The sequence below is a fragment of the Cupressus sempervirens genome, chromosome 5 (assembly GCF_028749045.1).
Source record: "Cupressus sempervirens isolate cs-2001-9-10 chromosome 5, ASM2874904v1, whole genome shotgun sequence".
Classification (NCBI taxonomy): Eukaryota; Viridiplantae; Streptophyta; class Pinopsida; order Cupressales; family Cupressaceae; genus Cupressus; species Cupressus sempervirens.
The window spans coordinates 5,506,320-5,578,408 of NC_143122.1; the positions used below are offsets into that span (position 1 = coordinate 5,506,320).

Here is a 72,089-nt window from a genome sequence, read left to right on the forward strand (position 1 = left end):
CTCTTGAGTTGAATTATCTAAGTATTGATGTAATTGAGAAAGCATCCAAACTCTCAATCTCATCCTACATCTTATTATGGCAGCTTCTCAATCTTAAGTTCTTTACTGCATATTGATTTATGATTTGTTTTACCACCAACTCTACATCTCCTTAAGCTTTAAGCATCTTGACTCCTTGTTTTTTTGCTACCATTATTCAAAGAAGAAGCGCTTCATATTTTGCAGTATTGTTAGTATTTTTGAAATCCCAAGCAAGTCATTTCCCCACTAGGTGATGTCAACACTACCCCTTTACCTAAACTGACATTAGGACAATTGCCATCAAATTCTAGAGTCCACAACTGATCACCTTTAGTTTTTTTTTATTCTTCTAAAATATCAGGGGTGCTAGAGAATAACATATAATTACCAAACTGCATTTCATGATACAAGATTTGATACCTAAGATCATCTAATTTCAAGACACTAAACTTTTCCTTTTCTTCTGGTTCTAACTTCACCTTTTTATCTCCAACTTGGGTGATGGCACAAGAATAGTCTAGTTTTATTTCTCCCCACAATGTCTTTGCAGAAACTTCTACTTAGGAGCATGACATAGCTTGCAGGGATGTCTACCACCAAAATGGTAAGTTCAAGTCTTTTTGAAGGATAGGCAGCTAGGGAAACTTGAGCACCTTTTATTTGTCCAAGCAAGAGTACTTGTTTTACATCCATTGAATAACATCTACCAAATGTTTTAGTCAAGGAAAGTCCTAAATATTTTGCTACAAAAGTAGGCATTTCATTATCAGAGGCTCTTGAATCTATGATACAATTACTCAACCTATTCCTATTGATGAACAAAGAAATGTAGAAAGGATCTAGTTTTTGATTTGGGTATATGGCTAAGACAATTAATTCCTCCTCTTGAAACAACTTAGGGAGTGAAAAATCTTCATCGGTCAAAGAAGATCCATTAGTACTAGCTTTATTGAGATGATCAACATTAACATTAGTAGTAACCTACTCTTTATTTTTATTGCACTGTTCAACTAACTAACTGATTAGGATTAACTTTCAATTAATCTAGTGGAGAAATCTAAATTCTTGTCTCTTCATAGTATTGTACTATGTCAAAAGAATAAGATGATTTACCTTTGTGTTCCTTCTGTGAAGTTGAAGTTACCATGCCTTTATCTTTATCAGTTTTGTTTGATGGTGTATTATTTTTGACAAGGACTGAATTGTTGATCTAATTTCTATTCTTCTCACCTCTGGTCCTTACTATCAACTGAGGCCCTTCTAGAGTTGGAAAACAATCACCTCTTGTTCTTGAATCTGATTCATACTCCAAGAAAAAGTTTTTAGAGTCACCACAAGGAGTATGATCATCCTCATTTCAGGATATTCAATTGCTTGTTCTTTATTATCCACCATCTTCTTATATCTGATCATATTTTGTCTCATAGGAACACCTCCAATTGCTAACCTCTATTGAATGGGTGGTATTTGTAGTGTTTTACCTCCATTTGGATATCTAGATCCTTCTTGATGAGGTTGATGCAAAGAATTAGTAGGCCTATTAATTTGTTTCTTCAATGAAAAAAGCTTATTAGACAATTTTTGACACATAGCCTCTATATTATTAGAAGTATTAGCTATATTGTTCATGGTTCTAGATTGGGATTCTCTCTTCCATTTACTAGAGGCTATCATGCCATCCTCCATCTCTATGCCTAGTGTCTGGGCAGCTTGCAAGTTTGCTACATTTTCTTTTCTAATTTGATATCCCAAGTCAGGAGGCATAGAGCTAATGTAGAAAGTCTTCATATTATCATATATTGGTGCACTTGCAGAAGATATCATTTTGATGAGCTTATTGATTATTGCATTGAAATATCTGATGGAAACTAATGGTTCTTTTTTAATTTTATAATGTTCCTCAAACCTTTGTTTCATAGTGTCCCAATTTGTGATGCATCCTATAGGTAGGTCTTGGAACCAATCAACAACATTTTCCACTAGTGTATCTAATCTTTTTTTGACAGCCACATCCTCATGTTGAGCATTTACTACACCACAAGCCTTATAGAAAGAGCTTAATTGCTATTCTGCAAAGGTGGTACCATCAACATTAAATCTTGGGAAGTTCTTCCTTGATGCTCTTGGAAAATCATTATTAATTTCAATGGCAAGAGGACCAATAGAATTTCTCCATGGTTGTGCCATAACTATTGGTATAGTGATTTGGTTTGTTTGAAAGGTCACAAAAAGTGGGAGTGTTGCACCAATAAAAAACAAAGCATCAAAAGCAAAAGAAATGTAAGCCCTAGCAATAAGAGGAGTAGAAGATTGAATTATCTATGTTCTACTAGGAGGAACAATCGTAGGTAAAAGAGTATCTTGAATTTGTTTGGATATAGATTCCCTTGCACGTGTTCTTCCTCTTCTACAAAGGTCTTCTAGGATAGGAAAGTTAGCCTTCTTGAGCTCTTCATATATTGGGTCAATATTTCCTTTCTCCTTGGAATTGTTGGTATATCTAGAATCTAGGGTTTATCAAATGTTTAGAAAATAGTGTATTAAATTTATCTTACCAGCCTTCAACTTTGGATTTGATTCTTTTCTTCCAAAAGTTGAGGCTATAAAACTAGTATCAAGTTCTTATGGAAAACACCTGACTACCACAAGTCCTTTCTTGCAACTCAAATATATGAAATTAGATTGCAAATTAATATGAAGGAAAATTATTTAGAGCTTTCATCTCAATTTTCCCCTCCAGAGTCACAAAAAACTATTGGTTAATAGTTTTTTCTCCTATTAGATATTATAATCTTGACTCTTTGATACCCAATGCTTAGAGAGACAAAAGGATGTTTACCAAAAAATGGGTTAGTGTATGTATTCTATCACTACTCTCTGAATTGACTAGGTATAGCTCCCTATGATTTTTAATGATACACAATGAATATGTTTTTATGAGATCAGAAGTTTTGACATTATAATCTCTTATCCTAAGAGTAGTAAAGGATAACCAAATCATTTTTAGAAACAAAAAATTTAGGCAAAACAAATTTGCACAACCTATCACACACAATGGAATGCCTGTAATAGACTATCTTGAGATTTTTGACTCTTACTTCTATTCTAAATGTAGTGTTAATCATCTAAATGCAAAGAGGAACGAAGAAGAAATGTACATGATGGAAAATGGAATTTCTTTGACTACCAAACTTGAATGAATAGGAATTCAACAATCTACTAATAGATTCATATACATGTATCCTTTAATTTCTAATGAAACTATCTAACATAATATGAAATGAAATGAAAAAGAGAGGACACAGAATCATATATGAAGAAAGTAAATGGAATCACCTCTACTACAAATATCAAAATGAAATGGAATCCACCTGATTATTACAAGATCACATATAATTGTCCTTCAACTCTTAATGCAAAACTAATCTATGCATGAGCAATAAAACATGACATGAAAATAGGGTCAATGGAATTATTGAGCAATTCACCATCAAGTTTGCTAACCTTTGTATTGTCAAATGAGGTTATATTTATAGTTCTCTATCATTTCTTAATTCTGCCAGAGCAACAGTCATATAATAGAAAAGAAAATAAGAAAAAAATATTAAATTATCCAATCTGCATAATAAAATGAGCACGTGGTATCTCTTTTAATGACAATTCTGAATCCATGATATTTTTGAAAAGACTCGATGACTATTCATCTTCATGTGAATTCACAAATCTTGTAAAAACCTTCAATTCTTTGTATTATGCTATTTGGTGTCAATTCAATATAATTCATATTATAACAATCATTGCATCTTTGAACTCTAGTTGTTGATCTTAAATTGATGGTCACAATTAAAACTTTATGACCTTCCTTCATAACTTCCTCTGTAGGTCCCTCAATGTATACATGTCTTTCCATCATTTTGTTTCTATGATTATTTACCTTGTAACTTTGCATAGCGAGATGGTGACAAATGTAGATCTTTTTTCTATCTAATTTTTTTAATAAAATGATCTTAAGTCTCTTTGTTTTATAGTGTGGGTCCACTTTCCAACTAAGTATGTCATGGCAAATAGATGGCAGTAATTCATTGTTTGGGGAGTCTAACAACGGTAGAATGTAATGGACCCATCGAGACACGTGTCTTCATGTTGACTTAACAACCTCTGTAGATCTTATTTGATTTGACAGTGATGAAAAAGGTCTTAACACTTCATTTTTTCTTCACTCTAGGTCCATTTTCTAGCTATACACATCATGGCAAATAGTAGGCACTTTTGCATTGCCTAGAGAATTCAACATTGACCTTCCTTGCTTAATGGCACCTCATGACTAGATTTTGACTATGCTTCATGAAATGTGATGACCCATAGGACATGTGTCATTTTTTCATAATTTCACTACGAATAAAAAATCAAACAAATCTTAATAGAGATATAACAATGATCATGGATCTTATAAGATCTGATGGCTGCAGGCATTGAAATTTTGTTTAATATTTGAATGGGACTCGATCTAACAGATAAGCATTTGGATTTTTCAACTGACCAATAGTACACATTCTTTCATTCAATTGACTTTTCAACTTTGCAATGTATAAGCACAAATAAATATTAATTGTCAATTTCAAAAATATTCATACTAGCTTTGACTTGGTTCCTTCACCATTTTTGCATTTTTAAGTATTCACTCTGTATTGAATTCAATTGATCTTTCTTCTAACTTGTACTTCATGATTTACATATCAATATTTTAGCCTTGATCTTTGATATTCTCTACTATATTTACTTTGCATATGTCTGTGATCTCTTTAAATGTATCCTTCTTTTAGATATAAAACTTTGACCATGAAGTTAGAAATTCTTAGAGATTTAGAAATGTTTTCATGAAGAACTACTTCATAGCATGAATCTTTCTCTTCAACATGATTAGGAACAAGAAAATATAAATTAGCAAAATATCAAGACGTTCTTCTCATTGGGATAACACATAAAAACCCTCCAAGCCCTAATCACCTAGCTTTGGATTGACACATTTCTCAATGATTCCCACATTAGGTTGACTAAAGGAATGATGAGAAGAAAGAACATCAAATAGGAAATCTAGACTTAGATTCAAGACATTAACACTTGAATTGACTCAAAACCCTAGAGAAAAAAGATATGAACTAAAACTTGGGGAACAAAGGAATATCAAATGGATGTCAAATCTGCATTTCTAAGTGGGATACTTGAAGAAGAAGTATACATAAAGAAGCTTGAATGATTTGTGGATCCTATCAAGAAAAATATGGTTTGTAGGTTTCAAAAAGTTTTATATGGTTTGAAACAAGCCCCTAGAGAATGGCATGAAAGAGTGCATAACTACTTGGTGAAGATTGGTTTGGCAAGAACAAATGATAACAATAATATATAATTGAACACTTTCAAGAACAAAAAGGTATTGTTATTCAAAATTTTTGTTGATGATATCATGTTTCAAGGTAAGGAAGCATTATCAAAATAATTTGTTGATGAAATGAAAAAGGAATTTGAAATGTAAATGTTTGGTGACATCAAATTCTTTGTTGGCTTACAAGTATATTGAATGAAAATATTTCTATCCTTAATACCTTTGAGGACTTCTTCATTAGTCATACTTACTATGAAGCCAATAGGGCTGCTGATACCATGGCCAACCTAGTTGTTACGTGTCAAATTTTGCAAATATGGAATGAAAACTTCCTAATCCATTCATCTTGAGAATCAATCATGATGTGATGGTTGGGGTTAATGGGGTCATCATTAAAGATAGTTATGTATACTAAGTTGGATATGTCTTTGATTACAAGGAGTGCTAGAGGTGGTAGTGGTACTCACTATAACTATGCCTTTTTTTCAAATAGATTCTAGGTATTTTTGTTATCTTTTACATTTCCCTTCATCTTTTTCTTTTTCTCTGCATACACAACAAAGAGAATGGGAGGCCAAAGAAGATGTCAAGAGCCTACTAGATGTGAAAAATGGAGGAAGAGAATGCAAATTTGGAAAGTGTTGAGAAAAGGAGGTATTGCTACTTTCCTTGAGAAGTTGCATGGGGGAAATTGTGAAGTTATCTAGTTGTTTTTGCATAATTGGAATGAGGGCTACTTCACAATGAATGATAAGAAGTATTCCATTACTGAGGAGTATATCTCCAAGGTCATGGGGATCCCAATCATTGGTAAGAAGTTTTACAGAGATAGGAAGATCTCTAACTTTGTAGTGGACACTTTCTCAATGACACTTAAGGAGAAGAATAAAATGGTGAAGAAAAAAGGTATTACCTATTTTTAGCCCAAGTCTTTGAAGAAATTCTAGAGGATTATTCTTAGGGCCATTGTTTCCTACATTACCCTTGATGGAAGATTCTCTAGGGATTATACTTATGATTTTGTTATGCTTAATCACTTTAGGCATAATGTTAAGATTTATATTCCCTTTTATTTGTATTCTTCATTGAATAATAACATCAATGGGGTTAGAGATCAGAGTATTACTAAACCCCCCCTTCATGATGGTCCCATGCTTTTGATTTATGAGGATATTAAAGCTAATAATGTAGGGATGTTTATTGAAATAAAGACTATAGAGGGTGATGGGGATGATTCTGATGACTATGACTCCTCCTCCTTAGAGGAGGACAATGAAGGCCATGACTTTGATGAGGACTCTGAACCAACCAAGAAAAAGAAGAAAAATTCCAAAGATCAACTTCATAAAAGGGTGAAAAAGGACAACCCTGCTGACTCTGAACATGGTCTCTCTATTAAGGATGACATAGACATGGATATGGAGGTCTTGTACACACCTAGGAAGACTAGTACTGCTAAGAAACATAGGAAGGATACAAAGCTTTTGAAACCCTGAAAGAGGAAATGAAGGGAGACATACTCTAAGAATAATGAGGAGGAAGGTGAGGAAGAGCTTGTGAGAAATATCACCAAGGAAAAGAAAAAGTGGCCACATCAAGAGGAGACTGTGAGATTTGAGGAGGATAGGGTGCAGATCTCTATCAACAATATGGACCTAGGAGACTAGCATGTATTTGAGACTTCTACCAACTCTATGGAAGAACAAATGAAAGACAAAAATGTGATGGTTACTACATCTAATAAAGGGAGGGTGACAACTTGGAAAACATGAACATGGACAAAATCCACCTAGGGATTTCCAGACAAACTTTTAACCTACAAACTCATGAAGACTTGAAAGGGAAGGTGGAACTCCAGAAGCTCATTGACCCTTCTATGTTGATCATGAGTGACTTCAACAAGGAAGATGATTTTAATTTTCTCAAAAATGCTAAGAACAAAATGATGGACAACTTCAAGGCCACTAAATGGCTATTCCACTAGATTCTTGAGATTAAGGAGAGAATGAGTCTAATGGAAGGAAAGAAGACCTATGTGGAAGGGGAAAATTGAGTCTAACCAATATGCTAACATTGCTACCTTCTATAGCTTGAAAGCTAAAGTGCTAGATCTTACCAAAAAAGTGGATGCAACTCAAGCTACTCTATGAGGCATTGCTAACCAGAGACACCTTACCCTAAAAGCCTCAAATGAAAACCTCAAGGCTCTTATTAGTAGATTAGATGTCAAGGGAATGGAAAATGTGATGATCATCATAGATGATGGGATTTTTGGAACTGATATAGAAGACCTAGGGAGTAGGACTAGGTCCAATAAGAAGAAGAAAGTCTCTGAGTACAATAGGGAGCTCACTAAGATCAAAGTGGCTACTGGCTAGATGGTGTACAATTTAGTGGACACAACACAAAAAAAAATTGAAAAACATTAATAACCTGATCAGGTTGTTTAAAATTTCAAAAAGTGGCGAGGCTTAGTTACCAAGCTTGGCCAGAATACATAAAAAATAAAACCCAATTGGGTTTTGAAACCTAATCAAGTTCCAAGGATGAAAAACCTCTTCAAAACTCGACTGGGTTATTCAAAACCTAATTAGGTTTTGAAGGAATAAAAATAGGCTTTACTCTAGAAGCCATAACTTTCGCATCTAGAGTCTGATTGACTCTGTTCAAAATGGTTGGAAAAATATTGAAGAGCTCTACAATATGATGTAGATTAAAAATCCTATTTCATAAATTATTTATTTTTCATCAATTTGAATAAAGCATAGTCTGAAATAGGTAGTCATTATTTTCCAAATATTTAATCAATATGTAAACATCAATGCTAACATATTGTTAATTTTCTCTCTTAAAAACAAATACACACACTCACTCTCTAACTAAATAACTCCTAATATCTCTCTCTTAATAACTCATAACCTCTCAAATTCTCTCTCTCTCTCTCTCACACACACACACATACACACACACACACACACACATGTTACCCTTGAGTGTTCTCTCTCTCTCTCTCTCTCTCTCTCTCTCTCTCTCTCTCTCTCTCTCTCTCTCTCTCTCTCCATCTTATTAACCCCTCTCTCTCTATCCTATCCCATTCTCTCCATATTTCTCACTCACTCTATCCTTATCCAATCCCCTCTCACTCTCTCCATCCTATCCCCTAATCTCTCTATCCTATCTCCCCCCCACTCTCTCTCCCTCCCTCTCTCCCACTCTCTATCCTAACCCATCTCTCTATCTCTCTATCCTATCTCCCCTCTCTATCCTATCCCCTTCTCTCTCTTACTTTCTCTATCCTACCCCCCCTCTTTCTCTCCATCTTATTTCCCCCATCTCTCTCTCCATCCTATCCCATTCTCTCTATATTTATCACTCTCTCTATCCATGTTCAATCCCCTCTCACTCTCTCCATCCTATCTCCCTATCTGTCTCCATCTCATTCCCCCAATCTCTCCCTCTCCATCCTATCTTGTGCTCTCCATACTTAGCACTCTCTTTGTTTATGTCCAATCCCATCCAACTCTCTCCATCCTACCCCTCTCTCTCTCTCTCTCTCTTATTCCTCACCTATATCTCTCTCCATCCTCTCCCATTCTCTCCATATTTCTCACTCTCTCTATCCATGTCCAATACCCTCTCACTCTCTCCATCACTTCATATCTCTCTCACTCTCTCTTATCCTATCCCATCTCTCTCTTCCTATCCTCTCTCTCTCTCTCTCACCTTTCTAACCCCTTATCCATCTCTCTCTAACCCCTAATCCCTAATCTCCCCTTTCTCTCTCCCTGAACCCTAATCCTTTAAGTGGGAACTTTACATAGGGAGAGAGGGGGTTAGGGATTAGGGGTGATGAGAGATGGGTAAGGGGTTATAGAGAGAGAGGATGTGACAAGAGAGTGAGAGAGAGATGCAGAGAGTAAGAGAGATGAAGTGATGGAGAGAGGGACATATGAGAGATAGATTAAGGAATAGGATGGAGAGAGAGAGAGATAGAGAGAGAGAGAGAGAGGATATGAGATGAGAGAGTGAAAAATATGGAGAGAATGGATAGGATGGAGAGAGGGGGAAAATAAGATGGAGAGAGAGAGAGAGAGAGAGAGAGAGAGAGAGAGAGAGAGAGAGAGAGAGATTACTCAGAGAGAGAGAACACTTAAGGATAACAAGTTAGATAGAGAGAGAGGTTAGGAGTTAGCAAGAGAGATATATTAGGATTTATTTAGTTAGTGAGTGAGTGTGTATCTATGTGTTTGAGAGAGAGAGATACTTTAAAATATGTTAGCATTCGTGTTTACCTATTGATTAAGGATTTGGAAAATAATGACTACCTATTTTAGATTATTCTTTATTCAAATTGATGGAAACTAAAATATGGATGACATAGGATTGATTTATCTACATCATGTTGTAGCACTTTTCAATATCTTTCGAACACATTTTGAATTGAGTCAATCGGACTCCATATGTGAAAGTTATGGCCTTTAGAGTAAAGCCTACATTTAGTTCTTCAAAATCTGATTGGGTGTTGAATGCACTTTTTCATTTTCATAACTTGATTGGGCTATTTGAATCCTAGAAACCCAACCAAATTATGGCTTAGTGATAGCATAGGGAAACAACCCAAAGGCTTGGGAGATTGTTTTCCCTCCATTTTTTTTTTTCCTTTAGAAATTTTTTCATCTTCTAAGATAAATACTCATCTTTTCCTTCATCAAGTTTGCTAATAGTGATCTAGGTATCTCTAAAATCACCACAATAATCTTACATGTCTTCTTAGCTTTCTAACAATATTTTTTTTCTATTTTTGGACAACATTAACATGGTAAACTTTAATTACTTTTACCAATTCCTTGACATTCCTTAGAGACAACTGTCTACCATTTTAAAATAAATTTTGATATACTTAAAAAATTCAAAATAAACTATGTATTATTGTTCTACACTTGATTCTATACACATTTTTAAAAAAAAATCCATTTTTGATTGTTTTGGTGTAAGTTATGCTCAACACGTGAATAGGTACCAAAATTTTAGGATGTATACAGTTCAATAATTCATTAAAAATAAAATACTCATCATAAAATTACAAAAAAAAATACAACTTCTAGATATGACTCTTAACTATCATCCTACTAAAGGGATGTGGAAAATAGTGAATATAACTATATCTTTTGAGCTGCACATGAAAATGACTATGTTATATTTTCTAAAAAAACATGGAACTATTTTTTGTGTATGCAAAGTTTGACTCACCTAATCTTATCCATTCAAAAAAAACTCTAGTTGTTTAAAAAGTAGATTCAGAGTACTACAATTTATATATTTTACCCATCTTGTCATTTTGAGTGGATGACCCTTAAACATCACATCCAATATTAGGTTTACCTAATTTCAGAAAAAAGGTATCCACTTATGCCCCTGTTTTGGTACACCATCTTGGTGCACTCATCCAGAAGGAGGCTGCAAACCTCCTTATAAACATGGACTCCTAGTTCTGGTTGTTCTTTTTGTATTTTTGGCTGTCCTTGTATTGGTGGCCTTTCTAATTGGACTTTTTGGTCACTCTCCTTTTTTTTAGCTCTATTTCTTGTTAGCTTGGTCTTTTAATGTTTTATTCTCTAACACTGTAAGGGTTTTAGGGGCCCTTCAAAACCTATTTTCTTTATAAAAAATATACCAAAGATATTATAAATATAAGAGGAACAACTAAGAGGGGAGGGGTGAATCAGTTACCACTAAAATAATTCCAAATCCCTTAGATGTCAGTACAAACTTCTTATTAACTCAAATCCTCACATAGCTCGGTCAAAACTAGATATTCACTATAACTCGCTTAATAAAGAAATCTTGAGATGTTAATGTGTATTAACCTTTAGTAACTTAGTTGTAGAAAGATAAAGCAGTAAGAAAATAGCATGAACACAAGAGACACCAATATTTAACATGGAAACCCAATTTGGGAAAACCACCAATGCTACTAGTTACAACTTTTCACTCTTCTGGAGTGAGCACTATTAGGATCCAACCTTGTTAAAGGTTAAAACACACACTATTAGATGTAACCCTGTTAAAGGATTTGAATCATCCTATAGGAGTGGCCTTGTTACAGGTCTTAAGACACTTCAATCTAGAAATTCTGCCTTGTTATAAGATTTACAAAATGACTATTAAGTCAACTCTATTAAGAGATTTATTCACTTCTACAATTGTGAGAAAGTAACAATGATTAACTTGATTAATGAAGAAACTAATTTACAGATTCATCTATCGCTCTTCTAGCTTATCCTCTAGATCCTCCCTGATTAGAATAATCTTTGTAGCTCTTTGGATATTTTTCCCTTAATAAGATATCCTTCTTTATTCACATCTTATCTTCTTCAACAACTTCCATATTTCAATCTATAACATGACCTATAAAAACCAATGTCAAGTTGGCTTGAATACCTTTACAAATAAATAATTAACATCCACTAAGATAGCTTACATAAAAATAATAATAAACAAATTTGTTCTATTGTAAGTCAGGTGATACTGAAACTAGGTCACTTGGTTACCATTGAGTTCCTTGGCAATCAACCTAACTTAGCTTACACTAAACCCCTTTGGTAATTGACTTGACTTGGTTTACACCAAAATCCTTCAATGACCACCTACCTTAGTTTGCACTTGATCACTGCACTGAACTTGGCTTCTTCTAAACTTTTTCTCGGCTGATACTAGAGTCTTTTGAGATCGGTTACTATTGGTAGTGCTTGGTTAGAGTCTAACATTTTTGTAACATCAATGACAATACACAATACACAATTGAATAATTATTTTCAATAATCTCCTTCTTTGGCATCGATGGCAACATAACATGACATAAGAAAATGAAACTTAAAGAAATGAAAATGATTTATAAGATTTTATAGTATCCTTAGTTTCATTTTTTATTCTTCATCCATGAGAACTCCCTTTGAGATTCCCCATCTAAAATCTTAACTTTAAACTCCATCTGATCAAGTTCTCCTTCTTGCTGATATATAAGTTTCTTCCTCTGATTCATCAAACTATCCTTCAATTCTTTTGATATGACATATTCAATCTCTCCCTCTTTAACATAAAATGCCAAAGACTTGATAGAATGAGTTTATAATGTACCTTATGTATTGATTCATATGCAACGAGCTCTGACTTCTTTGCATCGACTTGATAGATCTTCAATGCAGTTTGGTTGATGCATCGCTATTCTGTACTCTAGTAAGCATCAGATAGGGGAATTACCCCCAACTTTCCTTTGAGATACAAAAATATATCCTTAGGTAATGGTTTGGTAATTATGTTAGCAACCCATTCCTTTGTGTTCACATATTCCAATCTAACCTCTTTATCTTGAACTAATTCTCTCAGAAAATGATACTTGATTGCAATGTGTTTTGTCTTAGAGTGCATCACTAGATTTTTGGATATGTTGATTGCACTTGTGTTATCACAATTGATAACCACTAGGTCCTTGATTTCTTCCTTTATTCTTAACAATAATTACTTGATCCAGACTATGTTAAAACAATTAACTACTATAGCAACATATTTTGACTTTGCTATAGACTGAGAGATGCAATTCTACTTCTTACTAGTCCATGACACTAGCCTCTTTCCAAGAAAGAATGCTCCTCCAGTGGTATTTTTTTTGTCATCAATGCTTCCAGCCCAATATGAATCAGTAAAGACTTTCAACTCAAGGTTTCCTTCTTTCTCAAGTACCATAGACCATAGTCTTGAGTACCTTCTACATACCTCATAATTCTTTTGACTGTCATCATATGGTTTTCTCTAGGATTTTTAGAGAATCTTGCAACTATGCCAACTGCTAATGCAATATCAGGTCTTGCGTGAACAAGATATTGAAGTTTCCCAATCATAGATCTATAGGTAGTTTGATTACCTCTTTTGAATCATCATTCTTTGATAGTTTATATCTAGTAGACATAGTTGTTCCAACTAGTTTGGAATCTTCCATTCCAAAGGTCTTCAATATCTCCTTGATGTAAGGAAACTTGGCAACAAAGAATATAACCGTTTCCACATAACCCATAATAGATCTAAAATAAACACGGAGTTAAAATCCACATGCAAGAGAATAGACAACATACCCACAAAATTGTGACACAAGATATACCCTGGGAAACCCTCATTGATGGAAAAACCCAGACTCCAAAATCATCCATCACCATATATTATTCAACAAAAATACCATTTCAATACAACCATGGAATCCTTCATGGCCATAGCCACAATCAAGCAAACTATGTGAACAAGCATGAATCCACACATCCCATGCCATGCTTTCAACCTTCACAAATGCTCCCTTGGCTAACCTGTCAAGCCTTGTCCTGCTCGACACTTGCCTTTTTTCTTCTCCTTGTCACTCTACAACAACTACCCTTGTGGCTACTTATATAGTAGCAAGTCTCACAAAACCACTAAGTGGTATTACATAAACCATGTGCTAAAACCATGTGCTACCTAACCCACTGACCCCACATTTAATATTGGGCATTTAATTCTTTTCCCCAATATTAAATAATTACATGAAATATTTTCACAATGTTACAATACAACTCATCAAGAATATTCCATGGGAATCTTTACATGTTGCACGTCCATCTAGATACAACATTACATAATAAAAAATAAAATAATAAAATAACAATATTATGCAATGTGTGCAACACCCATTATCTCAACACTTGATATATTTTGACTAAGCAAGGTAAATGTTATCCTTCATTAAATAAACTTGTAAACCAACAAAGAATTTTATCTCTCCAAACATTGACATTTCAAACTCTTTCCTCATTTCTCTAGAGAATGTTTTACATAAGTCATCGTGACCTGTGAATAATATATCATCCACAAATATTTTTGCTAACAATATCTTAATTTTTGGTCCTTTAATATACAAACTACTGTTATCATTGGTTCTCTGAAAGTCAATCTTTACCATATATCCATGTAGCCTCTCATACCATACTCTAGGAGCTTGTTTCAAACCATACAAAGCTTTGTGTAACTTACATACCATGCCTCTTTTTATTTAGATCAATGAAACCTTCAAGATGACCAATGTAAACTTCTTCCTCTAGAATTACATTCAACAAAGCTTATTTTTCATCCATTTGATATACTTTGAATCCTTTGAATGCAACATATGCAAGTAGTGTTCTGTCCCCTTCAAGTCTAGCAATAGGAGTAAATGCTTCTCCATACTCTATACCTTCTTCTTGAGCATAACCTTTGCACACTAGACTTTCCTTATTTCTTGACACTTCACCAATTTCATTCAATTTTTTTCTAAATACCCACTTTGTTCCTATTACATTTTTGTTTTTGGGTCTAGGAACAAGAGTCTAGGTATTAATCTTTTCAATTTTCTCAATCTCTTCATTCATTTCCTCTATCTAACTTTCATTATTCAATGCATCTTTAATAGTTCTAGGTTAAAATTTAGTAAGCATACATGTACCTTTTAATTAATTCCTTATCATTGTGCCTTCTATCTAATCTCCAATTATTTATTCATGTGTATGATGCCTTCTGACATATCTAGCAAGTATAGGTTCCTTTCTTCAGGATTATGGACTTGTTTCACTTGGTTCACCATGCTCAAATATTCTATGAAACTCTAAACTCTTCTCTATTTCTTCCATCCAAGACTTAGTTCCCATAGTCTGTGACTTAGGTTCCTCTTTCTGGGACTCAGTTTGAATTGTCTCCAACTCAGGTTGCTTTGGCTGTAACTCAGGTTGCACTGGCTACAACTTGGGTTGAACTATAGACTTAGGTGACTTGGGTGGTGTTGACTACTAGAGCGATGTTATATGCTATTTCCCAATCACATTTTTTTGTACCTTTCGTGAAGTATTAGGCTCAAAGCAAAAAAATCGTAGTAGTCTTCAGGTTCCTTGCTTCTTAGTTCTTCACTCTTTTCTACAAACTCATCAACTTTTACATGCACCCTTTCTACAACTTTGTAAGTAGCAAGATTCAAACATTTATATGCTTTTCTCTTGTTGGAATACCCCAAGAATATGCTTTCATCACTTTTTGCATCAAATTTTCCTTTCCTTGTCTCTTTCAAGATATAACACTTGCTTCCAAATACTTCAAAATAATATATAGTAGGTTTATAGCCATACCATAATTCATAAGGTGTATGATCTATACCTTTCTTCAGTTGAACTCGGTTCAAGGTATGAGCTACTGTGTTGAGTGCTTCTTTCTAGTATTTAGATGCAACATTTTTCTCTATCATAAATGTTCTTGCACAATCCATGATGGATCCATTCCTTCTTTCTGCTATGCCATTCTACTAAAATGTACCAGGTGTAGATACCTATCTTTTGATTCCTCTTTTATTGAAAAGTTCATTAAATTCATTGGAGATGAATTCTCCTCCTCTATCTGACCTTAGACATTAATTTTTTTTCCCTATTTCTTTTTCAACTCTAGCCAGATACCACTTGAACTTTTGAAAATATTTAGATTTATCCTTCAAGTACATTACTGTCATCATCCTAGAATTATCATCAACAAACAAAATGAAATATTTGTCTCCACTATAGCTTTCTATTCCTATTGCTCCACACAGATCTATATGAACTAATTCCAAGACTTCTTTAGTATTGTAATTCATAAATTTAAAGCTAGTTTTACCCATGTTTCCAATCTGACATTGTTTGCATATGGTCATTTTAGGTTTCTTCAAATTTGAAATACCTCTTACTCTTCTATTCTTACTTATAGTAACCAGATTATCAAAGTTTAAATGACACATTCTATTATGCCATAGCCAACTTTCCTCTACTTGTGCCAAAAAGCATGAACTTTCAGTAAGATCTAGATATAATAGATTACCTTTTTTGCGATTTCCAGTTCTAACTAGGTTTTCTTTACCATTCAGAAGCCTAGCCTTCCCATTCATGAATTTTACTTTGTATCCAATGTTTTTTGGTTGTGCCACACTTAGAAGATTGTGTCTTAGTCCTTCAACCTAGTAAGCATCGTTACATTTGAGTTCATCAATCAATGCAATGCATTCTTTTTATCTACCATTTGATCCATAGTCAAAGGACTAGGACGTGACATAGAATGGTTCTCCAAGAAGTGTAGGTGTGTATCTCTAATGGTTCCCAACTATAGTTTCATGAGTTCCTACCATGCTTTGAAGTTTCCTCTACTCAAATTAGGAATCTCTATTCTGTAAGAAATCTTGATCTTTAGCTTAAGTCCTTGAAACCTTTTCTGCAAGCACCAATAACTTTGATACCAATTGTTAGAAATATAAGAGGAGTAACTAAGAGGGGAGGGGTGAATAAGTTACCACTAAAACAATTCCAAATCCCTTAGATGTCAATACAAACTTCTTATTAACTTAAATCCTTGCAAAACTCGAATAGAATTAGATATCCACTATAACTTGGTTAATAAAGAAATATTGAGATATTAATGTATATTAACCTTTAGTAAATTAGTTGTAGAAAGATAAAGTAGTACGAAAATAACATGAACACAAAAGACACCAACATTTAACATGGAAACCCAATATGGGAAAACTACCAATGCAACTAGTTACAACTTTTCACTCTTCTAAAGTGAGCCTTGTTAGGAGCCAACCCTATTAAAGGTTACAAAGCACACTATTAGGTGTGAACCTATTAAAGGATTTGAATCACTGTGTTAGGAGTTGCCTTGTTAGAGGTCTTAAGACACTTCAATCTAGAAATCCCACCTTGGTAAAGGATTTGAAAAATGTCTATTAAGTCAACTCTGTTAAGAGATTTCTTCACTGTTACAATTTTTAGAGAGTAACAATGATTGACCTGATTAATGAAGCAACTGATTTGCAGATTCAAATTAGTCTTTTGGCTTATTCTCTGGATCCTCCTTGATTAGAATAATCTTTATAGCTCTTTGGATATTCTGTCCTTAATCATATGTCCTTCTTTATTCACATCTTATCTTCTTTCACAATTTCCATATTTCAATCCACAACTTGACCTTTCATATATATGAAACCCAATATTAAGTCAAATTGAATACCTTTATAAATAAACAATTAACATCCACTAAGTTGGCTTACATAAAAAATAATAATAAACAAAATTGTTCTGCTATAAGTTAGCTGATACTGAAACTAGGTCACTTGATTACCACTAAGTTCCTTGGTAATCAACCTGACTTAGTTTACATCGAAATCCTTCAATGTCTGACCTAGCTTGGTTTTCACTTGATCACTGAACTTGGCTTCTTTTGAAATTTTGCTTGGTTGATACTAGAGCCTTCTAAGCTTGGTTACTACTAATAGTGCTCAGTTAGAGTGTAAAATTTGTGTAACATCAATGATAATATACAATTGAATAATTTTTTTCAACAAAAGAATCCTATAATACACAAAAAGACAAAACATATTGCTATCAAGTATCATTACTTGAGAGAGCTAGTTCAAGACAAAGAAGTGAAATTGGAGTATGTGAACACTAAAGAGAAAATAACTTACTTATTCACTAAATATTTACCTAAAGATGCTCATGAATATCTTAGATGTAAACTAGGGGTAATTCCCCTAGACAAAGCTACTTAAACAAAGAAGGTTCTTTGCATCAAATGTGTTGATCAGAATATCTTACAAACTAATGTAGACAATCCTACTTTAGGAGTTGCCTAAGGTAGTAGTGAAGAAGAAGAATATAATGATGGATTAGTCATACAAAGATGAAAAATGATGAATTTAGAACTGACATAAAGGCATCTACATGAAAAGATGCATGATTTGAGATGTCTTTGGCATTGTTGTCAAAGAGGGAGATAGTGAAAGCTTTTACCATAAGAAAGACGGAGAGATACCCAAAGGGAGATACTAAAAGTAAGATATCCATGCAAGAGGGAGAGATTATTAAGAGGGAGTTCATAAGAATTACTAGAGGTGTTGCCAGTTCTAATATGATGGAAAGAGCTTATGTGTTGCATTTCAGAGTTACATGAATGAGAACCAGAATCAAACTAAAACAAAGAGATTGTTGGACACAGAGTTAAATATATGAACTAGAATGAAACTAAGGATATTAATGAACTAGATCTGATGCATTGAGGATGTTACTTGATACAAAACATATTTTGGATTGCATGGTACCTAGAGGTGTTTCCATCAATGCCAAAGAGGGAGATTATTGGAAACTACAATTGAAACAATTGTTATGTTGTCATTGATGTCAAACCTATTGGTGAGACAATTTTCTATATGATCTAAGTGTCATATCTATTTGATTGATGAAGATGATTTGAGAAGTTGTTCATAACAAAAGTATCTAGAGGAAAGGTTGAGTTATGAAGAGGAAACTATAAATAGACACTTGATTAGTTGGACTTTGACAAGATAAAGTGATTTTTAAAATTATGTTGCAAGTGGATAAGACAGTAATGTTAAAGCCTTGAAGATGTGATCAAAGATTGATCAAATATATTGGCTTGACTGAGCAACAGAGTAGAAGATTAATAAACTCAAATTATATGCTAAGTGATGCTAGCATCGACCGAGTGCTAGAACAAGTCGAGAAAAAATAGTATTGATCAAGCATCAATATCATCCTAGTGACCATTTATGCCTTGAGAAAGAAATTTAGTAGCAACTAAGTAATCTAGTGATGACTGAGTGTCAGAACATAGTATTCATCAAGGAACAACATTTTAACACTTTATGATAAATCGTAACTTCCAGCCAACTATGTTGATTTCTTGGGATATAGAAAGTATGTTGAAGATAAGCATTGAAGAGTTGAATTATTTAATTCTAGGAGAGGATTAGGTAAATGAACTAAGGAGTGGATTCCAAGAGAAGTTTCTTGAAAAGAAGAGGATAAACAAGATGATGATCAGATTCATTATACGTGGTGGATCTAATCATAATTTCTAAGATCTACAATGATTTTTACATGGAAAAAAAACATAATTAACTATTTAAGGAGGTACAAGGGGAAAATTTCAGAGAGTTCTAGAGTGTTGTTGAAAGTTGGAGTAGTTTTTGATGTTATTAATTGGCGAAGATAAGGAGATTGATTGTTTGAAGGGTTGCCAATAAAATTAGAGACTGAGATGACAATGAAGGCCATATAGTGAATCAACTTATGAGCCCAAATGAGATCTGTAGATGCAAAGTGAGTTGTACATGATAGATCAAAACCTACTATTACTTTCAAACCATTGTAAACAGTATTTGAAATTCTTTAATCAAGGTTGACCTAACAGTTATATGTAAATCCTTTAAAGGGAGACATTCTAATGGAATGTTCTAAAGTCTTCTAACAAGGCAACTCCTAATAGAGAAATTAAATCCTTTAACAAGGTCACATTTAACAATGTGTTTTGTAACCTTTAACAAGGTTGGCTCCTAATAGAGCTCACTTTAGAAGAGTGAAAATTTGGTGACATGTTACTGGTATTCTTTCCCAAATTGGGTTTCCACATTAAATCCTATTGTAAAACTTGTGTTGATGTTATTTATGGTGTTTTATTGATTAATTTTTACATTTTGCAATTTTATTATATTTAGGGCAATGGACAACTAGTTGATGTTACTAAAATTTGACTATGGAGAATGAGCTATGGAATGATATGATTTGAAGTTGTTTAAATAATTGTTTGTTCAATTGGTACATATGGATCTTGGATAACTAATTCACCCCCCTCTCATTTATTCTAAATATTCTAACAATCCCCTTGGCCACTAGCTCTCCAAAATAAGAATGAGATAAAAAGTAAAAAAATCAAAATTTTAGTGGTTTTGGATTGCAATAGGGGCTTCATTCAACGCCTCCTTTTCCAAGCACAATTTTTAGCTTTGAATGAAACCTAGGGATTCATCCAAAGTCCCTAGTCTAAAGGATTTGAATGAAGCCCTTAGGGACCTTCATTAAAAGGTTAGGCTTCATTCAAAGTCCCTTAAAAATGGAATTCACACTTTCCATCTGATTTTTTGTGTGATGGAAAGTAGGAACCATTATTGTGGACTCACCCAAACTTGTTCTTGAACATATATTATACATTGAGTTAAATCGTCAATTTATTGTATGATTCCACGTGAATAACTAGATTGGCCTAATACAATTTGAAATAGGTCACACTGAAGCATTCCTATAGTGGTAATGAATGAAACAAAAACCATCTTTCTCAATAAAATATGCCTTGTACATAATAATGCATTACACAATTATTAAAATATTTAGAATCCATTGTAGGATCTATATATTACAATTCACACATTTGAACCAAAGCTCAAAATCCACTTTCTAGATAGGACCACACCCAAACAAATAATTTATACCATATTGTAATCTATAAATGAGACTAGCATAAAAATAACTAAAGATGAATGCTTATGACACTTTGTCTAGAACACACTCGACTAGATCACCAAAGTGACCAATCCACATCTAACCATGGGATAGTTAACTTCAATAACAACCATTAATGAAAAAATAATGATAGCATTAAAAACATGATTTAAGAACATATGTTTTTCAAAATATTCATCCAAATAGTTTATCTTATTGAATCAATGATCACATTCCTATACATCCCAATTTACAAAATAATTATTCAATAGTAGGAAAATGAACAAAACTAGCATTCCATTTTTTTCTTAAACTAAGATAGAATCCATTAAATGTGTTTAATAGTTTGAAAATGCTAACAAAAATGATACTTTGGTAGAGATAGCTTCATATATTTTAATCAGGAATCTTATAATGAAGTATTTTCTAGATCAAGATGTGAATATTAGACTCAGTCCTAGACCTCCAAAATTGAGAACTCAAATCCTTCCATTTTTTTATTTAAACCTATAGCCCCCTTTGACATTAAGTTGAGGATTTATTTTCAACTTTGTAAGAAGATTTACACTGAAGAGGAGCATAAAATTTCATATAAGATCTACATTCACTAATGATTTCAGAAAGGTGATAAAACCTTTAGACCTATTATTTAACTTGAATGATACTTTGAGGTTTTTCCACTCCAACTAGTGAAGTGAATTAAAATTTTGGATAACACTAAACTTCTACACATTATCCTTTTCTAGATAAGAACTACTTGCAAATACATTTTTGTAACAAATGATATTTATTTTTTGGAATCTAACAAATTAAATGGTACATGGATTTTGGTTTTGTAATTGTAACTATTAAATAGAGACATATAAGGTTTGGTCAAAACGTTTGATCTTTTTTTTTTCATAAATCAATAACTCTACCAAAATGTCTGATCTTCTTTTTCACAAATTGATAACTTTTGCCAAATGTTGTATGGCTTGAAAAGTGTAAAACCAAATTTACCTAAAAGAGGGTTGAATTTAATTTTAAATGGAGAATTTTAAAATGAACCAACACAACTTACTAGTTTCAATGAAGTTTAACCATTTAAACATTAAACTTATATTTTAAGATTAGATCATGTAAATTTTTAGGTGTCAATGTTTTAGATGAATTATTATGATCTATCATAGATTAAAAAACCAAGAGAAGAGAATTGGAAATTAGGAAGGCCAACAACTCCAAGAACCATGTGGTCTAGGATTTTTTTGAATTCTTGTTTCAAAAATTGGACAAATTAGTGATTTTGGTGGAAAACTTTTGAGAACAATCACCACAATCCAACTTCTTTTAAATTTAGATATTAGAGTCACAAAAATTGAGATTTTTATTTAATATAGGAGGGAAAAATCTCAATTTTTATTTTATTGTATAAATAATCTCATTCATTAAAATAAATAGATTAATAAAAAATGTGACACAAATAAGGAGGGGGATATAGACAGATCTAATAGACTTGACTAGATTATAATAAAAGCTACCTTATTTTCCATAAAGTTAAACAATTTTTATTAGAACATTTTCCTCTTGAAATTTAAGGTAGGAAATGTAAGAAGAAGATAACCAATAACAATGGTAATTGGCCTAATACGAAAAATGTAATAAGATTTTCCTAAATGTGATTATAGAAATTTTCTTTAATACCAATTTTAACACCATACTTGATTGAGTTGGGTTGTCACTTTACAAAAAGTGAGAAGAAATAAAAGATGTCAGGACTAAGGAATTAAGCACATTGAAGCATGGAGAACACAATGACAACCACCTTAGAAACATTATAACTAATCTTTTCAATAAATACATGCATATATAAATTTCAAGTTAGAAAACATAATTATAATGATAAATAGATAATATGTTGTCATAAGTACCAATAAAATGTAGAAAAAAGTTACATCCATATAAACAAATACTTTACAATCATATATCATTGGGAATTATAATAATTATATAACTATTACTAATTATTTCAATCATCATTTTATTTAATTTAACTGAAACAAAAGATTAATAAAATATACACAATTACTGAAAATATCAGTATGCCAATTGTAATGTAGCTTCAAACATGCACACGAGGGCAAACATTTAAAACTATATAGTGAAGGGTGCTTCCTAGGTACTCTCTACTGTAGATGAAAAATCTAAACTAGTGAATTCGCTTGATGTTTGTGATCCTTCTCCAAAAGTAATTATTTGCTCAAATATTTTATCACCACTATCGTGGAACTTTGTCTTTCTTGTGCCACCCCTTATCCAGACAAGTTCCTCCACCAACTCTTTCATGGAAGGTCTCTTTCTCCTTTCCAAATGAAGGCATTCCCTTGCTATCCTTGCCATATCTTCCATCTCTTGAAGGTTTTCCTCCTCTGACACTTTGCTATCTAATATTTCTCTGAGGCGATTGTCTTTTATCTTAGCAAGAAAATGATTAGATAGGCTCCATTCCTCCCTTTCTGCGGAGATGGGTATTAAAGCTGTTAAAAGCTCAACTAGGACCACACCAAAACTATATACATCACTTTTTTCAGTAAGTTGATATGTTTGAAAGTACTCAGGATCTAAGTAACCCCTTGTGCCAATTATATTTGTGGTGAGATGTGTGTTATTGGAAGTAGAAATGAGACGAGAAATTCCAAAATCAGCAACTTTAGGAGAAAATGTCTCATTAAGAAGAATATTAGATGATTTTATATCCCGGTGGAAAATAGGTTGAGATGCTCCAGAATGTAGATATGCCAAAGCCTCTGCCGTCTCAATTGCAATCTGCAGACGTGAACCCCATGACAAAGATCTCTCTTTGGAGTGCAAATATTCAAAAAGTGTTCCATTCGAAATAAATTCAGATACCAACAATGGAAATTTAGTTTGAATGCAACAACCCAACAATTTCACTATGTTTCTATGATTTATTTGGGAGAGAATTGCAACCTCATTAAGAAACTCATGGTCATCCTCTACATTAAAAGCTTGCTTGGACTTTTTAATGGCCACAGGAGTACCATCCGTTAGAATGCCTTTGAACACAGTTCCAAAGCCGCCACTTCCCAATAGCATATCGTTTGAATACTGATTAGACGCTCTTGCCAATTCTTTGGCAGAAAACATTCTGAGACCTTCTCTCCCCACTCTAGAACTGATAAATTGCTGCATCTACTGAAAATATTTGGCCTCAACAACTTTCAAGTGGCGCTTCTTTAGCCACCAAACCAAAAGAGAGGCCGCTAAACAGACAACGACAAACGAAGAAATGGATCCTGTGTATCACACCACACCAGACGTTGAATTTAAATTGAAGTTCAAATGCAAAAAAAATGATTAGATATTGGCCTATTACAAAAATGATTAGAAACATAGAGACATGAACCATGATTACCTATTGTGGCATATTTAATGTCATAGTTATTTGAGCTAAGTGACTGGCATCTTGTCCCATTTTGGAAACCGTCTCCGCTATAGCCCGTTGCACATGAACAATGATAAGTACCAGGCATGTTATGACATATACCCCCATGTGATACTCCAACACACTCATTTAAATCTCCACGACTACATTCATCAACATCTGTAAAAGAAAGAAAGAATTTAAATATAGAGAAGAAGGAGATATAGATAAGTCAATATAGATATAGATAAGTCAAATTGTGAGATTCATGTGCGATGAATAGTTGTTGGCAAGAATAAATATCTTTCATGAGAATGAGTAGATTACTTGGCAATAGTTGTCTCTAGGCAATGCAATGAGTTACAAACAAGATGGGTTTAATTTCAGAGGAAATTCTGTGTTTAAATGTGGTCGTGAAGTAAGTTGTTTCATCTCTGTAACTATCACCTAGATGTAATAATTGCATTCATTTTCATGAAAAATAGATTATTATAAACTGCTACTCATTCAACACAAAACAATAAATTTGACCCAAAAACTAGACAACCTCTTTTATGATATTACAATGGTTTTGCCAAATTTGAAAAGTGTGGAGTTGATACCTGTGCAACCGGTGCCGTTGAAGTAACCAGTGCCTTGATAGCCCGGAAGACATTTGCATACATGGCCACTGGCTATTGCGTCTGAACATTGGGCCTGAGCAGCGCAAGAGTAATCGGGCGTTCCTTTGGCCGTGGAACAATTCCTTTGGCTGATGCCCCACTCGAGTTGGAGCCCATAATGACCAGCCCCAAATGAGCCAGTGAGGCCTCCAGCTGATAAATGCCAAGTACCCGGTAAAAGAATGGTGGAAAACCCACATTCATGAAATTCTGTATATCTTATTCCCCCGCCCGTGAAATTTATCACCCTCTGACTTCCTGCAATACTGGCTTCACAACACCCATATGTGTTGCAGTAGTCTGGTCTACGTTGGCTCAAACATGCAGATTCACATTTACCTCCCCCTTCTTGAAGATTGTAAGAACCCTTCGATCTGCAGCCAATCACCACGAATTTGTTGAGGCAGGAGATGGTAAAAGGGCCATCTGGAGGCAACTCGAACAGTACAAAGGCATCATCTGTTCCACTGCACGACATGGCTTTTAGATCAGTTGAATTCACGATCAGAAAGCCCTCATAACTCAGCTCCAGGATCTCAAGATTCGTTGCTGTAGAGTTTACAGAAGTTTCTAGAAATAGACTCCAATTCCCATTCTCCTTCTCATGAACGCACTTGATTTGAAAACCAGGGAATCCACAACTTGAATTGTGGATCCAAAATGGGTAACTCACTTTTTTGGATCCACACCATTCAGGATTGCATTGTGCAACGCCTGGGACGGCCAAATACCAGCAAATAATCAGAAGAATTAGGGCACCAATCTGCCACTGCAGCTGCTTATGGAACGACATTTTTTTCTGAACCCATGAGAAATGGATAGCTTTTTTTCGTATTTAACGAGCTTGGTCTAAATGCGTGCTTGACAAACTGATAATCCTGCCAAGAAAGAGGCCGATTGACTTGTTGGGTTGATTGAATAAGTAAACACAAGCGACAATTCTGCCAAGAAGGTTCGACTTTAACATTACATGGAGAAGATTCTAAACGACCGGCACAATGGTCAATGTTGAATTCGTAAAACCTAAAAATAGTTGGAATTCAAATCTATGGATGACCTCACTACTTGACTTTGCTACTTGAATCAATGTCAATAGTGTTTGCGATGTTGAACAAAATAAATATACAAAGAATAGAAGTTCTTAGTAGGTAGTTGGGGACAAGTAAAATACAATTTTCAAATATACCAATATCTGTATGATTATGATTACCACGTCAGGTATTATTGACCATTTAGATGCAAAGGACACAAACCATCAGCATGCTACAGACAACAAGAAGGAGCTCCTCAAGAAATGAGGAATCATGGAGGATGATTCAGAAAATCTCCCATTTCCTCATTGATTATGTAGATAGATACGCGTCTGTTAGAAGCTTAGAGTATTATTGGCTAGTGCCTGAAATTGCCCTGTCTATATTCCTACTAATCAACTGATATAACCGATATCAACAACAAATAATCACAAACAACAAAGACTTAGAAACTTCATAAGCATCAAGAGAAATACACAAAATACACATTGGACTCAAACACAATGAAGGCCGAAAGCCTTGTTTTTTACTAATCTAGTTGTATTGCAGATTAAATAACTTTTGCTCTTACCTGATTTATTATTAGCTACAAGTACACTTCAATTAGCTTTCAATTAATAGAAAAGCATTTTTCTATCACACGTCTTAGCTTTAATACACCAATATTCATAATCATTTCCTTTGAACTTTCAGATTGACAAATAATTTGAACTCGATACGATGAAATTCTAAATAAAATATCTTGTCCTATTACTAAATGTGAAGTACAAAATTCAACAACGTTGAACTTTTTTAAAGAAGAGTAGTATTGTATATCAAATTCAAGAGTACCTTTCTCATATCTTAAAATTTTCTTGGTTGTTTTCATGTATGTACCTTGGATTTGCCAATTTACCTACAAACAACTGAAATTGAATATGCAATATCAAAAATTGTATGAGTTAGAAATATCAAACTTCCAACAACTTCTATAAGCCATTTCAATGGTTATTTAATACCGTCATCTTTTCACAACAATTCCATGACCAGTTAGAGTGAAGGATGGGATATAGTAAACCATCAAATTTCTTCAACATATTCTTTGCATATTTTGTTTGACAAATAAAAATTTCATTCTTGCTTTGATAAAGCTCTATTCCTATAAATTATATGATGATACCTAGATTTTTCATTTCAAATTCATTCATAATAGCAACATTAAATTCATTTTTCATTTTTTAACCACTACCACCTCCAATAGATCATCAACATAAAATCTTGTGATGAGAATATCAACTTTTGTGCTTTCAATAGAGTAAGTTCACTATTCCTTCTCTTAAAGCTATTTTCTTAGAAATGTGCATCAATCCTTTCATACCATGCTTTTGGTGCTTTCTTGAGGCCATACAAAGATTTTTGTCAACTTGTAGATAACCTAAAATCCAAATATTTTGATGTAAGAAACTTCAATCTATAAAAAATCACATGTCTATTGTTTAGGTGTCATAACTGATTTATGTCCTCATAATCCACATTAACAATTTGAGTACTATGTTAGGAAAACTTTGATAAGAACCTCCTATTCCTTGCATAGGCACAACCATGTATACTCTACTATTGGAAAGAGACACCACTATCATATCTTGTATGTTGTCATTGATGGAAAACATATATGTTTCTATTGGTCACTTTTCATGTTTTGGTTATACTAGAGGCCAGATTGATAAAATGGCTAAGTATGATGGAACAAGAACAACCTATATGTTAGTGTATATAAATTGGCACCAACAATGGAGTTGGAGCTTTGAGTTGCGTACCTAAGATAAGATTCTAAAAAGCTATATACCATGTTTTTGATTAAGGCTAAAATAAGTTTTTTATAGGGGACTGAAAACCCAAAAAGTTTTATAGAAGAAAGAAAGCATTAAGTTGTTAAATGAAATAGTGATCTGACCAGCAAACAAACCCAAAACCACAACCAACCTAAATTGACAAAAAACAACACTAAATACCAGACAACAAAAAAGTAGCTAAAAACCTAGCTACAACAACAAGACAAAAAAAGATCAATACAAAGACATGCTAACTAGGCCAAATCTTTGATCTTATCTTTCAACTCCTACTAAATCCTTTTAATCTACTTTGTGACCTTCTTTATGTCGCTTTGGTCAATCTAAACCTCCTTCTTCTCTTTTATTTTCATGACATGGAATGCATCCTTTTTCTAGATCCAACCTCTTTCACATCCTTTTATGGCTCCTCCAAATCCAATGTTAGGTTTATTTCCTTATCCTTGTGCATGACATTCAAAACCCTCTTCAAGAAATCCATCAAAGAGTTAAGAAAACCATGACATTTATAAAGAACTTCCTTTGCAGTCTTGTCCATGTGGACAATTTTATTTCTCAGATATTCTAAGACCTCCTAATTCCCATGCCCCTCTTTCTTATTTTCCTTTTGTCCACTCTTGATCTCCAATTCTTTTATTTGCCCCTCTAAAGCCTTGCATTTGAGGTTCAATACTGTAATAGAGTGGAAGGACCATTTCTCCAGCTTTAGGCAATATAAAGAAATGACTTTAGTAGTCTCCAAGACTCCATAAGGATAGTCTACAACTAGATCCTTGATGTCATCTTTTGTGAGTTTCACATTGAGCTCATCATCATCCACAATGTGGAGCATATGGATTCTTGCCTTCCTTGTTTCCTTCAAGTTCTCCTATAAGTCTTTATCTCTTTCATGGATTGGCACTCAAAACCCTTAGTCTCAACATCAGTAAGAGAAATGAACACATCATGGTCGATAGATTCATTATAGTTGATTAGTTTTATGGATTCCCTCAGTTCATCATCATTCTCAATTTTTTCCTAAGAATCAAACTCTTTTTTCTTATTTACAGTGCAAACTAGACTAGTCATCTTACCATAAATGATTTGAGAATCTTTTCCTTTTTCAGTTGAGGGGGCAGGGGGGACATCATTTCCTAGAAACCAATGAAGACAGAGTTTCCAAACTACCTCCTAATATGCTTTCAATGGATTTGAAATTTTCTTCTTCCTCCTTAGAAATGTCTGTTTCTATCTCTGCATTCCCTTTCTCCACATTCTCCTCTTCCTCCCCTTCATTATCATTATCTTCCTTATTATCTGATTATTTTTTTGCTTTCACCCTAGATTTCTTATTTTTCTTGATACCAAAAATATCAATCCCAATATCCCCAAAAATTATTTTTCCCTTCCCCTTTTTCTCCCCAAACTCCAAATTTTTAACACTTTTTTTTGCCTATTCTCTTTGCGACAGGATCTAGGATATAAATTTTCACATAGGAATAAGTCAATCTCATCAAACCCTCATGAATTATGGGTTTTTAGGATTAGACCTTAGGGCATTTATGCTTAATGAAAATGAAAAAGTAAAATAAAATAAGAAACATTTCTTTTTCTTAAAATGGAAATGATCGTGTAAGACAAAATCGTAAGTATGGGCTCTGTCATTTCTCCCATTTAAAGTTATCTACTCCATTATCGCAGTGAGTACCCAACACCATAGTAGCTTAGTAGAAGACATCAGAAAAATACCCCCTCCCATTTGATAACCTTACCATCAATTTCTGTAAGGAAATTACTAACTGCCAACTCTAAATACCTAAGGTTCTAGAAGAAATGCTTACCTTGAGCACTAAGCCCAATAATTTTGGCCACCACTATAATATCAAGCTTTTGTTTCCTTCCCCCAAGGTTAACCTCTCTTTTATTCCACCCATTAATGAAATATTTCCTCACACCAGGATTCATAGGTTTTAGATGTTCCATATAAGATGTGAACCCTCCCTCAACCAGTTTATCCAACATCTCTTTTTTCTTTTCTCTAATTTTCACAATTATTGGGTTCCCTCTTCCTCAATTTTCCATCCATTCTCATAATTTGTAGAACAAAACACTTAGAGATAATCATAGAGAAAAATAAAATTAGATAAAGCTTCAATGAGATGAGAATGCAGTAAAAACACCCATAAAGTGTGTGTATTAATGATAACAAAACTATTCTAGCTCAAGCTTACTTCAAAATAATTACACTTTATTTTACAAAATTCTTCCATCCTATATGAGTTTACATAAAATATTGTTTCTTTTACTAAATCTCTTGTCATAGTTAATAAGCACCTTATTTTCATGATTAAAAAAATCCTTGTGGCTCCAAAAAGAGGACCTTCCAAGCTAGTTACCACCACATTAGCAAGTGAGTCAACAACTTTGTTCACCTCTCTCTACAAATGGGATATATAAACTTTCTCAAAATAGCTAAGAAGGGCTTTAACTTCCTTGATCAAATTTCCTATAATTCATGAAGGGGAAACACCATTAGATATATAGTTAAGAATATTTATGGAATCGCGTTCGATCCATATTCCTTTATGTTTTAAATTTCTAGCCAACTTAACCTCATTAAGGAGACCCTTTTTTTATGCCACATGGTTGGTTTGGGTTCCTAACAGAATGCCCATGGCTTTAATAAAATTACCTTCTTCATCCCTTATTATAGAACCACATCCAAAAGGGCCAGGATTAACCTTAGAAACTCCATCAAAATTTATTTTGGTCCACCCAGGTGGAGGATGGTCACATCTTGCATTGTTCCTCTTTTCTTTGGACTTGTCCTCTCATTTCTTCCTTTAGTGACTATTTCCTCTTGCATTGATATCCACCATCTACTTATACACAAAGTTATAATTTTTAGAAACTTTGTTCTTGATCCAATTTTCCAAGATTTAGAAAGCTTTTTCTTCATCCCTGACCACCTTGTTGTTCCTTTCCTTCTATGGGAACCATTAAACATGGGGGAACACAAGCATCCAAGGATTTTTTTCTATGCTTCCTTTAAAATATTTCCACAACCTCTATAGATTTGCCAAGTTTTCTGGAATTATCTAGTAGAGGTTCCAATCCTTTAGAATTTTCATCCAAGTATTCCAAGCATAAGAGTAATCAATGAAGATGTGATCAACTGACTCTTCTTGAGCTCCACCAAGAAAGAACCTATTAGGAAAATAAATATCTCCCTTGCAGAGGTTATCTAGGGTCAGGGTTTTATCTTGGAGAGCATGCCATTGAAAAATGTTTATCCTAGGAATAAGATTGTTATTCTACATTAGTTTGTGGTGATTGATTAGGGAAGTACTATACGTATGGCCGAAATATGACTGACATGTTGTAATCCTAAAGAGACATAAATACTTGTGTGAAAGGGCTTAGGGTTAGGTATCTTTTATTATGTGTGATGCAAAAATTGCTTCTTGCGACAATATTTAGCTGTGCAAGGGATTATAGATTGTAATTAGGTTGTAATCACTAGATCATAATAATATCAGACTTGTTGTTTGGTGGATGTAGCCTAGGGTTTGGGTGAACCATGTTAAATCTTGGTGTCTTGTGTTCTCTTCTGTGTGATTTATTATTTCTTGATATTGTTTATTTGCATGTAATTGTTATTTCTATCTGAGGTTAATCCTAACATTCTAAACTGAGACCCACATAAGAGGCAGACTATCTATAACCCTCACGAATGAAGAAACACAGAAAACCCTTGAAAAGTATCCATCCTAGATTAAAGTATCCTAAAATCCTGGTTGAATGATAGAAGCATTAAGATGGACTTGGATAGAATTCAAAATAGGATCTATGTTTGACAATTGGGCCCATTGACCTTCTTTACAATAGTCTACCACTTTAACTCCAAAGTGATTACATTGATGTTAACGGAGGGATCTCATTGGGATTTGAGGTATAACCTTTACAAGTTAAATGATTAGGTTATAGATATAAAGTGGAATTTTTTCACAAAAAATCCTTACCTTATGCCCAAATTAGAAAGATCAATAGAATTGTTTGATGTAGTTAGATGTAGATAAAAATGGACTTATTCTTAATGGCTTGTGATTATTTATGAAGGAATATAACTATATTTTTAGATCACAGTCTCTATGCATCTCTTTGAGCTAGTGTATGACACATTAATTGTGTTTACATTTTAAGCTTGCAAAATATTAAAAAAGAAAATAATAATTTCATTTGTCATATTAATACATGGAGAATAAGCTTGTAGAGAGATTTTAAGTGATTTGAATAGGGATTAGAAGCATTGCTATTGATAAAAATTTAAACCCTTATAGATGTCATAAATACATATTTCCCATTCTACAACTTAGTAATAGGGTAAAATGTGCAATCGCACAATCTATAGGTGCCCTCAAATTTGGAATCATAGGTGAATATATAGATAGTGTATTTCTATAACCATAGTAATTTGAATCATGATCATCTTATCCTAAATGTTAAACCATAAGTTATTTACATATGTAGAAATATTTTCCTTATCAGTTTCTTGCTTTCTTGAATGGATGACTAACTTATATAATTCCTCCATGAAGTCATATAAACATTCATATATTTCTATTGTAGAATTTATAGGTCATTAAATAATTTATTTTTATAATCACCTAAAGTAAATTCTCTTTTCAATTTAAGATCCACTTGACTCCACTTTGTTATTATTGGTCCTCCACTTACTATCCAATCCATTTAGAGTTCTTTTCACTATAGTTTAGCATATCCTTATAGCTTAATTTAGGATATATTAAATCTTTAGAGATGTCTACTTTCCTCCATCTTGATATATTGTTTTGACACTTCTATCTAAATAATCAACACATTTGGGTTTAATGTTCCACAAAAGTTTTGTACATTAATTTTATTCCTCCTTGTAATTCATGAAAGATCCTGTTGGTGCTCAAAATTGTAGCCCGAATTTTGAGCACTATTAAGAAATTGAGCCCTATAAATGCTTTTGATGTGATTGTACCTGGCTGTACCTTTAAGGCTTAAGAGGTGTTCAATGCTTCTAACACCTTCCATTTAGTGCATCTACTTGTTCCATGAAGTTAAAGCCATTTTGAACCATTCTGTGAAGTCTTGTTTTGAGCAAATTTCAAATTTGCATTTTTATCTGTGTTAAATAGCGACAGTAGGCCCTATTTGCCAGTGAATATCTTGCACTTAGAAATGTGTCACGACCCGCCAATTTGGGAATATCTAGTGTCCATACCCGAGAACCTATGTTTCAGATTTTGAGTTGTTTCGAGTTTATTTGATTAGGTTTTGAATCCGTCAAAATTGGTTAGTCACTGTTTCATACTTTTGTGTAATTATGCAAATTTTTGGGAAGCCCTGTTTGACGTGTTTTAACTTTTGACCAAAATACTGAATTTCTTTTCACGTTGCATTATAGATGTTGGAGACTTGTTATGTTTCAAGTTTCACCTCATGACGAATCCATCTGATTAGTTTTCAAACACAATTCCAAACACAATTTCTAAAGTTTTACTGGTGTCAGCATTTGCAGATTGATTAATACCCCTATTCGTGATGTCATAATTCAAAATTCATCATTGGATAGACTGAATGGATTGTACCATTGTGTAGTACTCTGAAAACACTTTAAGTGTGCCTAGTTACAAGTCTTGATAAATCCATATGCACACCTTTCCAGGTCAATTCCATTCACAAAAAATATTTTCTGTCAGTGTTTCCAGTTTACAAATTCCAAGTAGCTCACTTTGACCGATTTCCATTTGTGCCTAGTTATTCGTCATGAGCTCAAATTGTAGATCCATAATTTCCTCATGACAGAGAACCAATGTCCCAAATTTTGTTTCCACATGTGCTCATTTGCCTAGTTTTCAAAGCCAAATCTGAACAAAGTTTATTGTTTTTTGACAAATTTTCTCGTAGGTAGTTTTGAGAGGTCAACTTTGACAGCGAATATCTTTTGACCCCAAATTTTTCATGAGATGAGATTTGACATAGTGCAAGTTTGCAGAACAAAGAGTTAGTGTGTCAGTTCTTAGAGCCCGGTCAGAGGTTTGGGTTAATTTTTAAGGCCAGTCAACGGACTTCTTGGGATGAAATTGACAGTTTACAAATTATGTAAAATGAGCTTCAAATTGATTGTTTAGCAGTTGGATTTGATTCCCATCAGTATTAGATGATGAATAGATCAGTTCAGCAGTTTAGTTGTTTGGAAACAAATTTTTCTTTTAGCTGGACCCACTTTGGGGCTCGACTAATCCTGTCAGATTAATAAGGTGATAAAAATAAGGTGGAGAGTTTTAATGTATTAAAGGAAAGACCTTATTATATGCCCTACGCACAAACTTGTGGAGTCTTTTCAGCAATAGGGCTTCTCATTTCTGAGAATCTCACCAGTTGGGTAAGATGGGTCTTACATTCATGAAGCTTTTCCGATGGTTATTTGCTAAGAAGGAGATGCACATTTTGAAGTATGTGTGACATTGAGGCATACAAGAAGATCTGTTTGGCATGTATGCACGTATTAAGTTTCTTCATATTCTAACATTCAAAAGTGCACAAATTATTCCCACTGGAGTTCAATAATATTCAATTCCTGAGGTGAAAAAGAGGATCCTCTTTGTTTTTTTTTAGGTTGTTGGTAGGAGTTTCTTGGGAGCTCCACCATTGTTTTCCTCCCTATTATGTTGATATCAATGCAATTTCTCACGAGGATAAATGAATGAGAATGAAATGTGGAGGCGCCTGAAAAAAGTGGGGTTGGATGAAGAAACCTTGTAGAAGAAGGGCAAGGCCGCCTTGATTGCCCACATCACCAAGTTGGAAACAGAGGAGAAGCCTTGCAAGCAGTAGCTAAACATAAGTTTGCCGATGCAGAAAAACTGCTACAAGATGTTGAAGCTCATGAAGGTGAACTTTGAAGGCAGCGACGGTTGTTCAAGTCAGATTGTGAAGCTCATGAGATTGGAGCTTAATAGAATGGGATGAAATTTTTGCTCAAATCACTCTTGTTCCTGAGGCAGAGAAAATTGATTCATTGTTTCCCAATAGTGAATTTTTATAAGCGGCATCATATAAGCCTCGTATGCATTCACTTTGCAAGATGCTTGTGGTATCAAATACAAGCAGGATGGAGGGCTTTATGAGGAGTTGTGGCATGTCTGTGCTGGTCCTCTTGTGACTGTCCCTCGTGTTGGCGAAGGGGTTGATTACTTTCCTTAGGGTCACATCAAAAAGCTTGAAGCATTGATGAATCAGGGTGCTAATCTTCAGATGTCTGTGTGTAATTTTCTGTCCAAGATCCTATGCTGTGTAATTAACGTGTTACTAAAGGTGAGAGGAAAATAAAGAACATGAATTGAGGAGGCCACGTTGAGAAAAGAGCAACTATGCAAAATGGCAATTTTAACAAGGGGAATTTGACAGTATAAGGGAGTCGATTTTAAACACAGACCAAAAGGGAGATCAAAATTTCTACATGAGAGATAGCCCATATGTTGAAGATCAAGCCTCTGTGCTATTGAACCACCAGATGGCACCATTGGAACAGAGCAAAGCCGCTGCCTCAAGGGGAGAAAAGACCGAAGGTGTAGCCCACAGGAGCTAAAATTTAAATGATATGCAGCATGAGAGGTTTCACGTGATGGGCAGGGGAGGAAGCTTGTGCCAATGAAGAAAGGGACACCATAAAATACAGAGCAGGCCACTCACGTTATTTGAGAAGGTATCTGCAGGCAAGAAAAGTGGCAATCCAAAGAGACCAACTGCAACGCAACTGAATGGTCAGACAGAACAAATGGGCAGGATTGTGAATGATTTGGATATGATTCAGTTCTCAATAAAAATGGGCTTCTCAACTGGTGAAGGATATTGGGAGACAGATGGCCACAGACCGTTGTATTATGGCGTAATAGCCATAATTGTTGTTAAGATTGTAAACCCAAAGAACAAGAACATTCATGATATTCCTGGATTGGCACCACCAGATGTTAGTTACAAACTATTATAGAGACTTCATGAAGGAATGATTAAAATGCTATAGAGGATGCCGCAGATTGAAGGAAGAGCTGTGCGCATGTTGGAGGAACGATCTAAGAACTTAGTCCCACATCGTTTGTGGGTTGAACTTTTTAATCTTTAAATAGAAGAACACACACAACACATTCTATTTTGAAGACAATGCTTTTTAAGGGCAGGAGTTGCATAGTGTGCGGTTTGCGGATGGCCAGCTCGGGCTGAAAATAAAATTTTGACCAAGTGCAAATAGAGGTCGCCGAGCAATGCAAGGACACTGAAAAGGCCAAAATTTTCCAAAATTCTCAGTGGTTGCTATGTTGCCATCGGAAAGCGGGAGGGTCTTACTATTAGCGACATGGCAAACTCTCGAGAAAAGGAGTTTCTGGCTAGTGACCAGCTGGAAAATTTGAAATTCTGGCGAAGAACAATGTGCAGTGATTGAGATGCTGACGTAGAATCTGGGCTATGAGATGGTGCCATGTGGATGATTCGACGATCATCACTATCTCGCAAAGTGAAGATGCTCACCAGTTAGCCATAGTGACATAGCGAATGCAGTGAGGTGGGGCCCAGTTGGAAATAAGTAGGTGATGTAGCAGTTTGTGGACCAATCAAAAGGTGACATGTGTCACCTAGGTGGCCAATGAGTTTGAATTGTAGGGTGACGTGGAAAGTTCTCAGCCAATCAGAGACTGCCATGTGGCAATCTGATGGTGTCTAGTCAGCTTAGGGTAAAAAGAAAAAATAAATCTTTTGAAGTTAATGATTTTTCCCGTGCACATCTTTAAAAGAGGATAGTTTTAAATTGAAAATGTTTTTATCCTATAGTTAAAACTATAGACAAATTATTAATTTTTTAAATTTTTAATGAGAAGCCATGAATGGAGACCTGAACTTCAGAGAGCCATATCTGGGGCAATTTTTATCGAAAATGGGCACTTCAATATACCACCAGAACCAGAATAAGATGACCTTTTCGAATCTGAAGTCATTTTTTGCATAGGTCCTCACTGGTTCACACTATAGGCCAATTTGTAAAATTCAAGGAATTGGCGGCAGAACAAGAAAATTTGATCACTGAGCATCAGAGTTTGTTAAAGAGCATATTTGAAGACCTTTTGAAGCCTGAGTGTGGTAAAGATGACCTGGAAAAGATTATTTTGCATTCTTGAGGCCATTTTCAACTGATTTTTCACTCTTTACATTGAGTTCATTTTTACATGAAAATCAATTGCATCCTTTCATCATTATGTTTTGAGATATTTTATACCTCTGAGGCCAAGTGATAGGATTTTGATATTTCATTGAAGAGAGAGGGTAGAAAGAGGTTTTTTCATCTTCTTGGGAAGGAATTTTGAGTGGACACTTGTCAGCTCCTAATCAGATCCAAGAATTCACTTCTTCCTATATCATTCCCTTTCTTTCTCATTGAATGGGTTCTAGTTTTTGGAGAAAAAACCACACTCCTGTGATACAATATTTTGGATCCAGTTTTTGATGTATTTCCAATACTATGATACCATTCTTCAGCATAATTCTCTCATGTGAACATTAGTAGTGCAGATAATACAGATAGTTCAAATCTATTAGGTTATTTCATGTTTTTAATTTCATGCATTTGATTGTATTGTTTCAAGGAAATGAATAAATATCAACAAGAATTTCATTAGTTTCATTCTAGTTCTCGTCTCCTGTCTCAATAATCTATAGTCTTATGTGGTCTTGGAACAAAGAGCTGAGATCCATTTGCATCCCCTTCAGGTTTTATGTTTGACGTATTTTGCTGTTGGACCATATGTTTAACAAGGTTACTGGTTACTTGAGAAAGATATTTTGTGAGAATGAGATATGAATGAATACTGATGTCTAAATCACAAGGTGATTAGATAGATCTGATGTCTGGGTATACGAAATATGTCCTGATGTCACAGATGTATGTTTTGAATTCATGGAATTGCCCAATGGATTAGGCACTCATCAGTTATAGGATCACTTGTTATACTGCTGCATATTTGAGGTTGTGTTGAATCAACATTATTAATCAAATGCTTTTCCCCTTTCATGTTGAAGAGCTATAATAGAATGCCCTCACTCAGCTTGTGAATATCATAGTATTTGCATTTAACTACTGCAGATTTGTGTCATTACATAGGTGTTAGGAGATATAAGGGCTTTTAATCTGCTTTGTTGGATCCAGGGATATGTTTTGCACTGGTACCATATTAATTGGATCTAAGGTTCACCCGCCTAGGTTTTGTAGAGCCTGAAGTAGAAGAAGGGTCAAGCCTTATAGTTGGACCAAGACTGCAGTCAATTATATCTGTCATAGGAATTTGCTAGCCTTAGATGCATTTGTCTAGTTTCTTGGTCATTTTCAAAACTGTTGAATCAGGAGCCAACAAAATGGCGATTCTTTTGGGGAGATAAGATGGTAATCCATTTTGTTAAAAGGAAAAGAATCTTTGGTGTAAGTTGAATATTTCAGTCCTACTCTCATTTGGGTTTTTCCCATCCAAGTCACCAAAAAATGGCGACTCTGCTGGGGACAAGGTTGTAAATGCCTAAATTATGGAGTTGGAAACCTCTGATGTATTTTGCATATTTAGTTTTGAATGCAAGGTTTTGTGATCCCCAGTTAAGCTTTATTCATGGACAATAGTAGGTTGTAAAATTGGATGAAAATTGTGTGCTATGACTATTATAAGTCTATCTTCAATCAGTTTAGTCTTTGCAAGTGTTTTTGAGAAAGTTCAGAGTCAGGAATCAATTTATAAAGTGTATTTTCTTTTCAAGGTGTTAATGATCTGCAAGTTTCTCCTACATTGAAGGTCTGGTTCAGATTTGTCAAGTGACAAATTATGTTTTATTTCTCACAAAGTGTGAGTGGTGACTCTCAAATCTCTATACTAGTTTGTTCCTAGTTGATTTCATTGCAAAATTTTGAAGGACTTTCAGTTGTATGGGCAAATCTAAAACTGTTGATAGTTTCTTGGAAAAGAAGTTTTAAATTCTTGATAAGTTTTAAAGTGTTGTTTGCAATCTGTTGTTATAAGAAATTGAAGTGTAAAAAGTGAATCACAATAGTGATTATTTCATTCCTCTTGTAAAGAGGTGGCGGCTCTACAAAGTTTGATCAGTGGTGTAAAAGATTTTCAGTCTTGCACCTATGCCAAATCAGCAGATCGAGGTTTAGCATCAACACTTGAGGTATTTTGGTTTTCATTTTTTCTTTTCTTGGAAGTCAAAAATTGTTAAAAGTGGTTGCCTCTATTAAGTGATTTTCAGCACTAGAAAGAAGAAGTAGAAGTTTTACTGTATGATGGAGTCAGATCTCAGATCAAAGATTAGTTTGCCAAATTCTGAGAGTTTATAAATTGTGAATAATAACATTGCTATGTTGAATACAATGGTCTACAAAAGGATTGTAAATCTTATAAGAATTGAGGTAGGAAGTACTCAAGGTTTAAGTGCTGAACAATTCTATTTAAGGCTTAAATCAGTAATCAGTAAGATGCCTTTTCATTGTAGACCTAAGGAATCTTCCCTGCCTGGTGTTTTCCTTGATGTTCTAGTACCCGATTCAGTCAATTGGCCAACACCTATAAGATTACAAAGGTTTTTGCAAATTGGAAGATTCATTGAGGAGATGGAAAATGATGATTATAGATTTCATGTTATGTCTTCTGATGATAATGAGTGTGCTGAAATTTAGGGTAGTAATGAATATAATGAATCTGTATATAAAGATAATCTATCTTCAGAATGTGAAGAGAAGGATTCAAATGTAGTGAATCGAGTAATTGCAATCAACATAATGAAGATGGATATGAAAGTGAAAATAAATTTTGTTACAGTGAATATGAAGTTAAAGAAATTTGTAACAACAGTAAGGATAGTGATTGTTATGATAAGAATGAATGTTGTAACAATTCTGATTTTCCAAATTGTTATACTAATGATCTTGGTGTTGTAAATTCGTCATACCATCTAGATGATAATCACAGTTGGGAGAAGATTTGTGAGGCAATCTTCTTGAGCCCTAATGAAATCTCTGTTTTGTTGGCTCATGATTTTGGAAGGCAAGTAAGTGTTTCTAAGGATCTTCATATTTTTCGTCATAATGTTTCTTCATTCAATCAAGTTACTTCCCCAAAGTTTGATGTAGAAAGAGATGTGGAATCCAAACAATCCTTATCAGAATTTGGAGGTGTAGATGATAGTACCTCAAATGTCTTTGCACATGACGATTTTTTGGATGCGAAGCATGTTAGTGAAGGGAAGTTTAATATTGTTTCAAATTCTTATCATGCTGATCTTGCAAAAATTTGTTTTGATGTTTCATGTGATGAAAAGGAATATAGTGAATGTTGTCAATCCGAATATGGATTTTCTTTATATGCTAATAAGTCTTGTAAAGATAAGTTCAAAGTGTATTTTGACTTTCAATTAGATGAAGAAAATTATTGTGATCAGTATAATGTAGATCAACACTTTTAGAATGAGTTTTCATGCTTGGTAACTAATCAGTTGTTTGAAGAATGTGGAGAGGTTTTAGTGAAAGATAAATATGATTTAGTGAATGATATTACTGCAAGTAGGCAACAATCAGATTTCACATATTCTTCACATCTAGAGACACAAGGTGAGTTGCAAGCTTTTGGTACATGCAACTTGGTGAATGATGTACATTATAAATTTTTTGTGTTTTCAATCAGCATGCATGAATCATTGTTGGATTTTGATTCTCAGTTCAGTTTGTGTAGTCATGAGCATGCTGATGCTTTTTCTCACAGTCTTTGAATTTTGATAATTTATAGGCACTATGAGAATGATGATAATTTCATTTTGCCAAGTGATGTGATTCAAGATGCTAATCTGATTGGTAAAATTGAGAAAGATAATTCCAACTTACCTTAGAGAGATGGTGATGAAAATTAGGTGTATGATAGAGGTAAGAAGTTTTGAAATTTTTTCGGTGGCTCGGGGCCATCGTTTGTACATAAGTAGAGTAGTTTCCCTATTTTCAATAAAGCTGTTTGAGAGAGTTTTTGAAGTTTAGGTGTGTGGTATGCTTCTCCTAGAGATCTAAAATCTTGCCATGCCCACAAGGGACATGCATCCCAAGACAGAGCCACTGTTGGCGCTCAAAATTGTAGCCCAAATTTTGAGCACTGTTAAGAAATTGAGCCCTATAAATGCTTTTGATGTGATTGTACCTGGCTATACCTTTAAGGTATAAGAGGTGTTCAATGCTTCTAACACCTTCCATTTAGTGCATCTACCTATTCCATGAAGTTAAATCACCATTTTGAACCATTCTATGAAGTCTCGTTTTGAGCAAATTTCAAATCTGCATTTTTACCATGTTAAATAGCAATAGGAGGCCCTATTTTCCAGCGAATATCTCGCACCTAGAAATGTGTCATGACTTGCCACTTTGGAAATATCTAGTGTCCATACTCGAGCACCTATGTTTCAAGTTTTGAGTCATTTCAAGTTCGTTTGATTAGGTTTTGAATCCCTCAAAGTTGGTCAATCACTGTTTCATACTTGTGTAATTGTGCAAATTTTTGGGAAGCCCTATTTGACGTGTTTTAACTTTTGACCAATTGACTGAAATGTTGAATTTCCTTTTGCATTGCATTATAGTTGTTGGAGACTTGTTATGTTTCAAGTTTCACCTCATGATGAATCCGTTTGATCAGTTTTCAAATGCGATTCCAATCACAATTTCTAAAGTTTTACTGGTGTCAACATTTGTAGATTGATTAGTACCCCTGTTCGTGATGTCATAATTCAAAATCTGTGATTGGCTAGATTGAATGGATTGTACCGTTGTGTAGTACTCTAAGAAAAATTTAAGTGTGCCCAGTTGCAAGTCTTGACAAATCCATATGCACACTTTTCCAGGTCAATTCCATTCACAAAAAATGTTTTTTGTCAGTGTTTCCAATTTACAAATTCCAAGTAGCTCACTTTGACCACTTTCCATTTGCGCCCTGTTATTTTTCATGATCTCAAATTGTAGATCCATAATGTCCTCATGACAGAGAACCAACATCCCAGTTTTTGTTTCCCCATGTGCTCATTTGCCTAGTTTTCAAAGCTGAATCCGAACCCATTTTATTATTTTCTAACATATTTTCTTGCAGGCATTTTTGAGAGGTCAACTTTGATAGTGAATATCTTTTGACCTCGAATTCATCATGAGACAAGATTCGACATAGTGCAAGTTTGCAGAACAAAGAGTCAGTGTGTCAGTTCTCAGAGTCCGGTTAGAGGGTTGGGTCAGTTTTTAAGGCCAGTCAACGGATTTCCTGGCATGAAATGGACAGTTTGCAAATTATGTAAAATGAGCTCCAAATTAGTTGTTTAGCAGTTGGATTTGATTCTAGTCAGCATTAGACGATGAATAGATTAGTTCGACAGTTCAATTGTTTGGAAACAGAATTTCTTTTTAGCTGGACCCACTTTAGGGCTCGACTAATCCCGTTAGATTAATAAGGTGATAAAAATAAGGTGGAGAGTTTTAATGTATTAAAGGAAAGACCTTATTATATGCCCTACACAAAAACTTGTGGAGTCTTTTCAGCAACAGGGCTTCTCATTTCTGAGAATTTCATCAGTTGGGTAAGATGGGTCTTACATTCATGAAGCTTTTTCGACGGTTATTTGCTAAGAAGGAGATGCACATTCTGAGGTATGTGTGACATTGAGGCATACAAGAAGATCTGTTTGGCATGTATGCACATATTAAGTTTCTTCATATTCTAACATTCAAAAGTGCACAAATTATTCCCACTGGATTTCAATAATATTCAATTCCTGAGGTGAAAAAGAGGATCCTCTTTGTTTTTTTTTTAGGTTGTTGGTAGGAGTTTCTTGGGAGCTCCACCATTGGTTTTCCTCCCTATTATGTTAGACTAGACCATTGATATCAATGCAATTTCTCATGACAATAAATGAATGAGAATGAAATGTGGAGGCACCTGAAAAAAGTGGGGTTGGATGACGAAACCTTGCAGAAGAAGGGCAAGGCTGCCTTGATTGCCCACATCACCAAGTTGGAAACTGAGGAGAAGCATTGCAAGCAGTAGCTAAACATAATTTTGCCGATGCAGAAGGACTACTACAAGATGTTGAAGCTCACGAAGATGAACTTTGAAGGCAGCGATAGTTGTTCAAGTCAGAGTGTGAACCTCATGAGGTTGGAGCTTAATAGAATGGGATGAAATTTTTTCTCAAATCACTCTTGTTCCTGAGGTAGAGAAAATCGATTCATTGTTTCTCAATAGTGAATTTTTATAAGTGGCATCATATAAGCCTCTTATGCATTGACTTTGCAAGATGCTTGTGGTTTTGAATACAAGCAGGATGTAGGGCTTTATGAGGAGTTGTGGCATGCCTGCGCTAGTCCTCTTGTGATTGTCCCTCGTGTTGGTGAAAGGGTTTATTACTTTCCTCAGGGTCACATCAAAAAGCTTGAAGCATCGACGAATCAGGGTGCTAATCTTCAGATGTCTCTGTGCAATTTTCTTTCCAAGATCCTATGTCGTGTAATTAACGTGTTACTAAAGGCGAGAGGGAAACAGAGAACATGAATTGAGGAGCCCACGTTGAGAAAAGAGCAACCATGCAAAATGGAAATTTTAACAAGGGGAATCTGGCAGTATAAGGGTGTCGATTTTAAATTCAGACCAAAAGGGAGAGCATAATTGCTACATGAAAGATAGCCCATACGTTGAAGATCAAGCCTCTGCGCTATTGAACCACTAGATGGCACCATTGGAACAGAGTAAAGCCGCTTCCTCAAGGGGAGAAAAGACCCAAGGCATAGCCCATAGGAGCTAAAATTTAAATGATCTACAGAATGAGAGGTTTCACGTGATGGGCAGGGGAGGAAGCTTACGGCAATGAAGAAAGGGACACCATAAAATATAGAGTAGGCCACTCACGTTATTTGAAAAGGAATCTGTAGGCAAGAAAAGGAGTAATCCAAAGAGAGGAACTACACCGCAATTGAAGGGTCAGACAGAACAACTAGGTAGGATTGTGAATGAGTTGGATATGATTTAGTTCTCAATAAAAATGGGCTTCTCAACTGGTGAAGGAGTTTGGGAGACAGATGGCCACATACTGTAGTATTATGGCCTTTCTGTTCTTGATTGAATGTGGCATAATAGCCATAATTGTTGTTAAGATTGTAAACCCAAAGAACAAGAACATTCGTGATATTCTTGGATTAGCACCACTAGATGTTAGCTACAAACTATTATAGAGACTTCACAAAGAAATGATTAAGATGCTGTAGAGGATGCCGCGGATTTAAGGAAGAGCTATGCGCATGTTGGAGGAATGGTCTAAGAACTTAGTCTCACATTGTCTGTGGGTTGAAGTTTTTAATCTTTAAATAGAAGAACACACACAATTCATGTTGTCTTGAAGACAACACCTTTTAAGGGTAGGAGTTGCATAGTGTGGGGTCTGTGGATGGCCAGGTAGTGCCGAAAACAAAATTTTGACCAAGTGCAAATAGAGGTTGCCGGGAAATGCAAGGACACTATAAAAGTTGGACAGATGCCGAAAAAGCCAAAATTTCTAGTGGTCGCCATGTCGCAATTGGAAAATGGGAGGGTCTTGCCATTAGTGACATGGCGACCTCTCGAGAAAAGGAGTTTCTGGCTAGTGACCCGTCGAAAAATTTGAAATTCTGGCAAAGAACAATGTGTAGTGATTGAGATGCTGACGTGGAATCTGAGCTATGAGATGGTGCCACGTGGATGATTTGACAATTGTTGCTATCTTGCCAAGCGAAGATGCTCACCAGTTAGCCATAGCGACATAGCAAATACAATGAGGTGGGGCCAGTTGGAAATAAGCGGGTGATGTGGCAGTTTTTGGACCAATCAGAAGGTGACATGTATCACCCAGGTGGCCAGTGATTTTGAATTGCAGGGTGACGTGGAAAGTTCGCGGCCAATTAGAGACTGCCACATGGTAGTCTGATGGTGTGAGGGTAAAAGGAAAAAATAAATCTTTTGAAGTTAATGATTTTTCCCGTGCACATCTTTAAAAGAGGATAGTTTTAAATTGAAAATGTTTTTATCCTATAGTTAAAACTATAGACAAATTATTAATTTTTCAAAATTTTAATGAGAAGCCATGAATGGAGACCTGAACTTCAGAGGTCCATATCTAGGGTGATTTTTATCGAAAATGGGCACTTCAATATACCACCGAAACCTAAACAAGATGAAATTTCTGAATCTGAAGTCAATTTTTGCATAGGTCCTCACTAGTTTGCACTATAGGCCAATTTGTAAAATCTGGGGCATTGGCGACAGAACAAGCAAATTTGATCACTGCGCATCAGAGTTTGTTAAAGAGCATATTTGAAGACCTTTTGAAGCCTGAATGTGGTAAAGATGAGCTGGAAAAGATTATTTTGCATTCTTGAGGCCATTTTCAACTGATTTTTCACTCTTTACATTGAATTCATTTCTACATGAAAATCAGTTACATCCTTTCATCATTACATTTTGAGATATTTTATACCTCTGAGGCCAAGTGATGGGATTTTGATATTTAGTTGAAGAGAGAGGGTAGAAAGAGGTTTTTTCATCTTCTTGGGAAAGAATTCTGAGTAGACACTTGTCATCTCTTGATCAGATCTGAGAATTCATTGCTTCCTATATCATTCCCTTTCTTTCTCATTGAACGGGTTCCAATTTTTTGAGAAAAAACCACTCACTGCTATGATACCATGCTTTGGATCCAGTTTTTGATGTATTTCCAATACTGTGACACCATTCTTCAGCATAATTCTCTCATGTGAACAACAGCAGTGTAGATAATACAGATAGTTCAAATCTATTAGGTTATTTCATGTTTTTAATTTCATGCATTTGATTGTATTGTTTCAAGGAAATGAATACATATGAGTAAGAATTTCATTAGTTTCATTTTGGTTCTCATCTCCTATCTTAGTAATCTATAGTCTTATGTGGTTTTGGAACAAAGAGCTGAGATCCATTTGCATCCCCTTCAGGTTGTATGTTTGACGTATTTTGCTGTTGGACCAAAGGGCCAAGTAAATGCTTGATATGTTTAACAAGGTTATTGGTTACTTGAGAAGGATATTTTGTGAGAATGAGATATGAATGGACATTGATGTTTGAATCACAAGGTGATTAGATAGATTTGATGTCTGGGTATACAAAATATGTCCTGATGTCATAGATGTATGTTTTGAAATCATGGAATTGCCCAATGGATTAGGCACTGATAAATTATAGGATTACTTGTTATACTGCTGCATATTTGAGGTTGTGTTGAATCAACATTATTAATCAAATGCTTTTCCCCTTTCAAGTTGAAGAGCTATAATAGAATGCCCTCACTCAGCTTGTGAATATCATAGTATTTGCATTTAGCTAATGTAGATTTGTATCATTGCATAGGTGTTAGGAGATATAAGGGCTTTTAATCTGCTTTGTTGGATCTAGGGATATGTTTTGCACTGGTATCATATTAATTGGATCTGAGGTTCACCTTGTAGACACCTAAATTTGATTACACTATTTTAGTAATCCTATTTAGTTATCTAAAAAGGCATTATTTATTAAATTTCTATTTAATTAATCCTTTGTCATCCCCTAGTTGATTAATTTAATTAATCATCTATAGTCCTAATTGATAAATCAAATAATCTATTATTTATCAATTAAATCCTATTCTTCTATCTAATTCCAAAAATCCCCATTTATTAAATAAATCTATTTGATAAATGAAATCCTCAAATTCAGAAACCCCTAACCTATTTCTAATCCTCCATTTAGCCTAATCCACCCCATCCACCCATACTAACCAAGCTTAGCCACTAACTCACCCACCCTCATTAATGCCATCCACTTGCACATCTCTAACATCCCTAATCTAATCCTAAACCCAAGCCTAATCCACCCCCTAATGTTGTCACATTCCTTAAACAAGTTTAAGACTTTCCTAATCCAAACCAAAGTCTCCCCTCAAAAAAACCCAACCACTAAGTCATGAGTGCTCTTACAAAACATAAAGACTCTTACAAGCCCACTCATGACTCTTACACCCATCTTCCACACTCTTCCCTCTTACACACTCATTCCTCTTACATCCCTCTTACATACTCAACCCCACTCATCATGACTTTAACCAACCCTTAACCCTACCCTCTCACACTCATCCTCCTTGTGACAAGTGTCACCTTCTCATTGGTGCTAAACAAGCACAATCCATGTGCTCCCCTTTGAGTGCATCTTAGCCCTCCTTAAGCCTTCATCCATCCTTGCATCTAAGCCCTCCATCCCTCTACCCCTTAGCCTATAAATTGAATCCCATCCCAAGCCATTTCATCAACAATCTTTGAGCTAAAGTTACCATGCTATTTTGAGAACCAAAGCCATCAACCATACCCTTATAATGCCAAATTGAGAGCTCACAAAGCTACCAATTTGCCATTACCCATCTCCATTGAAGCAGCTTTTGAGCATCTTGAGCATACATCCACAACAAAAGGACACATCTACAGAATCAAGAAAGCATGGAGTGTTTTCTCTTGTGAGGTTTGCACTTCTTATTTTCTTTCTTAGTCTAAGCATATTTGTGAATTTAGTTTTTGGTTTGTGAATGTTTACTTCATTTGTTAATGTTCTTTGCATACTGATTCTGGTTCTACATTTTGGCACGCCCGGTGGGACCCCACTATGGGTCATTTAATCATCTATTTTCATCTATATGTCATTTTTCTAACCATCTAATGTTTGCTGTTGTTTGAGTGTGTTGTGAGGGTGTTTTGCTTGTTTTTGCAGGTTAAAGAACGCACTTAGGAAGAAGAAATACCATCTAAAAAAAAAAAAAAATTCGCATTTTCAGCTTTTTTTGGCGCAATTTTGGCGTCTGCAACCTGTTCTGTCTGCGAAAATCGACTTCTGCGAAAATCCGCGTCTGCGAAAATCGACATCTGCGAAAATCCGCGTCTGCGCAAATCGACATCTGCGAAAATTTGCGTCTGCGAAAATCCGCGTCTGCGAAAATTGACATCTCTGTTTTGTCCTCTTCGTATTTTGGCGCCTCTGTAGTTCAGCGTCTTTGTATTTTGGATGGAGCACATATGGAACCACTAACCATGCTTCTTGCAGGTTTTCATGTTGCTAAAAAAATGAACTTGAATGTTTAACCATTTGTCTTTGAATGCATGTTGCTAAAAAAAAAAATGAACTTGAATGGTTAAACACATTTTTCATTGAATGGATGTTGCTCAAAAACACACTTTTGAATGTCATGGATTAAAATCAACTTTCTTTGGAATGCATGCTTAAAACAAAAAAATTCAATCTTGAATGCCAAGGTAAAGTTGGATTTTTGGACATTTAAGAAACTTTGTTAAGTTAAAATACAAATTTACAAAAATCAATTTGAGTAGTTCCTTGGACTCACCTCTTTTCTAATCACCCATCAAATATTAACCATTGGTTGCAATCTCAGCGCCATTTATGGGGATGGGTCTACTTGAAAAAGGTGTTAAATGTTCCATAATCTAACTCACTCACTTGGTCTTTGAACGTTTGCTTTAACTTTATCAAAATTCTTAAATGGTCAAAACTCTAGATTAAATCGATCACACTTCAAGTTTGGGCACTAAAATTGAACAACAACTGACGTAGAGAGCCTCCGGGCGCGCGCTTGAAATCGAATCTCACACACTTTTGTTTTGGACTTAAAACAAACTCACACTCAATCTTGAATGCCTTAAAGAAAATTAATCGATACTTGACGTGGAGGGCCTCCGGGCGCGCGAGTTTGCTTTTGTTGACCCTAACTCTTCTTATTGTGTGCATTCTTCGATCGATTTACTTTTGTTGGCGCTTCAAGTTGGAATTGAACATTGTCTCTTAAACATGAGTGCTTGCAAAGTCTAGATTAGCACACATAAGAGTCAGTTGGTAAAAGAACAAACGTGTTTTTTAGCCCAAGGTCATCCGAGTCTTCTCTCCCCTTGTCGTCTTTCGAGGCCATCTTGGGTGCATAAGATTAGGATCCGAAACCTTGTTTCTTTTTTAGGAGGCCTACTTGGGGATTTCATCACCCTTTGGACGACCTCAACTCCAGCGTTCCGGCGGAGTATAAGAATCGGGAGGTGAATCGAAAGACACCTCTCTTGGGATCAAGATTTTGTCATTCGGGCTAAGCCTCAAGGAACTTTATACCCTTGAGAAGTGAAAGAGGAGAAGTGGGTTACCGCTCCTCTCGACTGTGTGACATCCTTTTGGTCTCATCTACGGATTTGGGCCTCACGTACCTTGCGTATATCGAGGACTCCCTAGCTAAACCAATTGTCTGCCTTGCAGAAAACCATCTAGGATGTTAATGTGTTTGGAGTGACTGATCGAAACATTTGTAGAACATACACACTCCTTGGCGCAAGTACCACATTCTGAGAACCACAAACTTCTATCTGGGTGTTCCTATCTATTGCTTGTTTTTATTTTACTTGTTGAATGAATGTTTGCCAAACTTGGTCAATCCTAGCTTAGGGCACACTTAGCGTAGTCACTGCCTATTTTGGAAGTTGAACAAGTTGAAGCAAAACAACTGAGATTTTTCCCAAAGCCAAGCAGATTCAGGAATTTATGTCGGAACAACCCAAACCCAAACCCAAACAGAAGTTTCACAAGGTCAAACTCAAGCCATCTCTAGCATACCAAGAACTTTCAGCCAAGAGAAAAGCAATAACACCAAGCCCACGAATTTCCAAACTCCACAAAGCAGAGGACAAAGCTACCGACGAAGCACTTCAAGAGGCCTGGTTAGAGTGCACCATCAAATTTAGCCAACATCCAGGAGTTAATCCTGCTTATGCCTTACCAACTAGGCATGATTTCTATGATTAGACACCCTTGTTTCTCCCCATCTTCTTGGATAAGCTTCACTTTAGAGTCATCTTTGTAGAAAAGCCAACCATCTTAGGTTATCCCCTTAAGCATTATTAGCTCATCCATCTCATTTAGAATCATACCATCTAGCTAGTAATCAGAAATCTACACATCTAAGCTTTCAAAATTGTTGTCACCTTGCTAAAATTTTGCCATTCCTAAAATCTTCCAAATCCACCAATCTCACCAAGGTTATCCCTTTGACAGAGCTTTGTCTAGGGTAATCTAGCTTTGTCACTTGTTATCCCTCATCACCTTGAGCTAAAGGTTGGGATCCACAAGTGGTCAATCTCGTGTTCTTTCTAAAGGATCATCAGTCTATCCTTAAGTTGACACAATCACCACCAAGCTTGCACATAGGAAAGCAGACCTTTTGTACTTTGACAACATATCTTTGAAGTTAGAATCCCCAACCCAATCCTCCTTAGGTTTTTTCATATAGCTTTGCCTCAACCTAGGAAATCATTTGCATAGAAAAGCCTTCCCCCTTTTGCATCCATCAGCATTATTGCATCTCATCCCTAGGAGCATTTTTCATGACACCCGTCACTCGCTTAGCCAAGAAGAAAGAAACAATGGAGCCCTATCATTTGGATCGAACAACCTCACCCCCCTTGAGCACTCAGCCATCCTTCAACCCAGAGCCAGCTATGCCATCACCTACTGACATTGAAGCTTTCATGAACCAACCAGGAAATGCAGTATTGGTAAACGCCATTATAGACAAAAACAAAGAGACAATCATGGCTAATTTTCGAAGGGACAATGTAGGAACCTTTGACTTTGGAAGACCCCCTCCATTATCAGATCCATCTCACCCATTGTTTGGATAGCTGCCACCACCCATAGGCTCTTATGATCCAAATTATCCTCAATTTATTCCAAAAGAAGAGCCTCCAGCCAATCCATATGACCCAACAGACCCAAACATACCATCATCCACCCAAGTTGAAATCTCCATGCTGCAAGCCAACCCAGTCACCACCACTCCATCCTTGGTTCATACCTCTCCACTCCAAACCCCCTTTACCCAAAACACCTCACCATTCACCCCCTTCACTATTGCTGCTGCTCCCCAACCTAGCCTTCCCAATCCACCCATATCCCAAATCAGTGCTAGCATCTTTGGCCAACCTCAGCAATATACAACAGGGATGCCACCCATGGGGCCAAGTAATCAACCTTTCATCGCCCCCAGCTTGTTCACCACAGCCCAAAGCACAATCCCATCATTTTCATTAGGTCTTGGGAGCTCAATACCACCAGCCACAAATCCACAAGCTACTACCTTCACTCCACAAAGCTATCAAATCCCACAAGCTACTGCCAATCTTCTACCAAGCTCCCAAGTGACCCCAGCTCCCGCCACCACTATACCAAGCTTCCAAATCCAGCCACCAAGCTATCAAACCCCATCAATTCCATTCCCAAGCTTTCAATTCCCACCACCTCCACCACCAACTAATCCATTACCTCCAATTACCAACTACTTTTCAATGCCACTTCTAGGAGGTAATCCACCACCCCAGCCAACCACCAATTATTTGCAGATGCCATCCCAAATGGGGGCACAACCCACATATATTGGTCAAACCCCACAAGCCTTCCGATCCTTTCCCCAAGCCTCACAACCATATTATACCTTACCTCCACAAAGCAATCCATTTACCCCACAACCATCTTATGTTCCTCAATCCCAACCTCAAATCCCATATCAACAACAAGCCTTGCAGCACATGCAGCAATATGTGCCACCTCCCCCTCAACAACCCGTCATCCACCATGCAGCTGCCCAAACAATGTACAATCCCTATCAGCAAATCCCTCATAACCATCCATATTCAATGGCCCCATCCAGCACATACCTACCTCAAGGCACTCCTACATTGGGGGCACCCCAACCATCACCTATCAATTCAGAGTGGGAGCAAATGAAGACAGCCCTAAAAGCCATCCAAGAAGGGAATGATCCGAAGACATTCAAGTTTGAGAATGTGTGTCCTTACCCATTTGACAGAGCCATTACCACAACGCCATTTCCCAAACACTTTGAGGTACCTAAATTTGACAAATTCAGAGGAAAAGGAGACCCTGTCACACATATCAAAGAATTTTACATGCATTGCCAGGATGTGGCATACAATGATGTCTTCCTCTTGCGCCTTTTTCCCAAAAGCTTGGCTGGACCAGCTCTTGAATGGTTTTATAGAATCTCCTATGGCACAATTAAGAACTTTGCTGAATTATCTGAGGCATTTGTAGCCCAATATGCCCATCTTGTTGAAACAGAGCTATCAATAGTTGATCTTGTCCACACCAAGCAAAAAGGTGGAGAAAGCCTTGCCGAATACCTGCAAAGATGGCAAACCCTTACCACCCGCATATCCTGCACCTTGCCAGAACGCCATGTGGTGAAAATGTTTATTGATAATGCACATCCCAGCTTGGCTCACCACATGACCATGAACTGTTTGCAGACCTATAAGGATATCAAAGAGAAAGGAATGATCCTTGAGCAAGGACTCATCAAAGATGGTGTGGTAAAGATTTACAAAGAGTCCAACCAAAATCAATCACATTCCAATGACAAGTCTAGGTATTGGAATAAAAACAAGCATGTTGCAACAGATGGGGTTACTGACACCAGACATGTGAATATCATTGGTCCTTCTCGAAACCAGTCTAACCCACCATATCAAACAAACAACCAACAAGCTACCAATTACCAACAATGAAATAACCAAAGCTATCAAAACCACAATACAAGACCCAACTTTCAAGGGTCTAACAATCAAGCTAATGCCATCAATGTAGCTGCAGGGCAAAAGCCCAGATTCCAACCTGCACCTAGAAACTATACACCCCTTGGTGAGCCATTGGATGTTATTTTTGAGAAATTGGCTAAGGAAAACCTTATCAAATTTCCTCCTACCCAGCAAATTGATCCAAGCCAATCCAAAGCTGCATGGTACAAGGACAATGAGTATTGCAAGTTCCATAGGGTAAATGGTCACACCACCCTCAGATGCATGAAACTGAAAGACTATGTGCAAGACCTCATTGATAAGAAGGAAATCACTGTTGGTGCCCAAACCTCTCCCAATGCAGGCTTACAAATTTATCAAAATGCTTTTCCTCCACACAACAACCAAAATCTTGGAAAAGCACCTATCCAAAACAACACCAACAACCGCCAGCCAAACCAACAGCATGGGAAGAACAATGACCACACTTCATCCTATATAGACTATGGTAGCCTTATAGGTTGTATATCTGAGAAAGAGCCTTCAGTCAATGTTATCAATATCCGAGGACCAGACAATGAGTGTGCGGTCACCACTCGAAGAGCGCGATTTAACATCGCAGGCCCACCAGTTTCATCAACACCATCAGCTCCATCAAAAAGCCGGTACAATATCTTGGAACACCTTGGGAACATGCCAGCCCAAATATCCATTTTAGACCTTCTCCGCACTAGTCCTGTGTACAAAGAAATCCTTGACAGTGCTCTCATAGAATCCCGTGTCCCTTCTGATATCAATGCTACTGATTTTCGTAATCTTGTTGGACACCTTTCATCCTCATGTGCCCTATCTTTCAAACCCACCGACATACCCGTGGTTGAGCCAGATCACACCCTTCCACTTCGCATAGCCATCATGGTATCCAATTTTGCCGTGAAAAGAGTAATGATAGATAATGGATCAGCCTTGAACATTTGCACCCTAAAATTCATAAAACAAGCTGGGTATACTGAGGCAGATATGATCAGTGAGGTTATCACCATCAAAGCTTATGACAACTTGGAAAGGACCACAGAAGGGACTATTTTGCTACCAATCAAGGTTGGGCCAGTCATTCAAGAGACAGTTTGCCATGTTGTTGATCTAAACCTACCATTTAACATCCTCCTCGGTCGCCCATGGATTCATGCTATGAAGGCCGTTCCATCCACCTACCATCAGTGCATCAAATTTCCGCATCAAGGCACTGAGGTAACCATCCATGCCGATCCAGAACCCTTTGCTTACTGCAATGCAGTTGAAGCTTCATATACAAACCATTGCCCTGGAATAGACATCGGCACAGCCATCGCCAGCTCATCCCACACTTGTAATGACGCAGAAACCATCCTTGCCTCTACCCTATCTACTGTAAAGATCAACAACAAAGGATGTGGAGAATATAGTCTATCAGATGCATTTGCTGTCGGAGCAATCCCACTTGATCCACATACCCATGGACGGCCAACATATCACAAAGCTAAGGAGATTCCACCTCCTTGATACAAACAGTTTGGCCCAACCACCTTTGTGTCCTCAAAAACCCCTCTTCATGAGGAGCTCACTCCAGATATCAACAATTGGCTACATAAGGATGCACCTCCAAGAAATCAAGCACACCTTGATCACTTTAGCCAAAAGTATCCCCAACAACATAAGCTCGTCACTAAAAAATGGAACTATCAAGGAGGTGGACTAGGACCAGAAGAAAGGGGCATGCAATGTCCCATTGAAGCACATGATTGGGAAATAAAGTCAGGTCTTGGCTTTGGCATACCCACAACTGGGGGCACCAACGAGAATGGTCACGCTTTTTCGAACATCCACCGCGACCTTGTCGAAATCGAAGACATTCCTGAGGAAGTTGAAAAGAGAGCCTACGACGATATCCCAGACCAAATCTTCCTAGGAGACTCTGTTCTCCGAGAACTATCCATCCATCTCATTGACCTACCACTTGCTCATCCACAACTCATAGATTGGGACCAACCAAGTGTCATACATATTGATGAGTTCGCATCAGAGGAAGCGCTTCTAAGATTCATGGGAGCTGAAACTCCTCATAAGAAGACAAAGCCAGATTCTGCCTACATCTACAAGCTAGATCCCAAGGGGTATTTTGGAGAAAATCCCCAACCTAGTTTCGATACACCCAAAACTGGAACTAAGGTAAATCTGGGACTAGCTAAGGCAGCGAAGAGAACCCCTCAGCAAGAAAATCCAGAGCCACAAGCAGAACATGAGGATTTAGTATTGCCTCCTCAAGATAATCGACTAGAGGTGTCTTCTATTCTAATAGAGGATACTAGAGAAGTCAACATTGGTTCTTCAGAGATCCCTAGAATTGTTCACATTGCTGCATCCCTATCACAAGACCAAGCTGACCTCCTCTTTGAGGTTTTACGAGAGAACATTGGCCGATTTGCATGGTCATATCAGGACATGCCAGGACTCGATCCAAAGCTTGTAGTTCATCATCTTGCAGTCGATCCAAAGATCAAGCCCGTCAGACAAAAGCTTAGGAAAATGCACCCCAAGGTGGCATTACTAGTCAAAGCTGAACTAGAAAGAATGTTAGCTGCTAAGGTTATCCGACCTATCGACTACTCAGAATGGATCTCCAACATGGTCCCTGTCACTAAGCCTTCTGGTGACATCAGAATCTGTACTGATTTTAGAGATCTTAACAAAGCTTGTCCAAAGGATGATTTTCCCTTGCCCAACATAGATATGATTGTAGATCTTACAGCTGGACATGAAATCCTGTCCCTTATGGATGGATTTTTTGGGTATAATCAGATCAAGATTGCAGAAGAGGATCAGCATAAGACAGCATTCACTACCCCCTGGGGAACCTTTTGCTACACCATGATGCCTTTTGGCCTAAAGAATGCTGGGGCTACCTATCAAAGAGCTATGACAGCCATTTTCCATGATCTTATCCATAGCATTTTGGAAGATTATGTGGACGATATCCTGGTCAAATCTCACACCTTCATGGATCATCTTGCTGACCTGGAAAAAGTCTTTGATAGGTTGGCCCAATATTATCTTATGCTAAATCCCAAGAAGTGTGTCTTTGGGGTCACATCAGGCAAGCTTCTAGGCTTCATAGTTTCTAAACGAGGTATAGAGATCGACCCCAAAAAGGTCAAGGCTATCTTAGACATGCCTCCTCCCCAGACACTGCGACAGCTTCGCTCTCTTCAAGGAAAACTTCAATCTGTTCGGCGCTTCATCTCCCAACTTGCAGATAAGTGTACACCATTTTCACACTTGCTAAAGAAGAATGAGAACTTCAAGTGGGATCTTTTATGTCAGCGCAGCTTTGATCAGCTCAAGCAGTATCTCACCAATCCCCCTATCTTGGTTCCACCAGTTCCTGGTCGTCCCTTGATCTTGTATATATCAGCAACACCTACTGCTCTAGGGGCACTTCTAGCACAACATGATGATTATAGCAGAGAGAGAGCCATCTACTATATCAGTAGAACCCTAGTTGGTTATGAACTCAATTACACTCGTATGGAAAAAGCTTGTTTGGCAGTTGTTTTCTCAACTCAAAAGCTTTGCCACTACATGCTAAGTCATACCATCCAACTAGTCTCCAAGATTGACCCTCTCAAGTATATGCTCTCCAGAACAGCACTTACAGGCCGTTTGGCCAAATGGGTTATGCTACTAAGTGAGTTTGACATCCAGTATGTGGACAGAAAGGCAATCAAAGGGCAAGCTATAGCAGATCACCTAGCTGATGCACCTCTAGTAGATGCATATCCTTTGCTCACAGAATTTCCAAATGAGCATATCTGCCTAATTGAAGAACAGCCCCCATGGAAGCTTTATTTTGATGGCTCATACACCTCTCATGGATCAGGGGCAGGAATATTATTAGTTACACCTCAAGGAGATTACATTCCAAAGGCCTTCAAGCTACAATTCCCTAGCACCAACAATATAGCAGAATATGAAGCTCTTATAGCAGGATTAAAGATAGCTGCAGAATGGAATATCACTGAGTTACAAGTCTTTGGTGATTCCCAACTCATCATCAAACAAGTCTTAAATGAATATCAAACCAAAGATGAAAAGCTATTACCCTACAAAGAGCTAGTTGATCAACTGACCCAGCATTTTACAAAGCTTCAATTTACACAAGTGCCTCGAATGCAGAACAAGGCAGCAGATGCCATGGCCACTATCGGCTCGCTCTTGGAAATTCCCCAAGAAGCTACGCAGTATGAGTTTTTAGTTGAGCAGCTCCTCACACCTGCCTATGCGAATGAGGATTCAAACCGTGTTTGTATCTTGGTTGGTCCCCAATCCCCTTGGTACCATGAAATTCACGCTTACCTTAACGATGGTATCATATCCGCTCACCTCACATGTACCCAACGCCAGAACCTCATCCGAAAATCATCCCGCTATGTTATCATAGCCAATACCCTATATCGTCGGGGTTATCACGATACTCTCTCTCGATGTTTAGATGAAAATGAGGCCGCGATGGCATTAAAAGAAGTACATTCAGGACTTTGCGGTGCCCACACGAGTGGTATTGTCCTAGCACGACAAATCCTTAGAGCAGGCTACTATTGGCCTACCATTGAAGAAGACTCTTGTGACTTTGTCAGAAAGTGTCTCCCATGTCAGCAGCATGCAAATCTTGTGCACGCTCCAGCACAGGATCTACAGCCTATTGCACCACCTTGGCCTTTCGCTTGTTGGGGCCTTGATCTAGTTGGAACTATCACCCCTCTCTCATCTGATGGACATAAATGGATAATAACAGCTACAGACTATTTCACTAAGTGGGTGGAAGCAGTCCCCCTAGTCTCAGCTACAGGAGTTTAGGTCTCCAAGTTCATCTTGTACCACATTGTTTGCCGCTTCGGCATCCCATCCACCATCTTCACTGACCACGGAGGTAACTTTGAAAATCTTAACATGGAAGAATTATGCACTTCCCTCCGCATCCATCACCGCTTTTCTAGCCCATATTTCCCACAAGGTAACGGCCAGGCAGAGGCAACTAATAAAACCCTCCTCAAAATCCTAAAGAAAGTTGTCAATGATTTCGGCCGTGATTGGCACCTTCAAATAAATCCGGCTCTATGGGCCTATCGAACTTCCTTCCGTACATCCACAGGCACAACTCCATACTCCCTAGTCTATGGTGCTGAAGCGGTATTACCTATAGAAGTTGAACTTCCCTCACTACGCATATCTTTGCGAGGGAAAATCTCAGATGAGGAATACAGAGTAGCTCGACTCACCCAGCTAGATCTCTTAGACGAGAAGAGACAACAAGCCTATGACCATCTCACAGTCTATCAAACTCGTCTCAAAAGGAGTTTCAACAAGAAGGTGCTCCCACAACACTTTCAGCCAGGTGACATGGTCCTCAAAGAAAATATGAAAGTTCAAGCAGATCGAGAAAAGAAAGGCAAGTTTGAACCTACATGGCTTGGTCCCTATGTGGTTACTGCCTCCTTTGGCTCCGAAGCCTATCAATTATCTACACCAGAAGGAGAACTCTTGAATGATCCCACTAACATCATTCATCTCAAGAAGTTCTATGCTTGAAGATCCTTGGTATACCCAGCTTTTGAAAAAATACAAAAAAAAAAATAGTAAAAAGAAATAAGCATCCAATGGTGAAAACTTGGCAATTCAAGCGCCTTGGATAGGTACCTTGGTGAAAACCTGGTAATTCAGGCGCCTTGTGTGCTAAAGACTAATCCATTATCTATCACTATCCTATCCCTCATCCATCCACCCACCATCCCATAAAACACCTGCTTGTTCCCTTGGTGTTCCAATCAAATATCCAAAATCTGATGGAGCTTGTCAATACCTCCTATACAGCTTGTAAATCTTGTACCAAAGCTTGTATTATACCTTGTAAATCTTGTACCATACCTTGTATATATCCAAATCTTGTCCAAAGCTTGTACCATATTCCATCTTGTAAATGATCTTGTATCCTAGCTTGTATCCTATCACATGCACACACAGAATCCCATTTTCCTTAAGCTTTTCACAACCCATCTACCTATCCACCTATCAACTATTATAGACACCCCATCCTTCACAAACATTTCCATCTCGCAAAAAAAAACAAAACATGAACAAACTTGTACATTTGTAACATATCTTGGTCTATCAGCTTGTATATCCTCTTTAGCTTAGTATCATTGTATCTATCCAGCGTTCGTGTCAGTTTGTCCTTGATCAACATCTTGCACACATCACACACATTGGTTAGCTATTCCAATGCATCCTTTAGCTAGATCTCATGTCACCAAAGTGCTATCCTTCTTAGTTCAGCTTGCCAGATGTATTACTCATCCCGATCCATCAGCTTAGGTGCTCTCCGATAGGTCCTTGTAGGATATAGCTTTCTTCATGTCTAATCTTTTTCCGTTAGTACCTCATCCTACCCATCTCATTGGCAAACAGTTCTCTTTTGGATTTTCGCTTTCTTTTGGTTTGGGATCTTCCCTTTTGGGTCTTGAAATATCTTTTCCAAGCAATCTCCTTGTTTCCTCCTCAAGGTTGCCACGATCTTCCATATCATGGTATGCTGCGAATGGGGCAATTAGAGCGTAAGGTCTTGATCAAGTCTTTTGCTTGTTTTCTTTTTCTGCTTGTGGGTTACCTAGTGTCGTTTCCATGCTGCTTCCTCTGGGATTCATGTGTGATACTGGGGCAATCCTTGTGTGTTTGTTTTGAGTCAGTTCGTCAGTCCTCTGGACGATTGGTGAAAAGGCCTTGATGTTCTTGGTAACCTTGGCAATTAACCAACAGTCCTATAGCAAATCTAGTGCTCAACTACATGGTGGTACTTCTCTTTGAAGTATCCCCCCGCTCAAAAAGCTTCAATGGATTCCTTTTATAGCGCTCCACTCCTCCATCTCCCCCCCCCAATCCTGGAAAGTCTTAAGCTTGCTTTACTATTGTGCCTCTGATTTCCCTTTATCATTCTCCCGTAGTGAGAGTTTGAGCTAATTCAGCCCCTTCTCTTCGCCAACCTGCGTCTCAGCTCGTCTCAATTTCTTGTACTTTTCAAGAAGTCATCGAGCCTCATTTCTCTCCCCGCCGCCTTCTTGAGGGGGCATCATCTAAGTCTAGTCTCTCCTCTTCTTATCCGAGACTGGGGCAACCTTGTTGTTAAAACATCTTCTTCGTGTCGTCTTCATTCGAACTTCTTTGAAATAGTGTTGTCTCAACACTATGTCAAAGAGGGGCAAAATGTAGACACCTAAATTTGATTACACTATTTTAGTAATCCTATTTAGTTATCTAAAAAGGCATTATTTATTAAATTTCTATTTAATTAATCCTTTGTCATCCCTTAGTTGATTAATTTAATTAATCATCTATAGTCCTAATTGATAAATCAAATAATCTATTATTTATCAATTAAATCCTATTCTTCTATCTAATTCCAAAAATCCCCATTTATTAAATAAATCTATTTGATAAATGAAATCCTCAAATTCAGAAACCCCTAACCTATTTCTAATCCTCCATTTAGCCTAATCCACCCCATCCACCCATACTAACCAAGCTTAGCCACTAACTCACCCACCCTCATTAATGCCATCCACTTGCACATCTCTAACATCCCTAATCTAATCCTAAACCCAAGCCTAATCCACCCCCTAATGTTGTCACATTCCTTAAACAAGTTTAAGACTTTCCTAATCCAAACCAAAGTCTCCCCTCAAAAAAACCCAACCACTAAGTCATGAGTGCTCTTACAAAACATAAAGACTCTTACAAGCCCACTCATGACTCTTACACCCATCTTCCACACTCTTCCCTCTTACACACTCATTCCTCTTACATCCCTCTTACATACTCAACCCCACTCATCATGACTTTAACCAACCCTTAACCCTACCCTCTCAGACTCATCCTCCTTGTGACAAGTGTCACCTTCCCATTGGTGCTAAACAAGCACAATCCATGTGCTCCCCTTTGAGTGCATCTTAGCCCTCCTTAAGCCTTCATCCATCCTTGCATCTAAGCCCTCCATCCCTCTACCCCTTAGCCTATAAATTGAATCCCATCCCAAGCCATTTCATCAACAATCTTTGAGCTAAAGTTACCATGCTATTTTGAGAACCAAAGCCATCAACCATACCCTTATAATGCCAAATTGAGAGCTCACAAAGCTACCAATTTGCCATTACCCATCTCCATTGAAGCAGCTTTTGAGCATCTTGAGCATACATCCACAACAAAAGGACACATCTACAGAATCAAGAAAGCATGGAGTGTTTTCTCTTGTGAGGTTTGCACTTCTTATTTTCTTTCTTAGTCTAAGCATATTTGTGAATTTAGTTTTTGGTTTGTGAATGTTTACTTCATTTGTTAATGTTCTTTGCATACTGATTCTGGTTCTACATTTTGGCACGCCCGGTGGGACCCCACTATGGGTCATTTAATCATCTATTTTCATCTATATGTCATTTTTCTAACCATCTAATGTTTGCTGTTGTTTGAGTGTGTTGTGAGGGTGTTTTGCTTGTTTTTGCAGGTTAAAGAACGCACTTAGGAAGAAGAAATACCATCTAAAAAAAAAAAAAAATTTCGCATTTTCAGCTTTTTTTGGCGCAATTTTGGCGTCTGCAACCTGTTCTGTCTGCGAAAATTGACTTCTGCGAAAATCCGCGTCTGCGAAAATTGACATCTGCGAAAATCCGCGTCTGCGCAAATCGACATCTGCAAAAATTTGCGTCTGCGAAAATCGACGTCTGCGAAAATCCGCGTCTGCGAAAATCGACATCTCTGTTTTGTCCTCTTCGTATTTTGGCACCTCTGTAGTTCAGCGTCTTTGTATTTTGGATGGAGCACATATGGAACCACTAACCATGCTTCTTGCAGGTTTTCATGTTGCTAAAAAAATGAACTTGAATGTTTAACCATTTGTCTTTGAATGCATGTTGCTAAAAAAAAAAATGAACTTGAATGGTTAAACACATTTTTCATTGAATGAATGTTTCTCAAAAACACACTTTTGAATGTCATGGATTAAAATCAACTTTCTTTGGAATGCATGCTTAAAACAAAAAAATTCAATCTTGAATGCCAAGGTAAAGTTGGATTTTTGGACATTTAAGAAACTTTGTTAAGTTAAAATACAAATTTACAAAAATCAATTTGAGTAGTTCCTTGGACTCACCTCTTTTCTAATCACCCATCAAATATTAACCATTGGTTGCAATCTTAGCGCCATTTATGGGGATGGGTCTACTTGAAAAAGGTGTTAAATGTTCCACAATCTAACTCACTCACTTTGTCTTTGAACGTTTGCTTTAACTTTATCAAAATTCTTAAATGGTCAAAACTCTAGATTAAATCGATCACACTTCAAGTTTGGGCACTAAAATTGAACAACAACTGACGTAGAGAGCCTCCGGGCGCACGCTTGAAATCGAATCTCACACACTTTTGTTTTGGGCTTAAAACAAACTCACACTCAATCTTGAATGCCTTAAAGAAAATTAATCGATACTTGACGTGGAGGGCCTCCGGGCGCGCGAGTTTGCTTTTGTTGACCCTAACTCTTCTTATTGTGTGCATTCTTCGATCGATTTACTTTTGTTGGCGCTTCAAGTTGGAATTGAACATTGTCTCTTAAACATGAGTGCTTGCAAAGTCTAGATTAGCACACATAAGAGTCAGTTGGTAAAAGAACAAGCGTGTTTTTTAGCCCAAGGTCATCCGAGTCTTCTCTCCCCTTGTCGTCTTTCGAGGCCATCTTGGGTGCATAAGATTAGGATCCGAAACCTTGTTTCTTTTTTAGGAGGCCTACTTGGGGATTTCATCACCCCTTGGACGACCTCAACTCCAGCGTTCCGACGGAGTATAAGAATCGGGAGGTGAATCGAAAGACACCTCTCTTGGGATCAAGATTTTGTCATTCGGGCTAAGCCTCAAGGAACTTTATACCCTTGAGAAGTGAAAGAGGAGAAGTGGGTTACCGCTCCTCTCGGCTGTGTGACATCCTTTTGGTCTCATCTACGGATTTGGGCCTCACGTACCTTGCGTATATCGAGGACTCCCTAGCTAAACCAATTGTCTGCCTTGCAGAAAACCATCTAGGATGTTAATGTGTTTGGAGTGACTGATCGAAACATTTGTAGAACATACACACTCCTTGGCGCAAGTACCACATTCTGAGAACCACAAACTTCTATCTGGGTGTTCCTATCTATTGCTTGTTTTTATTTTACTTGTTGAATGAATGTTTGCCAAACTTGGTCAATCCTAGCTTAGGGCACACTTAGCGTAGTCACTGCCTATTTTGGAAGTTGAACAAGTTGAAGCAAAACAACTAAGATTTTTCCCAAAGCCAAGCAGATTCAGGAATTTATGTCGGAACAACCCAAACCCAAACCCAAACAGAAGTTTCACAAGGTCAAATAATGAATTATTTTTAGATTGATTATTTAATCAATCACTTTGATGATATTTTGGATGGCCTAGTTGTATAAATCATATCCAATCTACAGACTCTCACAAGAATGGATTATGTAATATTTCTACTCTATATCCCAATGATCCTTTTCTTCTTGGTAAATTGAATCAGTTATCACCAACAAAAACTTAAACTTACCCAACTCAAATTGATCAAACTAACAAGTAATTTAGTCTCTTAAACATCCAATCAACACAATAGGTAAAGTAATATTAAAATAACGTGAAAATTTATAAAAATCATCCACACAATGTTGAAACTAGATATATCTTGTGGAAATATAATTAGGGTAAAAACCATGGTATGAGAATGATGCTCACAAATTGTGTACTTTTCCTAAATACACCCTATTTCTTTCTTAGCTAAGTGTTACAAAATAATTTTAAAATGCTACCCTTTTAAGGGATTTACCTCAAGACCTATCAAATTTTTTACCCATCTAGGAGTAACCTTGGTAGAGGATTTTTAACATTCTTTAGAATTCCATAAGATTAGAGGATTTTACAATGGGATTTGTTAGTATCTACCCAATTAAGGGATTTTTCTATTACAATTGCTAGAGATAACATATATAAAATGATATGTAATTTGTACTACCTCTACTAGACCATATCCAATTAATCTCTTTAAATTAACAACATACTATACTCTGCACTCCAGATTAATCACAATCATATCCAACACTCATTTATCAACTAAAAGCTTCTCCAACTTTACATTCCACTTCTAATCAACAATTTGATCTTCTTTATTTTATCCTTAAGTATATCTTCTAATCTTCTCAATTAACAAAACCTAAATTCAATAATACAAATTAATTTTTCATCACAAATCACATAACTATGCATTCTTTCTTTTCTCCAAACCATGTCATCTCACATTAGATTTGTACCTTGGAAATTATTTGAACTCCATAAGTCATTTTGACCAACTAGAAACTTCTTGAAGTATCTTCCTCAAATGTATTACCAAGTGATCAATGTGTTGTCAATCCATTGAATAAGTCACACATATACCTTCATCCTCCTTGAAATCATTCATCAATCCCAATAACAATTCAAAATACACAACCACTCCTCAAATATTTCCTAACTATTGTTTGTTTACTTGTTCAACGTTCTCCTTTTCACCTATTTTCTGGTTTTTCTAGTTTACCTATTCATCCAATTCACCTATTTATCCCTCTTTAGCTACTTATCTATTCTTTTTTATCACAACTTCCTGATAATCAAAATACCTTTACCTATAAATATTTAAAGGTGCTATCTTAACCATATCATCTGACATTACTATAAATCATATCACATGAATGATCCAATTAATTCATCATTAATTTGAAGTAACATTCAAATCATTTAATTTCTTGTCATTCACTACTTTAGCTATTATCCAATTTGATTCCATTACATATAACTTGCCAAATTCTTCACATAAATAGGTTCTATCATTAACATAGCATCATAATACATCACATAACCTTCCCATATGATATCAATAGTTAATTCATTCTATAAATTATTCTTAGCCTCAATTAATATGCAGTAACATTCTAAAACACTCAGTCAAATAGTTGACATCAATAAGCACCATATAACTAATTAACCTATCATTAAATATTTTACCAATCTTCATCAACTTATCATAAAAAATTATCCAAAGATCTCTTCATGATATTCTTCAATAGTTATGTTATGCTAATAGTCTTCCTTTTATTTGGTTAGCCTTTGCTTTTCTTAGGTTAAGACCTTATTTTGAAAACTTCTGATCTATTAAAGACACAATTCATTGCACATTATTGCAAGTCCTAAGAGAGATGTACCTTGTAATTTAGAGGGTAGTAATATAACACATACACTGACCCATTTTTTGGTAACATTATTTTGTTTCTCCAAAACATTGAGCATTAAAAGAGCTAGGTTATAAAATCTAACATGATAACAAACTATTAACCAATAATTTTTGGTGACTCTGCTAGGGAGAATTCAAAATGAAAGATCTAAAGAAATTCTCTTCATTATTAGTTTGCACTCTAATTCTATATATATTTTGAGTTGCAAGATAGGTCTTGTGGAAGTGAGGTGTTTTCCATAAGAACCTAATACCAGTTTTACACCCTCAACCTGCTAGAAAGGAGAAGCTAGTTCAAAGTTGAAGATTAGTAAAGTTTCCTTGATCATCAGGGTTAAGGTAAAGTCAAAAAACTATTTTCTAAGCATTTGATACATCCTGGATCCCAAGTATACCAAGAGTTCCTAGGAAAGAGGAAGGATTGACCCATTATACGTGGAAATCAAGAAGGTCAACTTTCCTGTTCTAGAAGATATTTGCAGAAAAGGATGAAAGTGTACAAGGGAAGTTGTGGCTAAGAAACTCCAAGAAAATCACTTGCCTGTAGCTATTTTTACTAGGACAACGAAAAGTCAACCTTCTTCTCCTCCTATTGCTAGGACTTCTAGTCCTCATATTTTTATGCTTTGTTGTTAATTGGTGCAACAGTTCCTATTTTTGTTACTTTCCAAACAAACTAGATCATTATACCAGTAGCTATGGAAGTCACTTGGGGGAATACAACTGGTCCTCTAACCCTTGAAGATAATAATGAGTTGCCAAAAGCATCAAGGAAACATTTCCTAAGATTTAGTGGTAATGGCACAATCTTTGTAGAACAACACCTAAGTGCTTTTCATAAAGCTTGTTGTTTAGTGAATCCTTAACATGAAGATGTGGAAATCATGATGTTTGTGGATACTATTGTAGATAATGCTACTGATTGGTTCCAAGACTTGCCTACGGGCTGCATCATAGATTGGAATCACATGAAGCAAAGTTTTGGAGAACTCTATAAAAGTACACAAGATGCACACGTGTTGTTGCTACAATTGGCACAAATAAAGAAAGAATCATCCATTTCTATGAGAGATTTTAATGCAAAGTTTAACAAACTCATCAAGAGAATACTTGATGCAAGTGCACAAATAGATGACAATAAGAAAACATTCTACATCAGCTCTATGCCTTTTGATCTGGGATATCAAATTAGAAGAGAAAATGTAGCAAATTTACAAGCTACCCAAATGTTAGTTGTGGAGATGGAAGATGACATGATAGCCTCTAGTAAATGGAAGAGATAACTTCAATCTAGAACCACGGGTAACACAACTAGCACTTCAAATAACACATAGGCCATGCTCCAAAAATTGTCTAATGAGGTTACTTTAGTAAAGAAACAAATCAATAGGTTAGTTCATTCTTTTCATCAATCTTATCAAGGAGGTTCTAGACATCCAAATGGAGGAAAAAATTTACAAATGCCACCTACTCAATAGAGGTTAGCAATTGAGGTTGCTCCCAAGAGACAAAATGTGTATGCTTTTCACCTAAGAGTAGATCATGATGGGGATATATGTGCTGACATGATTGGGTATAAACAGATGGTAGAGAATATAGAACAAACAATGGATATCCAAAAAGTGAAGCTGATCATACTAGTTGTGGTGACTCTAAAAACTTTTATTTGAAGTATGAATTAGAATAAAAAATTGGAGGAGACTATTTTGTAACTCTAGATGGACCTCACTTGATAGTCATGACTAGGAGCTAGAATAATAAGAATCAATCCTCCTATGTAGTGCTTGCTAAAAATCATGCATCATCAAATAAAGTAGACAAAGACAGTGGCATGATACCTTCAACTTCAAAAAAGGAGCATAAAGGTAAGTCATCTAATTCCTTTGATATAATACAATATTTTTAAGAGGCGAGAATTCAAATATTTCCACTGGATTGCTTGAAGTATAATCTTGATTAATTGAAAAGGTTAGTTGAGCATTGTATTAATAAAGATAGAGGACATGTTAGTATTAATGCTAACATTGATCATCAAAACAAAGGTAGTAACAGTGGAACTTCTCTAGTTGATGAAGATTTTGTACTACCTAAATTGTTTAAAGAAGAAGAGTCCATTGTCTTAGCTACTTCTCCCAAAAAAAACTAGATCCTTTCTATTGGAAATATAGGAGTAACTGAGAGGGGGGGTGAATCAGTTACCACTAAAACAAATCCCAGATCCCTTAGATGTCAACAATAAAACTGATTGCTGTTGATATTCAGTAAACACATAGAAAATGCTATAACTCGGTAAATGCAGAGTGTGATTTACTTTTAGCTAATCTTAAAACATTAATAGTGATTAATTTGCAAGCATAAATGAGACACCAGTATTTAATGTGGAAACCCAATATGGGAAAAATGACCAATGTAACTAGATACTTTTTTTACTCTTCTGAAGTGAGCCTTGTAAGGAGCCAACTTTGTTAAAGGTTACAAAACACATTGTTAGGTGTGACCTTGTTAGAGGATTTAATCACCCTATTAGGAATGGCATTGCAAGAGGTCTTAAAACAATTCAATGGAACTATCACCTTGTTAGAGGATTTACAACTAGCTATTAAACAAACTCTGTCAAGAGATTTTAGATCACTGCTACAATGGTTAAAGAGTAACAATGAAATGACCTAATTGTGATGCAATTGAATTGTTGATTACAAATCTCTATTCTGCTTCATACTTGATCCTTCCTGATCGAATAATACTTTTTTGCTCCACAAGGATACTTGCTTATCCTTCAAGTTCACTCTCACTCTTTCCTTCTTTATTCAATCAATACACTTGCACAGACATTAAAAAAATCTCAACTTGATCTTTCATTTATACCATCTAGATTGTCAAGTTGGATCATATTCAAATTAAAATAACCAATAATCATCACCATAGTCAACTAGAAATAATACTTAAAACAAATAAGCTTCTTATGTGAAAACATCAAAATCCTTCATTGGCCAACCCTACTTCGTAAACGTTGGTTTTGAGATGATTTCTTGTGTTAATAAACAGAAGCTTGGTTAACATTGCAAACTTTTAAAAATCTTTTGGTAACCGAGTGAACTTGGTGAACACTAACTTTTTCCAACTTTTCTTTGCTAACCATGTGAACTTGGTTAACACTATTTCCTACCTAAATTCCTTTGATGCCCGAGTGAGCTTGGTAGACACTATCTTCATAGAGTAATATTTAGGAATGCTCTATAGACAAGGAAAACTATCTTGCTAACCAAGTGAGCTTGGTAAGAACTGACAAACAATTGATATGACATTTGTATAACATCAAAGACAACACACAATTAGACAATTATATCCAACACTTTCTACATTTCCTTATTTATTGACGAAGGGCCACACCACCCTTACCAAATCACAACCAAGAATGCAACAATATGAAGACAATTTTATTATAATTGAAAATCCTTAGCAATTACAATAACATTTCTACAAGATCTCTCAAGATCCAGTCCAAACTCAAGCTAGCCCAGATCCACACTCTGGTAGAAACCTCCAAGATCTCAACTTGTGCTCGCAAGCCACCAAGCAACCTCCTTGTTTCTAAAGTGCAGTCACTAGCTCTTCTCCAACTTAATCCAAGATCCAAGTGTAAACTACCTCACATTCGGTGCTCTATCTACACACTGACAAGTCCATCACAATCCTGCTATAAAATGCCTCACATTCGACGCTCTATCCACAGACTTAGGAAAACTCACTCTTCACTTCCTCCTCCTCTTTCACACCTTGAAACTTTCCAAGCTTTCCAAGCTTCACCTTCCACAAGTTTCACCTTTCCAAGCTTTACTTCCAAAGCTTTCACATTCTCAAGCTTCTCCTTGAGCTTCTACTCCTCAAGCTTCTCGAGCTTCTACTCCTTGAGCTTTCCTTCTCAAGATTCTCCTTGAGCTTGATTTAGAAATGCTCATATTTCTGGCTTAAATTGGCACTTACCACCCCATGCATGACTTATCCACAACCTTCTAGAGTTCCTCCACAACCTTCTATAACTTCCACAACCTTCTACATCTTCCACAACCTTCTACAACTTCCAAAACTTTCTACAATATTCATAACTTTCTAGAATTCTTCCCACACACCTCGATAAATGGAATGACAACCATTTATTTTTTATTTTTTCTATTATGCCACCTATGCACCTCGAAAATAAAAATCCTCTTTTCCTTTCTTTTCTCCTTTTTTTCCTTTTTTATTTTTAAGATTATTTCTCATCTAATTTTCGTCACTTTCTCTCTCCTCCACAAATTTTTTTTTTTTTTTTTTTCAAAATTTTTTTTTCAATAATTTTTCCATGCAAGATGCTCCTGCATCATTTAGCAATGGAAATAGATTGAGTAATTGCATCATAGACTCAAAGGCTTCTAATAATGTGATGCCTACTTCTATAGCTAAAGACTTAGGTCTACCCCTGACTAAGCCTTTTCGTTGCTATTACTCAATGGATGCAAAACAAGTACCCTTGCTCAGACAAATTAAGGATGCTTGAGATGCTCTAGTTGTCTATCTTTCTAAAAGGCTAAAACTTACCATCCTAGTGGCATATATCTCTCCAAGTTATGGAATGCTCCTAAGAAGAAGTTTTTGCAAAGACATGGGGGGAGGGATAAAACTAGACTGGTCTTATTCTATTATTCCAGTTGGGAACAAGAAGGAGAAACTAGAACTATAAGAAAGAGAAAAGTTCACTATTCTAAAATTAGATGATCTTAGGTCTCAAATATTATATCAAGAAATGCAGTTTGGTAATTATATGCTTTTTTTTGATACCCCTGATGTTGGAATTTACAAGTGGGAAGAATTCTTCTGAGAGGGGGGGGGGGGGGGGGGGGGGTGTGAATTAGAAGTACCAAACTTTAAGCTATAAAAATTTTAACTGTAATTAATACATGCATGAAACATATCTAATTAACATAAAAATAAAGGCATGCATGAAAATAGACAACACAATACTTGATCACTCAAAAATCCTCCAAAATGAGAAGGTAAAACTGGGGTGGGGATGACACCCACAACTTATCACTATAGTAATATGTAACTTGTCAAGGTTACAAAGTTTGACCATCATCAATGGTCTACCCTGTGAGAGGCCTACCTTGTTAAAGGCTCCAACACCTTGTTAAAAGTGACTTGTCTAAAGGATTTACAAACATTCACTTGGAGTGTCACCCTGTTAAAGGATTTACAATATGGCTATTAAACCAACCTATCTTCATAAGATTTTCATTCTCCTAATATAATGGCTAGAAAGTATAGTAGAATGCATTGAACTGATAACTTACAATCCTCAATTGCTAATTTCAGATTGATGTTCAGTCCATTCTGATAGGATCCTTCTTGATCTGATATGATTCTCTTTGAAGTGCTGATACTTTGTTCTGATAACTGATTTTGCAATGTTGTCCTTCTTCTAAGTCCTTACACCCCTTTCACTTCCTTTAAACTTTGCTAGCATTCTCTCATGCATTCCCATACATTCTTGTTCATTGTGAATTATGGGGTTTCAACCTCCTTAAAAAGGTTTCATGACTTAGGGTTAGGTATGAATCTATGATTGAGATTCATCCATCTTTTCGCTCAAATCTTTCCATTTTTCTGATTGGTTGCATGTTGATTTCATAGGGAATTAAAAAGATTCGATCTTATCTTTAAATCTTTTGAGATTCTTCTTGTGTCAGCTCAAAAATAGTTTACATCTTAGTTTGTGAGGGCACAAACTTTTATGCTGATTCTATATTACTCAACACTTACTGATTATCTGTGTTACTTGACACATATAGGAATTCTACCTTGCTAGCACATATAGAAATTCTATCTTGCTCAGCACATATATTGACTCGACATCCATTAGTCACTTGGCCTCTAAAACTTGCTTGGCACTATCTATCTGCTCGACATCTGAATGACTTGGCACTTGATGGATTTCTGACTCAGCTCATACTATGACTTAGCATCAACTAAGAAAATTTCTTAAGTGTGTTGATACTCAATTGTAAAAACCAATCTAAGACCAACAATCTCCCCCTTTGACATGAGTGTCAAAAACACTTAACTATACATGATGAATCTAATCTTTTTGAGTATAATATACATCTGTTCGGCATGTATACAAAACTTCAAAAATTGTTCAAAATTTTGTGAAGATACCTCAAAATTTGTAGCTCCCCCTGAGTTGATGTGCCTTAGCTGTATCCATAACTTCTCATGCTAGATTTGTATCATGCTAATTCTGATGCTCTTTACCTCTGCCTTACCTTATCATTCTTTCTCTATCTACTCTATTCTTATTTGCCCTGCTTTGGTTTTACTCCCCCTTTTACACATCTTCCCTTACAGTTATAATTTCCTTTTGGCTTATCTATCTCTCTTCCTCAAAATTTATCTCCTTATTTCCCCCTTAGTTTTATCTCCCCCTTTATTATAATTATCTCCCCCTTTTTTAATACTTATGTCAAAGGGTTTTATACATTAATTGAATACTTAGCCAAAAAGGATTTATTTACCTCCATATCTATCCTGAGAGTAGCATCCCAATTTTCTAATGCAATTTCCAGTGATTTAAGTTGGATGGTTGTCTTTGTTGCAAGGTGAACTGGGCCTTCTAATGTAGAAAGATTAGGGTCTTTCTTTAACACATTTTCAGCATAGGCTAGTTCTTTCTGCAAAATTTCTATGTGTGGGGTGATGGAAAATTGAATCTGTATTAACTTGGCTTTTACATTTGGCTCATCTATGTGTGAGCATAGCTAGTTCCTTTTGAATGTGAAGTGTAGTATTAAAATGCTTCTCACTTTGAGCTAGATCCTTAGGTAGTTGCATAGTAGATATTTTTAGGTTCCTCTCCAAGCTCATTATTCACTGGCTGGTTTCTTGGGTGAAAATTGATGGGTCACACAATTTTGAGCATAATGAGAATATATTCTCAAGTACTGCCTTTATCTTTTCAATCTTCTTTCCCAGCTCCACTTGAGATAGTTCTATTTCACCAGGTATTCTTTCATTTACCTTTGTTTGAAACCTCTTTTTAGACCATTCTAACATTTTTGCATTAGTATCAAGGTCGTCATTTTTTATTTGGTTCACTATATTGGATAACTGCTCCATAATAGGCTTGGTTCATCAGGTACTTGCAAGATAAATGCATCTAAAATGATGTCCTTTATCTCAATCAAAGCTTGCCTCTATTTATACTCATTTTTTAGTAT

At 36.1% G+C, this 72,089-nt stretch overlaps 2 protein-coding genes across 2 annotated transcripts; both read right to left on the reverse strand.

Moving 5' to 3' along the window:
* Positions 1-22,684: 22,684 nt before the first annotated feature.
* On the reverse strand, positions 22,685-25,645 carry LOC149554326 (wall-associated receptor kinase 5-like). The gene is made up of 3 exons (XM_089833466.1): positions 24,793-25,645; positions 24,182-24,370; positions 22,685-24,062 (listed from the first exon to the last, which is right to left on the reverse strand). Exons 1-3 carry the CDS (start codon positions 25,643-25,645, stop codon positions 23,959-23,961), a joined length of 1,146 nt encoding a protein of 381 aa, XP_089689592.1. The 3' UTR covers positions 22,685-23,958.
* On the reverse strand, positions 22,921-23,958 carry LOC149554327 (wall-associated receptor kinase-like 1). The gene has a single exon (XM_089828421.1). The coding sequence runs from the start codon at positions 23,956-23,958 to the stop codon at positions 22,921-22,923; it is 1,038 nt and encodes a 345-aa protein (XP_089684547.1).
* Positions 25,646-72,089: the final 46,444 nt, after the last annotated feature.

Excerpts from the sequence above, each read along its gene's own strand:
- LOC149554327 (XM_089828421.1), bottom strand. The coding sequence starts at position 23,958 with ATGCAGCAATTTATCAGTTCTAGAGTGGGGAGAGAAGGTCTCAGAATG.
- LOC149554326 (XM_089833466.1), bottom strand. The coding sequence starts at position 25,645 with ATGTCGTTCCATAAGCAGCTGCAGTGGCAGATTGGTGCCCTAATTCTT. Across the intron at positions 24,371-24,792 it reads CAACGGCACCGGTTGCACAG|ATGTTGATGAATGTAGTCGT; the intron begins GTATCAACTCCA and ends TTTCTTTTACAG. Across the intron at positions 24,063-24,181 it reads CATTAAATATGCCACAATAG|GATCCATTTCTTCGTTTGTC; the intron begins GTAATCATGGTT and ends TGTGATACACAG.